The sequence below is a fragment of the Genypterus blacodes genome, unplaced genomic scaffold, assembly GCF_046128005.1.
Source record: "Genypterus blacodes isolate CSIRO-AG114 ecotype Tasmania unplaced genomic scaffold, CSIRO-AGI_Gbla_v1 ptg000052l_1, whole genome shotgun sequence".
In the NCBI taxonomy this organism is placed as follows: domain Eukaryota; kingdom Metazoa; phylum Chordata; class Actinopteri; order Ophidiiformes; family Ophidiidae; genus Genypterus; species Genypterus blacodes.
This window is the reverse complement of record NW_027466864.1, coordinates 5527225-5598129: the sequence shown is the minus strand read 5'-3', so window position 1 is coordinate 5598129 and position 70905 is coordinate 5527225. Positions and strand designations below refer to the sequence as shown.

Sequence of the window (70905 nt, the reverse complement as noted above, 5' to 3'; positions counted from 1 at the left end):
CACACACGCACACACACACACACACACACACACACACACACGTCTGAGCTCTGAAGCATGGACACACACTCGCCCGGTCAATGCTGCACTGCAAAAGACACGATTGAGAGAAAGTCCAATCTGTGTTTGGGACGAGTCGCTCTTATTGTTCTTATCCAAGGGAATGAAGTTATCGGTCAGTCAGCATCTGCACCGGAGCTGCCGACGCCACTCCAGATAAGAGTTGTTGAGCTCCCAATCAGCAGAAAGAAGCTGGAAAAGTAGATTTGATGCATCAGGCATGAATATCACAGGCAAACAAGAGGGCTTTGTTTAGTTTAAGGCCCTAAGAGTCTCGTTTCCTCTAAACTGCACATTAATTCAGCTTCTCTCAGGCACATTAATGCATCTGAATCAATAAAGCGACACTAGAACCCAGCATGTTTGATCCGTTTGTCCTTCGTCGCTCTGTAAACAACAAACAAGACGCCGGGAAAAACAACATTCCTGAGATGTTTGCGTCCTTGGTTTGTTGTTTGCAGATTTTCATTTGAATGTTTCACCCCGAGTGACGACTTTAGATCCTAGAATCAAACTTGTTAAAAGACTTTCTGAGGGTTCATTGTATCTAAACAGGCTTAGATCACATCCCGTTATCCCAGCAGCGCTAAAGTCGGATTTGTTCTCATGTAATCCAGTGGAAAGGAATTTTGACGCCAAGGGAACATTCAGCTGGCTGCGTGTCGGGGGTTTCCTCCTTCCAGTCCCTCACGGTCATCCTCACACCCAGCCATGCCTCATCTCTCTCGTTCGGTGCTCTTTTTGGGAGCGATGAAAGATGAAGGACGGCTCTGTATCCAGATAAAGAACAAAGGGGCGAGTCGGCCCTGTTTCACGGCGTCTCGTTTGATTTACACGTGTCCCATAAACATCTAATGGCTCCTATAAATTGCCTCCCCCAGATGGAAGCGTGCGGGGGCCCACAGACGGCGGCGGGGGAACGATGAAAGCGTGAGAGGGAGAGCGAGGGAGAGCGAGGCCACCGCGGAGCACCCGGCCGCTCCGCCTCCCGGCCTCTCACACCTGCTGCAGCCGAGCGAGCGAGAGAGCGAGAGTTCCTATCTGTCTGACGCGGCCCCCTTATCGTTTAGCTCCTGCTCTGGGGCTTTTTAACCCCGTGAACTTCGCGCCGGCTTTATGTTGGCTGAGCTCGTCTTGATGTGTTCTCCCACGATAATATTTCACTCCGGCTGGGAAGCTGCCAGCGGCCCGATCGCTCCCTGCTGGAATGCAGAGATAATAGTGGGGAGCTGAAGATGATTTTTTACGGGGGTTCTAAGTGCCAGCTTCCCAGCCCAGAGGGGGGGGGGGGGGCAGGGGGGGCTCCATCAGTGTGAAGCCCTGCACAGGAGGAAGTGGAGGAAGTGGAGGATCACTACTTTGGCTTTCTGTGTGGGAATGCTTCTAAAAAAAGGGGCAAGAATCAGGTGGAAATAAAATCAATCGCAGTAAAAATCAGATTATAGAAATTTAATTTGCAGCGCCGTCTTGATACTCGAGCACTTTATTGTTTCCTAACGTACTTTGGGGACCGCTGAGCATCGTTAGCAGCTTGTTTGTTTCTCCTATCCATTAGCAGCGGCGTATTCTCACTCTCGCCTGACCTCCTTTGCTTTACACGGCACAGAGCCGCGGCGTCTCCTGTCGGCAGGAAGCGCTGCCAGTTTGGGGCCGTAAGACGTAAATGAGTTTAAACTGATCGGATCGTTTTAGAAGCCCAGTTTATTTAGTAGTGACCAGAGATCATGACGACAGATGGGAACATTAAGTTACCCAATACTTTACCTGAGTCTAACTATTATGGGATGTACAGCATACATGAGGTCATATGTTCCTATGAAGTGTAAGTAAAGCAGCAGAGCCATCAGTGTGTGCCTTAGTGCAGTGTGTGAGTGTGTGTGCAGCAGTCCAGTGGCGTGTTTAAGTTATTTACTGGTGAACCACATTCAGGCTGACAGCTCCAATACTGAGAAATGTCAGCCGGAGTGATAATTGTGGTGTAGAACTGAAGAGATAAATATTTGTTGTTCTCCTATGATTTGATGCTCTCTCTCTCTCTCTCACACACACACACACACACACACTGCACAGCAGCAGGGGACCAACATGTTTCTGCTTGTTTGATGGTTTCCCGCTTCTTTAAGGTGAAAACAGAGTCGTGTCGTCTCTGTCTGTCCGTCTGCTCGTCTCAAACAGGGACAACCTCTCAGTCTGAGACGTCACCAAGGCAACAGATGACTTTTGTAGACCGCGATTAAAGCAGATAAGTGTTTTATACCAAAGTTGCGTTACGAGAACTGTGAGCAACCTGTGCAGTAAAACAGGAGGCTGGCTGGGATGGAATGATGTCATGATTATAATTACAACATGAAAGAGTCTAAAGACACAGATGGAGGACAAACTAAAGGACAAAAGCTACATAAAGAATCACAATGCTACATATGAGCTGCGATCTTTTCAGCCATAAAGCGTCAAATAAAGCTGCAAAGCCTGGACCCTGCTCCTGGAGCCACAGGTCCGATGCTTCTCACTCTCTAAGCCTGTGAGATGATGAAGGACGACGCCTCTGACCAGCGCCTCGTGGCTCTGGACCATTAAACTCAACGGTTCAGCTCCATGTTAGGCTGTGGTGACTCACACAGATAATCTCCAGTCGGATTCAAACCCGCAGCCTTCTTGTTTTGTGGTGAGCTCCCCTGCTGCTCTGTGTGTGCGTTTGTGTTTGTGTTTGTGTTTGTGACGTCGGCAGCAAACCGAGGCAACATGAAGGTCAGACAGAAGAAAGGACACTCACTTCCTGTGTAGTCTGCGCGGTGGGACGTGAACCCTCGTTCTGGCTGTCAGACTGAGCTGGACTCCGGCCCTCGGAGGTTTAGCTTCCTCAGTTAGCGCTTTGCTTCTCACTCCAGCCTCCTTTCAGTCTCTGAGCCTCTGAGTCTGACGCCTGCCGGACAAAACTGTGGCTCTTTGTTTACGTTCATGGAGCTTTTAGCCACTTTACATGCGTCTGCACATGCAAACAGGTCTGCTGCTGCTCGTTAGGCTCAGCTGCTCCTCAGTCAAGTCTCCCACTGCTGGCATGCATGTGGGCGGGGCCTGTGCTGTGCCATGTTACCCTGTTAAACCAGGACCAGCTGGTGTGTTATTGCTCGCACTTTGCACCTGCAGCAGCGTTGTTCTGCTAATGAAAAGCACACCGGCCCCACAGGGAGAAGCCAACGTGCCTTTGTGCAAACACCAGGGATTTAGCAGAGCGACAGACTCCAAGAGACAAAATCATCTTTCCGACCTCATGCTGACGGTCTGAAGTCTCCAGCCTCGCCTCGTCTCTGCTCCGTTCCTCTGCAGTCATGCTTCCCATCAGCTGGGCTTGTAAATGTTTACGATATGTATTTTCCTCTGACTGAGCTCTGTGTTGGCGTTTTCCTCCCTGTGAGCTCTAAAGCGTTCTCCCTCTGAGCCCACAAACCCAAACCTGAACCCGGGGGTCAAGCGTAAATCATGGGTGCAGTGAGGATCACATGAAAAGGTGGCTGCTGCCGCTTTGAAGTTGAAGGAACTGTGGGGAAAGACGCCGGTTGAATTCCTGCTCTGGCTTAGAGAATGAGGAAGTGAACTGCTGTGATCGATCTGCACACATTCTTTAGTATGATGTCATAAAATTCTTCACGGAGCAAAATGTGTCTGTTTAGTTTCATATTAGCTGAGAAATCTGAGAATTTCAGTTAAATTCCTTTTTAATTGAGTTCATTTAAGAACATTATCTCTCTGTCAACGCTGCAGAAGACTCACACACACACTTATCCTCAGTCTTATGCAGTGTAACGGACACATGTTGATGAATTTTCTAAGTGCCAAGTAAAACTATTTGTTTTTGGAACGGTTTTGGAACGACATCGCTGCCAAAACACAACAATACATTAGGGAGCTTATGTCCTCACTCACAAGCCTTCAAAACATGGATTTTAAATAAACCCAGCGTGGCGTCACACACACACACACACACACACACACACACACACACACCAGCAGGCCACTCATGTCTCTCATCATGTGCAGTTGTGATTGGTATAAAGACAAACACACTCGGAATGTAACGAGTCACCAGAGAGCAGATTACAGGAGAGGGTCTCAGGCTGGATCAAAGGGTTTGGGTTCGGTCCCGATTAAAATGTGTTTTCAGTCTAGGACGGGACTTTGAGGGAGTCTGGTGCTCCATAGTGTAGTGATGTAAGGAAACTCACATCTGAACCACAACTGCATGAAGCCACTGACGAGGTGTGTGTGTGTGTGTGTGTGTGTGTGTGTGTGTGTGTGTGTCAGGTTAACTTTGCTCTCAAGCTCTCTCACTTTTCCTCCTCAAGAACTCTGACAGCGGCCGTTTATAACCGAGTGCTGATTACAACACACATGACGGCTCTCTTGTCTGAATGTGTGGAGTCGGGCTGAACGTCACTTGACCTTCTGACCCCGGTGTGTGAGCGGCAAGGGACCGAGCAGAACCTTCACTGTCATCGGGTTGAGTGCAGCCTGCTCACTGTTCAATAATACAAGGCTTTAACAGTACTTAGTAGGTAGTGTGTGTGTGTGTGTGTGTGTGTGTAAGGCCCAGCTGATAAAGAGAGCGCTAACTCAGCAAAGCTTCCCTTCATGAATAAGAGAGAGAACAGGAGGTGAGAGCAGGATTAGAAGGTTCCAGTGATTACAGTGCGTGTGTTGCTGTGTGAGCTTCAGGGTCTGCGGGAGCCTTCGCCGTCTGCAGGAGGCTCCTGCACCGCTTGAAACATCTCCAGCCATTGATTTTGGAAATCCAATAGACGTCCCCGCGGCTCCAGCTGCTCTCTCGTTACCACGGGAGCAGCCTGGGTTGATATTCATGCTGGAATATTATGAGAAGATAAATCATTTAATCTGAGTTTTCATTGAACCCCCCTCATGACTGAGACGCTGCCCTGCACACTGAGGGTGCAGCCGGCGCTGCGGGAGAGGATGATGGATTAGGAGTTTCACCGTGAGGGAGTTTGGCAAAAACACGGTCGAACTTCATCTCTTTGAGCTTCATTGCACCAATGGATGGTGATTTATATGCAAAGACACCGCGGCTGTCCTGACATGACATCATTCTGTGGCTTATTAAAGCGACACGCCGCTGACTTTACAAACCTGCAGCTGCCTCAGGGGTTTACATCCCGACCGGGTCTCCTTCTATTGTTTAGGGTTTATGTTGGTGCCTATTTTCCAGGCTGTAGTCTGTGTATTGGTGAGTGTGTGTGTGTGTGTGTGTGTGTGTGTGTGTGTGTGTGTGTGTGTGTCAGCCACACAGACCTGACGGATGCGTGTCAAAGCTGTTTGAGCTCATTAACCAATCATTCTGTTGTCGGACTCATTTTGGCTGCTAACTGCTCCATTTCTTCCCCCATTTGTTTATCCATTCATCTGGCTTGTTTATTCCAAATGAAGTGGAAATATAAAGCATCATTTACTTGTAAAATTGTATTAAAGTCAAATTGCAGCTCTGGCAGCGTTTGAGGCTGAGAACTGGGGTTTAGGAACAAAATGCCACATTAAGTCAAGTTTACGTCCTGCTGATGCCTTTGGGGACGTTTGTCCTCTGCATGTGAGTCTGACAGGCACAGAGCAGGACCCCAGGGACCAGCCGGTGCCTCGGTCAAGGGCAGCGGAAGAAGCGTTTACATAAAGCACAATGTTTTCATGCTGGACGAGCTTTGAACGCAGAACCTTCTTGCTGTGATCTGAATGTAAATACATGATAAGCTTGACGGATATAATGAACAGATAAGTAAGACTTTACGTTTACCTCGAGTGTCTCCAGTCGCTGCTGCAGCTTAGCAACGATCACGGGCTGCAGCCGATGGAATACACACACACACACACACACACGCACGCACACACACACACACACAGCTGAAGGCGATTTCAGGTAGAGAAAGTGAGGAGGAAATGTCAACAAAGTGCTAAATATTGGCACCAGAGTTTCTCTTTATGAAGGAAAAAAATGAAAATATCCAATTGTAGTGATTTTCTGTGGAATTTCTTTGAATTTAAAAGGGATAATAATGAGCCTTGCAGATTAAATTGTTGTTTTGATATGTTATATCAAGCGCAGTGACTTTGATTAGCCCCGGTTTGGCATTGCAGCTGTTTTCAGAGTGTCGCAGGTGTCCACAGGATGTAGACGTGTAGTGTGTATGTGTGTGGAGTGTGGAGTGTGGAGTGTGTTGTTTTAAGGTGACACGGGAGAGAGAGAGAGGGGGGGGGGGGGGGGGGGAGAGCGGTGTTACATACATTGGGGACCTTTTTATCACTCATCCCAGCGGGATGGAGGACAGAGTGTGAGGCTGCCAAGTGCCTCCAGGGAGCAGGAGGACCTCCAACACTTCAATATTTCATCCTGATGGCGCCTGGCGTGTGTGAGAGGGGTCAGCGGCGAGGAGCGATGGGAGAAGCCGGAGGGAACATTCATACCTGGGGAAAAGTGGTATCGGCCGGAGAGAGATAGAGAGCGAGAGAGACAGAGGTGTGAAGAGGAGGGGAGCGAGCGTGAGAGGAGGTCAGGGTTACAGAAGAGGAGCAGATGCTATCAGGAAAATGGAGAAAGTAATCAAGAGGAAGACACAAACAAGAAGTGCAGAGTGCAGACGCAGGGAGGCTGAGAGGCGACACACACACAGGCACGCACACACACACGCTGCCCTGAAATCACCAAGCAAACACACAGGGACCTCTCTCACAGTTCATCACATCAGCCGCCCAGATAGCAAACCTGCAAGTCAGTGTGCAGGGGGAACAAAGAGGCTCTGCCTGTTAGTTTGGGACGAAGAGCTGCAGAGGAGCAAAGTGCATCTGACTGAAGGAGCTGAGAGTCCAAGTGACAAACAAGACAGCAACGCCTTTTTTTCAAATTTGAGGTTTTTATCGTTTGCTTTGACAGAAAAAAAAGGATTCTTTATTTTTGTAAAACAGCTGTTCTGGTTACCATGGAGACTCCTGAACTGGACTTGACGTGTGACTTAAACGTGTCAAATAAGGTCGAACACGTCAATCTCCGTGACGTCCTGGAGATCCCGGTCTATAGGACGATGTCACCATATGATTGTATCTCAGCCTTGTGATAATGAAGCCAGGCCTGATCCACGCATGATGTCGCCTCTCCTCTCCTCTCCTCTCCTCTCCTCTTCTCTCCTCTCCTCTCCTCTCCTCTCCTCTCCTCTCCTCTCATCTCTTCTCTTCTCTTCTCTTCTTTTCTTTTCTTTTCTCTTCTCTTCTTTTCTTTTCTCTTCTCTTCTCTTCTCTTCTCTTCTCTTCTCTTCTCTTCTCTTCTCTTCTCTTCTCTTCTCTTCTCTTCTCTTCTCCTCTCCTCTCCTGTCCTCTCTTCTCTTCTCTTCTCCTCTCCTCTCTTCTCTTCTCCTCTCCTCTCTTCTCCTCTCCTCTCCTCTCCTCTCTTCTCTTCTCTTCTCTTCTCTTCTCTTCTCTTCTCTTCTCTTCTCTTCTCTTCTCTTCTCTTCTCTTCTCTTCTCTTCTCCTCTCCTCTCCTGTCCTCTCTTCTCTTCTCCTCTCCTCTCCTCTCTTCTCTTCTCTTCTCTTCTCTTCTCCTCTCTTCTCCTCTCCTCTCCTCTCCTCTCCTCTCCTCTCCTCTCCTCTCCTCTCCCTCTCACTTCACACACTCTTGAAGTTTCAAACCAAACAGCTGTTGAGAGCAATTTCCGCTTCATAACTCCGCTAGATAATTGTCAGTCTTTTGTGTATGTAATGATAATAATTCTGGCCGCCCGTCTGTGACATCACATTTTCCCTCTCAGTCCTGCTGTGAAGTGTTATTAGCTCTTCACTGCGAGGATCAACCAGAGGAACTCCAGGCCAAAGCCCACAGTCCTCGTTTGTGACTCCCTCCATCGCGTACAGCTGTGGAGCGATGTCTGTCCCCGGGTGCTTTTCTGTTTCTATAGTAAGAGCTGTGTGTGTGTGTGTGTGTGTGTGTGTGTGTGTGCTGGTTCCGGCAACAAAGCCCATACACAATTACCAGGGTGTATATTCTCTGAAAACAGCGCTGCGGTAAACAAGCTTCCAGGAAACACAAAGGGAGGATTTAGAGGTAAAATGAGATTGTAACAAAGGACAATATCGACAGGATTCTGTGAATTCAGGGAGGTGAAGCTTCAGGTTAGCCTTAGGAGGCGTGTGTGTGTGTGTGTGTGTGTGTGTGTGTGTGTGTGTGTGTGTGTGCAGAGGGGTAGATTTAGGCCCCCAGGTTCTTAAAGTGTGTAAGCAGTGAAGTAAAGCTACAGAGGGAAGGACGACAGCGACACGAGGAAATAATAATATACAGAAATCTGAGAGGAAGCCTTTTTATCCTGATTCTTTGAGCCTGTGTGTGTGTGTGTGTGTGTGTGTGTGTGTTTGTGTCATAAATAATTCATGCTGTTGATTTCATTCTGTCATGGAAGCTACTTTCCTCCACAACAACTCTGTTAAATAAGAATAATAACACAAATAAACAAATAAATACTGCATGGGTGGAAACTCTGAGGACACCAAAGGGAGACGATGAAGACTGAGAATCAAAACCGTCACAAACTCACTGAGCACCAGAGTTAATCTGGGTCAAACTACAGATCTGTGTTCAGAGCCGGATGTTAAAGTCGTACATGCCGATGAACACGGAGCTGGGAAACACGGAGCGGACTCTCAGACCTGGAAATACAAAATAACCCGGAAATGTGCAGATTCCTCCCCCAGGCCCGGATCTGATGGAACCTGAAGGCATCGCAGCGTGGAGGAAACGCAGCCTAAGCGTGTATTCAGAAGTTAGTTTGGTGTTAAAGCACACGTCTGCACTCTGCTGATGTCATTAGTCAGCCAGGCAGCTCGGTCTCAGCCTGAACCAAAGCAGAGCAGATGAAGCTCAATCATCTCCTGGAAACAGGTTTTTCAGAGGAGGATTTGCGAGAGAAGCTGCAGATCAAAGGGATCTTTAGGAACTCAGCGAGAAGCATTGGAATATGAAATGAGCTGGAGACGGAGAGGAGCTGAGACGTGATGGATGCCGGTCGGAGCGCCGTGTGAATTTTCCTATTCAGTGAAGCAGTCAACAATAAAACCTCTCCTCTTCCTCCTGCGATCATTCTTCTGCCTCCTCCTCCTCCTCCTCCGCCTGCGTCTCACAGTCATTACACCCATTATGCCTCACATGACGGCACACATCTATAATTTCACCATAAATACAGTGACAAGTGTTCGACTGGGATGTATCACACTCGCATGCCGCCGCGCTCTTATTCTGGAAACGCCCCAGCTGGAGATGACGGGGGGGGGGGGGGGGGGGGTCGGTGGAGTTTGTTGGGGGTTGGGGGGGCGACCCTCTTGTTCTCTCTTCCCTGATGGATGTGGGGCTTTGACACGTCGCTCCCCTTCCTCTTCTGACTCCACTTCTCTCCGGCCTAATAAAGGTCTGTGTCGTTATGAACACCTGGAAGACAATAAAGCATCCCCCAACACACACACACACACACACACACGCACACACACACACACACACACACACACACACACACACACACACACACACACACACACACACACACCTTCAGATTTGACTTGCTAATTTCTGGAGCAGAGAAAGTGTCTCCCCCGCATGGCAACAATCGACGGCGGCGGCGGCGGCGGCTGATGATGAACTGAAGCGCCGGGTCAGACGCTGCAGGTAATTGTGAGACGCATGTGAGGGAGGATTGAAGCTGACAGCTCATTCATCCCACTTTACTTAATAGTAAATGAGGCGGGCGGCCACGACTCCAGCCTCTCTGACCCCAAGTTTATACTTTCTATATGTTTGTGCTGCGATGGGGTGGAGGCGTGTTTAAAGAACCACTCGCCAGAATTCCTGAGCGGCAGGAACACGGGAAAGAACACGGGAAAGAACACGGGAGAGAACACGGAGCGTAAACACGGGCTGCCTGCAGACATAAACCGTATATGATGTGTATAATAACATCATGTAGGCATCTGCCGGGCAGATACGGAGCAGCAGGAGGGCTGACATGCTGCTACACACACACACGCGCGGTTTAGGTGTGTGTGTAGGTCAAAGGTTGTTTCAAACAGTTTGGCTCTTCCCATGTTTTCCCTCCCAAATTAAAGACTGAAACCCAGGACTGGTCAGCTGCAGGATCACTAAGAGTCGCTCCACGTTTGTGTTTATCCTTCCTCGTGTTAAATGGCGCCCCCTGCTGATCAGGATGTTATCTGCCTAAGTGGAAATCGTACATTTGACGACTTGACGTGTTTCCATATTTGAACGCCGTCTTGTTTGTTCTACAGGAAGTCTCCGCTCTCGTTCAATCTCATATCACAGAGAGTGGCAGATGAATCCAGACTGGATGGAGGCGCACGTGTGTGTATATGTGTGTGTGTGTGTGTGCGTGTGGCGTTATCAGCGGCCCAGCCTCGCCCGTCGCCCGGCTCATCACTGTCGCGTCTTGTCACATTATCCGCACGGCGAGCAGGAAAGCGTCGCCGTGCTGAACTTTCAGACAGACAGGCCTTCTGTACGCTGTCAGATAGGATCCGACAAATGACCTGCGAATGCTCGCTGGCAGACGGCGCGTCCGGCGTCCTGACAGAGACACGTCAGCGCCAATCAAACACCGGCGGTTGAAAAGAGAGAGAGAAACACCCAAGAAAAGCAGGAAAAAGCACATCTCCATAGATTCATCACTGCTTAGGGTTTTACTCTGACTCACTGCACTTTCACTGCTCTGACTGAAATCCAGCTGAGAGAGAGAGAGAGAGAGAGAGAGAGAGAGAGAGAGAGGGAGGGAGAGAGTGAGAGAGAGAGAGAGGGGGAGAGAGAGGGGGAGAGAGAGAGAGAGAGAGAGAGAGAGAGAGAGAGAGTATTCACTGTGATTCACTTCATAAAAATAGTTTGACACTTAAATCAAAGTGACAAAAACTTCAGATCAGCAGTTTCTCTGAGGAACGTTCAGATCTTCACTTACTGAATTATTATATTAATCACTCTTCCTGGTCCTCTCATATTGAAATGGTTGATTCCATAAATTTGGGGATTCGTAACAAATCTTTGTTTCATTACTGCATAAAGAAATATAGGTTTTAGTTTTTCTTCACACATTTTTCTGCTCATTAGGAGTCAAACACATTAATGATTCCCTCTTAAAGCAGCTTTGATGTAGTTAGCTTTGGTTTCCTGAGGAGCTTCTCCTCTTGGCTGCAGCGTCACTCCTTTAAATCAGGAGTAGCTTGTAGATGAAGCAGCCTGTGTGGTCCTCAGCTCAGATCACATGGTCTCAGCCCGTCTGTGCCTCTTTGTCTCTGTGTAAAAAGCATGAATCCTCTATCTGAGGCTGAATGTTTCTCTTTGTGTGTGATTCATTTGTCTGTCTGCGTCCTCTGATGCCGTCTCCTCGGGCTCACGCCGCTCATCAGGGTGATTGACAGGTGTTGTGGCTGGAGCTGGGCCGGCACATTAGGAGCTTTGAGGAGCGACGATGGTTGGATCTGCTGCAGCCTGAGCCGGCGCGGGGCTGCAGGCTGGAAATGTGCATGTGTGATGTGATCTGGCGTGCCGGCGTGTGTTTGTTGACGTGTTTGTGTGTAGGCGGCATGTGTGTAGCAGGGCATTTGCCCCGCCGGCGTTTCCGTCCCTGGCAGGCGTGGCCCATGTGGAGTTTGTGTCTCAGTGGGTGGCTGATGGGAGCGACGCTGTGGTAATAACATGTTCCTGCTCTGCAGCTGCTCTGCAGAAACACACACACACACACACACACACACACGCACACACACACACACCACACAGAGATGCATCGTCTCTGTTCCAGGGAAATGAAGCATGTCAAGGTTACAAATAAGTCACAGAGGTTAACAGGCTGAGGTCAAAGGTGAACACATGATGCTTTAGGTCATTCTCACTCATTTCACCCTTAAGATAAGGAGTGATTCTATACAATCTCCCCTTTGTGCCTTAAGAAGCCTGCAAGCAAGAGTTCAGTTTCAGCCTGCTAAGCTTCATATCAAGCAATTTATGTGTCAACCTTGACGTTGAAGCTGATGGAATCTCTTTAGTTAAGTCTTAACTATTTTTGCCAAGAAATTTCTGCCTCACCTGTATACAAAATCAATGCATGCGGCAACTACTGAGGTGTGTGTGTGTGTGTGTGTGTGTGTGTGTGTGTGTGTGTGTGCAGGCGTGTGTGCATGTGTGTGTGAAGAACCAAAAAACTGGGATCAAACCGTCACTCTCCTGCATTTGGAAACAGGATGCAATAATCCGACTGCACCTTTAGAAGCGAGGGAGACTTTCAGACGGGAATGTTTGGAATTTTAAGTGTTCAAGAGCTAATCCACTTTTTAAGGACATAAATAAAACATGAGAGGGGATTTCCTCACACAGATACATTAGGGGGAGACGTTGTTATTTCTGTGCTGAGTTGTGGGGAAGCTGTCCGCTCGTAGCAGAGAGGAGTAAACTGGGACAGATCCCCTGATGAAGAGTATTCCTGCAAGCAGACCCCGTGGTTGTTTGGGTGTGTGATGTCATTCCCGACCTTGTCATTCCACGCCGGGCTCATTTCTCGCAGCATCTGTGAGGGTAAAATAACGTTAGTAGCCCGGCGCATGTTTCTGCTGAGAGGTCATCCTTTCTCCCGCCGCCCAGATGTTTTTAACTGCCGGCGGCCTTCCAGCGCTCCGGCCTCCTTTTTCCCTGCAGGCTTCGGCGCGTCTGCTTCTCTGCTGCACGGAGCGCCTCGCCTGCCAGAGAGCGCCGCCAACTCCATGTGTCATCCTCGCCGCCGCTTTCCAAAAAAGAACTTGGGCGAGATTTAGTGTAGAAAGGTAGAGACGCGTTGCATAACGTTTGCTTTGCCGCTCCGCTCCGGCAGCAAAGTGTGGCGGCGTGGCTAATGGAGAAAGTCCCTCGCTCGCTCGCCCGCTCGCTCGGGCAGATCTGATCCGCCCGCCAGCCGGCCTGCATATTTGTGCATCATCAAATATATTTCAGCAGCGGCATTACTCAGTCCTGTCATCACCTACGAATGCAGGCGGGCGTGTTTCGTCGCTCTGGCTCTACACGCCAATCGCCACAACAAACCCACATCAGCTCTGAGACGTGAATGAGCTGAAATCCTTCGCCGCTTGCAGATTCTCAAGCCTCTTACCTGCAGTTTGCTCAGACATGTGAGGCATATTTAAATAGGATTTTTAGGATTTTGCTTTTATAAACGGAACAGATTCTTATTTTGCATTTGTCTGCATTCATATCTTAATTAACCCTTAACTAGCCACTGTGTTTGTGCAGCCAGGACAGATTTTATGATTAAATTTGAGTCATAAATATTGAAACCCAGTTAATGAGAGCTGATGGTGAAATGAGGAACACATAGAACTGAGTGCAAGTGTGTGTGTGTGTGTGTGTCAAATACAGGGACTGACACATAAAGTTTCCAGCTAATGTTTTTCCTCCATAAAGCTGAAGAATAAACTCTCCCTGATCCCTTTCAGCGTGTTTATGGTTGGACACATACAGACTTGTGATTCAAAATGTTGTATTGAGGATTGATGACTTTTTATGTAATCTCCAGACAATTATAAATGTGAGCAGGAGTAAGGAGCAGATGTTCACGTCTCTCCTCAGATGGTAAACACACAGAAAGAGGGAAACGTAAACCCGACCCACATTCAGCCCTCAACACATCAGACTGATCCCTACATGGAGCTTTGGCTGAAATCTGAAATTTACACATTTTGGTGACAAAAGGCAACACTATCTTGTGTCACCATTGTGATTGACAGCTGGAGTGCGACGCCCCCCCCCCGTCTTTGTTTGCAGCGCCGGCTTTTGAGAGTCCGTCGGCTCAAAGAGCGATTTGGGCGGCGTTTGTGAGAGTTTTATCCTCAAATTGTTGCAGTTACAGAGAATCAGTCTCCCAGCTGAGCAGCGTGATGCCCGGGCCTTAAACGTATTCTGTCAACACAAATATTCCATTTTTCCATCAGAGGTCTGGCTTGTTTTGTTGAAAAGGGCTTAATTTTCAACTCACTGCAGCTAAACACAAAGCCATTCTTCTTCTTTTATGTGGACTGACTCAGTGGATCATAAAGTGTCTTGAAAACACCCACTAAGGAGTACTTTGTGATACTGCGTATTGTCTGTAAACAAAATCAATGTGATGATTCATCTGAGACTCCTTTGCTCCGCTGACAGCTCAATAGCTGTCATTATTTTCCTGTAAGAGGAACATTTTATTGCAGTGAGATCTTTTCTTTTTTTTCTATTCTACACATATCTTCATTTCTGCACAAATGGTTGTCAGTAAAAAATGGAGCTGCAGTCAGAGCGGAAAAATGGAAAAAAACTTTCGGAGGCAGTCGGTGCAAATATGTTGATGCGCAATTAACTGGGTAAGATTTTTACTCCTGCAATTTACAAAGTAATCTGATCTGTTTTATCAAATCAAACTCTCCTCATTCGCAGGTAAACTGGCAGATTAGAGGCTTTTTACCGCCACCAAAGAGGAGGATGATGTTTTTGTCTCAGCTTCTGTGTGTGCGTGCGTTCGTGCGTGCGTGCGTGCGTGTGTGTGCGCGCGTGTGTGTGGTTGTGCGTATCAAACTCAAATTTTTATTGACGTATTATTTTCAGCCATAGACAACCATTCAGACTGTTTGTCTACTGTTAACCCTTGGTTTCCACCACATAGTAGCAGAGACTAAGACGATACATCCTTCAAACCAGAAACTGTTGAACGGATACTGAAATCTCCTCAACTATTAAAAGAGAGATATCACTCAGGGTTGCCATGGGAGACTTTCAAGGTCAATCAATCCAATCATTTAAGGCAAACATACACAGAAATGCAGGCAAGCTGGAGAGAAATGTTCGCGTTGGTGGAGGTTCATGATCGGCCAGTGTTTTTCTTGACAGACAGAAGCTCTGCTGGGAGAGAAGTGCCTAGATCACAGGATTCTACCCGATTGTTTCCATAAAGACAGAACGCTGAGCAGGGACCTAAAGAACGAGGTCGAGCCTGAATGTAGCAGTGGAGCTTTCCGTGCTCTTGCGTTCACAGGTGCCAGTTCAGGCGATGTGGCCAAGGAATCAGGGTGGAGGCATCGTAATCGTAATCATCCAGCCTGGGAACGCTTGAGGCGAGTCCCAGGAGGAGATGCAGGACGTGGAGGACATCTGGACGACCTGTTGCCTCTGATGAGGGGTGGAAAACAGATGGATGGATGTTAGTCACAGGAGAGGAAGTCCGAATATATCAGCTGCTCCTTGAAACGATGGATCAGATTGTAGTAGAGAACTATCTTAATCATATTAATATTCATATTAGGTGTAAACAGACCAGTGGAGACAGACAGGTGAAACATGTTAGTACATCAGGGTCTGCATGTTGAACTCTATTAAACAGGGAGGTTTGTAAATGTCAAACGTTGGTCTGCAGCAAAGCAATTTTGCTCTCAAAGACGTGCAAACAATTCTGAGGGAAAATATAACTCCAGCTACAGTTTGATCTCATGTTATTCGCGTATATGAAAATGTCACCGATGATTACTTGAAGGTGCGACGGGGGAAGATAACACAGTTTTGTTTTCCTCTTATCTGTTTCTCTGTAAGCGCCGGTGTCGGTTTTTTTCCCCCCTCCTTTCTATCTGTCCGCACAAATAAAGCCGAAGCCCCAAATAATACAAAGTGTGCTGGGGAAGCGACAGTGTAACCCTGTTGTGCTCCCCTTCCTACAGCACCATGTCAGGCTGGATTAATCCACCCACACAGTCCTGCACCTTTTCACTATTCCCAGCCAAGTGTTGCCTCTCTCCCTCTCTCTCTCTGTCTCTCTCTCTCTCTCTGGGCGAGCCAGATGTGTTTGTTCCCCAGAGCTTTGTCAACAAACAGATGGAGGCACACAGCAGCAGCACAGCCCCTCCCGGACCGTCCATATAGGAGATGATTTACGGGCTCGGCGTGTGGCAGGGCGCGATTCGTTTGGGTGAATCACCTCAGGGTCGAAGCTTTGGCCACAGTCTGAGTGCCGAGCACCGAATCTCTAAAGCGAGCAAACAGCCAAATGAACTCTGTGTACGTCTGTGAGGGTTCTGCCAGCAGGCGACCTGACAATCACGTCATCACGTTTGCAGATGACACCCTCATTGTCTGCTTAAAGGTTCAATCTGGGAACCAAACCTCAACATTGGCAGAAACACACATTGCTTCATCCTTTGTCGCAGGGACTCAAGCCAGCGTTTAATGACGCTGTTAAAAGGTTCGTACGCATGAGTAATGCTTATAAACACGGCGGGGAATGGTCCGGATAGGTTTAACCGCTCCACAAACAGGACTTGTGTGTCGTGTCTTGGTGTATCAACACTGTCAGGCCCTCATGCAGGTTTTCGGACCCTCATACTCACACACATTGGGTTTGTTTTGACATTCTTCCGCCAGCCAAGACAAAGTACCAGGTGAGCGAGGAACGCCGGGGTTTGCTTTTCATCCCTGTTTTTGTGCCCCGGTCCCATCACGGTCACCATGTTTGTTTGGGCCCCTGGTTTGACATTGTGTTGTCTCATGTCAAGTCGTATATCTGATCCTTTTTGCGTGTCATCATCACTTATCATCTAGTGTTGCGTCGTACCTTGTGTGTGTTGATGCCCCAAGTGGAAGCTCCATCAGAGTGAGTGACGGTGGAGTGAAGATGAATTAACTGATTGATCGCTGTCTCTCTCTCTCCCTCCCCCCCTCTCTCTCGCCCCCTCCCTCTCGCTGACCCCACAGATGGACCCGGTGCAGAAAGCCGTGCTCCACCACACGCTCGGCCTGCCGCCCACCGTCAAGAGGAGGCACGTCTCCTGCAGCGTCTGCCAGCTGAGGTTCAACTCGCAGGTGAGGAAGTTTTCTTTGGAAGACGACCGAAACTTCAGATAAGCCTCACACAGACACACAGGAGGCACCATGAATAAAACATGAGCGTCCTGCTTTAAGAGTCTGTGAGATATGCACGAGAATCACAAAACACCCGAATTGCAGCTTTCTAAACAATCTTCCTTAATCTATAACTGGGTTAGGTTGATTAATAATCATTACGCCCTCGAGTCCCTGCATTAACGAAAGCCCACGACTTCAGGGGGGAAATGTCCAACACCAAAATACAAAACTACTAATAAACACTAATTCACAAAAGATTTTTCCAATTTGTGAATCTTCGTAAAGTGTTTTAGCAAAATGTTATATTTTCTGACATTTTCAGTGTTTCCATTACACATTTTCATTTCGCAAATTCAAAATGCAGGAAACGAAAGTAAATCCAAGCCGGATTAGTGTCTGGATTTATGTCATGAGAGGTTTTAATTAGTATTCGTTTCATAATGCGAGTCATTATTTCATCAGGCCACAATTCTGTTAAAACATAGAGAAAGCAGATTAAAGCTGCATTTGCTCTGTTATCCCTTATCTGGAAGGGTTAGATTTAATCTTAGGATCCGTTTGCGATTGTGCATCACAAACTGAAAGGGAGCAAAGCTGCGTCACTGAAAAATACATCAGCAACTCAAATATAAATTTAATCTTTGGCAAAATGGAGCGAGGGACGGAACAGAAAAATGTTCTGAGTGCCTAACAAAGAGTCTGCGTCCTTCAGCCGCCTCTCACTCTGAAACGCTCTCATGAGGTCACACTCCAGTTTGAGTCTCAGCCATGAAAATGACACGAGGACGATCCCGGCGCTGAAATCGTTTTTTGTTTGCCGGAGTCAACGAGTTCAACGTCTAGTTTAAAGAACAAACAGGACAAGTGACCTGATCAAACCTATTATAACATAACAAGGATTGTACCAATATTATTCCTTCACATATGAAGACACACTTGAGTGTGGAAAACATGTCAAGATCATGAAAACTAAAGAAATGTGTGAAAAAGGATGTGTGGCGGTTGTAAGAATAGAGTTGGTGTGTTCAGTGAGGAAGAGCAGCAGAGGGTCTATTTATAGTGAAACTGTTATGCGGAAAATAAGAGACGCGTGTTCAGCACAGATGTTGGCTGTGAGTGTTGATGGAAAAGCGTGTATGTGTGTGTGTGTATGTGTGTGTGTTTCAGCTGCGGCGTGTTTGAGTTTTCAGGTGGACAAAGCGACAGTTGTCTGGGCACAGCAGGTCGTGGACGTGCAGCTGTTTGTGTCCCCAACCAGCGATGGCAGAACGGTGTTTTGTTTGCAAAGGAAGGTGATGAAAAAGCAAAAGGTGCTCCAAGGGGCGCTTTAAAGCACGGAGCAAACCTTTCAGGAATGGAGCGTGTGTGTGTGCTGGCTGTCTGAGTGCTGAGACCACCATCCAGATGTAGGCTTTCTCTCTCTCTCTCTCTCTCTCTCTCTCTCGCCGCTCTCTGAGAACACGTCACCTGTTCTCCAGCCAGCACTGAGGTTTCCACGGTGGACATGGCGAGAGGCGTAAACTGTTTCAGACACGCTCTCGGCTCACAGCTGTGTGGGCCCGGCAACAAAATCTCTGAGGAAAAACTGGAGGCTGCCGGAATTTCGGTGCTGCACAGTTACAGGAAAAAGGCGACGCACAAATTTAGATTTAGACTCCTCCTCCTTTAGATTCAGGCTCCTCTCAGAGATTTGTACTTTGACACTTTTATTATACTGCAACAAATCAGCTTACTCCCATTTTTAAAGTGAGCAGGTCACAAATCAGCGTTGTGTAACACGTCTGCAGGTATCCATTCAGTCGGGAACGAAGGAAGTGATTGAGTCGAGCGTTTTGTGTAGATTAGTCGAGTGGTTTCACATATGCGTTGTTGTGTGTTCGTTTCCTTTACATTGATCGTCACCAAAGCCGTTACGAGACAGAAGTTTCTCCGTAAAGACGTGAAGCTACAAGGCCTCGGCGCTCTCATTAGCTCATATGGAACTCCACACAATATTCTAATGGAGCCGGCTCGGGGTAACCTAACTTTCCGAGTAGCAGATGGGTTTGGATTTCCCCTCGTCTAATTTTCAAAGTAGTCAAAAAAAAAAGAAAGTGGTGGCGCACACTGTCAAATCAATAACATGGCTAAATGGCGGCACCATCGCTCTTTCATTAAGGCTGTTATCAATCCATTCCCAGCGCTTAATGTGTCAGTGATTACAATAAATGAGGTTATTATATTTAACACAGGGAAATCTATTTCCATATATATTTACTGTCCGTCAGCCGGCGGTCTTAACTCTCCATTAGAGAGACGGAGCTTGTTTACCTGTCAGTCAGCGCGGGCGGACGAGGATGGAAACAATGATGTGCCGCAGTTCCAGCGACTTCATTTGCTCCAGTGCCACGCCGTCCTCACGGGAGACTGACGGCCACAATGGATCAACTTCCTGCCTTAGAAATAATTGACTTCAAACTCAAACAACGTGAATTTTTTTCTTGTTTTCCATTATCCATTTATCGCTTTTGTTTTTCCAAGACAGTTGAAGGATTTTGTGAATTTGCAAATTAACTTCAGCTGTCAGATGAATACAGTGAAGGTAGAAGGAGAAGATTTAATTAAATGACAAGTAAAGAAACAACAAAACAGCCAGACGCCGGTGTCTCACCCTCTTATTTAAGTTTTGTGCTGAACTACAAAACTCTGGCAGCACAGGGTGTAGTGTTGACCTTTGACCCTTTAATTGTCATCCTAGATCAGGGCTGGCCTCGGCTTTAATTTTCTGATTAAATCTAGGAAAAATCATGAAAAAGCCTTGAACTAAAGGAGTACTAAAGGACACAGTCACTTGCTGCCTCTGTGTCCTTGTACTTGCTGGGTACTCTGTTGTGGTCTTTCCTTTCCTGGTCGCTCGTAAACAGAGTCTCTGTTTGTGGAGCTTTTAATGGGCTAAGATCATAAAGTTTCTCTCTGATTTTAGGATGTTTCTGCTTTATTACGTTTCCTGTTTATGAGTCACCGTCGTAAACTCGCTCTGCGTCTGTACTTTGTGACTCGCCAACATAATCTGGTTTTAAAAGCTCTTTACCTGCTTTGCCCTGTGCCCCGGCTGTGCCTGCACCCCCAATTTACGTTTCAGGTCTGTCATTTCTTTTACAAGCTGCTTATCTGAGGGGAATTCCTCTTATAAAGTGAGAGGAAGAAATGTTTACCTTCCCTCTCATTCAGTGTCACCTGGTATCTTCACACGGACGAGCTTGGGTTTGTTTGACCTCTTGAACACATACATGGCCCTTAAATGAACCTGAATTAAGTTAAACTAAACTTAAGCAGCTTCAAAGGCGTGTAAACATGAATGTCCTGTGATTTCATACCCATTTATTTGACTACGTTTCAACTAAAGCTGCATTTTGATGGGAAAAGGTGGCTGACATTCACCGCCTCATCATGTGGGCCGTTTGAAATCAGAGCATGCTTGAAGTTTAACATGTAGCGGTCTGATGGTCTCGCCCTTATATGAACATAAACAGCATCACCTGCTGTGCGCCTGCTGTGTCAGCAGACTCTGAGGGAGCCGCTCAGCTCCCATATGGTCCAGCGGTCAGGATTCCGGGTTTTCATCCAGGCCACTCCGGGTTCTGGGAACATATGTTGACCATTATATTAAACATTAACCACATCAATCAAAATACTTTGTAATTGTGCAAATGCAAAGGTTGAGTTCATTGGATTGGTAATTGGATTATGAGGAGAAACTTGTTGTTTCTCCTCACAAGAGTTGTTGCTTAGTGTAAATACCTTTTGACCCCCGCAGGTTAGTTTGCATGACAAAGAGTAAACCCATCCCCCACCCAACAGGCCCATCAAACCTCCTTTCAGAAGGGCTTAGCAGCTCCTCTTGTTCCCGCCCAGTCCCACCCTCACCACCACGTATGAGAGCAGCAGCACACAGACACAAACACACTCACGCTCACCGCCGCTGGCTCAACACAATGGTTTGGAAAATGGCCGACAACAATACCATCAAATATCTGCTGGTTATCTTCAACCTGCTGTTCTTCCTGGGTGGACTCATCATGCTTGCTGTATCCTCACATGTTTGGCGCCTCAGAGCAGATTATCAGATCAACGACGAGCTCTTCGCAGGCATCACCTCTCGGGTTTGCTCTGCATGTTCCTCATGCTGATGGCCGCCGGAATCTTGGGAGCTGTATCAAGATCCGCAGCGGCTCAGGCTCTGGTGAAGGAACAACTGAAGGCACTACTTCCCCTGATCAAGCAGCCAATCAGCGCCGAGGTGTCGTTTCAAAATGTGGAGCAGCGCGGGAGCTGCTGCGGGTTCTTTGAGGGACATCTGGATTGGGGCAACAGCTCAGCCGTGGTGCCCAACTCCTGCAACTGCACCGACACGTCCAGGAACTGCACGGATCTGTGTCGGACTCGTTCATGGCGGCTGCGTTTGCCTTCGGCACCGTGATGATCGCGGGCATTGCTCTCTCCTTCATCCTCCGTTGTCAGATTAAAATCAGCAGCAGTTTTGTTTGAACAGATTCTCATCAGGAAGGATCTTCATTCCCTCCACATAAAGGACAAACCACCATGGACTTGATTTGTTTTTGTTTTTCCTCTTTGAAAACTTTCCACTCCTTTGCTTTTTCTCCTCTTCCCTTCCGTCTGTAACAGTGAAGGTCAGCTTGTGTGCTCTGGAGAATAAAATTTGCAAACAATACAAATCAAAACGTTTCTGTCCTTAAAGCTGGGAGGTTTCAACGGTTCAGAAAACGATGAGACAGGAATTATAGAAACCACAGTAAAGAGAAACAGAACAGGAATATGATTAACTCCATTCTCTACAAGCACTTTGGCTCATTTCAGACAAACATGACAAAAAGCTCAGATTTGAACTTTAGTGGAGGGAAAACTTTCATAAATCGGGACAATAGGAAGCACGTGCAGGCCGCCGGCTGAAGTAAACACAGGAAACCTTTATTCCTCTGTTTCCCCCATGATGCTCAGAGAGAAGAAGAATGTATGGCCCCGCCCCCTCCTGATACCTGATCTGGACTCAACCCCCCTCAGTGTTGTGGCTTCAAACATGGAGAGTTGTGTTTGTGCACGCGGCGTTGATGTGACTAACACAGAGTTTAACCCCTACTGACCCCCGACGTCTCTTTCAGATCTTTCCAGCATTCATTTACACTTTCTGTCACTTTTCTCTGGTCGAATCCTTCGATACGGCCGGAAACAAAACCTCCACATACAAATGTAAGACGCAAATCTGGGTCAAGAAGATTTATGAGAGGCTAAAAATGACTCAGGCTCTACAAGAAAAGCTGTGGAGCTGCTCCACATAAAGAGAAAAAGGCCAAACTTTACAGATAAACTACGGCACAAATAAAGGAATTGAGTGTCTTTCTTCTCCATGACGTCGCCGCTGCAGCTTTGCACATAACTGCAAGTGAATCGGTCCACAGGATTGTGATCTGGCAAAGGAAACACAAAGTTTGGGGTCTTTCCTGCCAGGAGAGAGACGTTTGCCGCTGTTTATGGAATGAATTGGTAACAGGCTCCTCCTGGATCAGGTCCAGTCATCCCTCCACCCAAACAAACTCTTCTTCTCTGTGATAAATCAATGCTATCCTCGGCAGAAACAATGGGCGCTCCAGCGTTGTAATTAACTTTGCGTGCGACGTGACTTTTCTCCTCAGAGTGACACGACTTACAGACAAAGCATTCATTCAATTCAGCTCAATATTTCCAGTTTATGCCGGTTGTTCCACGTCTTCCTCCTCCTCCTTCTCCTCCTCCTCCTCCTGCTGCTGTGTTTTGTTGTATTGAAAACATGGGCGGATGGCTGCGCTGACTCAGAGCAGACCAGATCTTTTCTCTGCATACATGAAGTGGTGTTGGTGGAGTGAGTTTACCCACAGAGGGAAGAACAGACCTGGGAGTTTGTGATGAACACTCATCAAATGTGGCCTCATCTTCATCACACTCCCACAAATGATGAACAAATGCCTCTTATCAATACTGATGAAACTATTCTTTCTATTACTCTTAAACGGCTCTACTTCCTTCTTATCTGCAGCTCAGTGTTCACTTCAGAACTTTGATTATTCGGTGATTAAGAACATAAATCATTGTTTTTACAAATGTCATGTTTTCATCTTAGTGGAATGTGGCTCAAATTAAACTCACATGAGTAACAGACTGAGATTATTATGGGATTGCCTCAACGAGCAGACTTGCGCAACAGGTTCGATTATTTATGGATCCTGGATCAAAGGGAGGGGGGAGGGGGTTTCAGGGTGCGTAGCTTGCGGTCTCATTCAGATTTACTTATGGCGCCCAGAGGGGTCGCCGTGTTCAAGGGCGACTGGCTGTTGATGGATAGTTTGGGATTTAAGCGGCGACCCTTTGGTTTCCACACAGCTTCTCAAAACACGGGAACAACCCGGCGGTGCTGCTCCCTGTGATGTCACAGCACCTGGGAAACAAACCAATTCCTTCCCACTTTTAATCAAGCATATGTCAGAGCTGCAGTTGAGGCAATTCTTCCGCATCGTCGCTCTGTGAGAGATGAATTATCGGCACAGTCGCGCTAAACACTCGTCCGTATCGCCCGGCTCTGATGACAGAAACATAGTTAATGTGTTCGGTGCTCGCAGTGAGACGCACCAGGGTCAAAATGAATCGCCTCTGCCAGAATAAGATCTTTGGAAAAGTGAGGGCTGCTCCAAAAACAATTGGCTGTGTGAAGGAATCGCTATGGAAACATATGTAGCTCAGTTTGCTCATCAACTTTTGGAAGTCGTGCAAAATGAATTTTTCCTCCTTTTATGGAATCAAAATCCATTTGTCTCATTTTGTTCACTCACAGCTCAGACTGCCTTCACATTTACTCCTTTACTCTCCAGCTCACACTCATAATCAACATTATAGACCGTGATATAGAGTAAGAACACAGAATAACATGCTGTGAGTGTTATTATGGGATATATAGGCCACATAATACACAGATTTACATGTATATGTGTCATTTGAGGGGATTTTGTTGGAAACCTGTGCAAAACCAATGCTTTAATGGGTAAAAACCAAGATGTTTCCACTTCCACTCCCCTGCTGCAGCACCATTGTGCACACTGAGTGAACATGTGCACTTTTAGCTATTATTTAATTTATTGTTAAGTAGCAGTCGCTAGCAACACTCAGCTACTCTCAGCTACTTTACATTCAAATCATGGATGTTTCAGTGTCAAAGGTCATGTTGATGCATTAACATCACCATGGCGATCTGTTTGTCTGACTGGATGCACTTCTGTGGGCGTGAACCTTAAGTTTCAGCACGTTCTCTGTTCTTCATTCCACTATAGAGACTTTTAGAACCAAACAAGAAAAGGAAAATAACAATGTTGTGCTTATTTATTAGTTCAGATAGGAATAATCTCTTTGTCCCGGCGGTCTTTAGCTAAATCCTCCGTACGACACATAAATATAGATGCTTGCAGACGTCTGCTGGGGATGTGTGAGTCTTGGTGCTTATTCATTCCAGGAGGCGACTGCTTCCCTCCTGATACCTTCCTTCCTGCCACGGGCAAAGTATTCTGGGAAGTGTGCAGAGGTAAACAAGGACGGCTCAAAGTCTTTGCATGTGTCCCACTTCTGTGCGTCTGGATGAGTCTGTTGTGAAGGTGAAGCTCGGCCGCGCTACGTGTTCGGACTGGGGAAAGACGGTCGGTCCGTCGCATTAACGGGGAGCGATGGCTGATTACAAGGTGGTGACATTCAGACAAATATACAGGGGAAGGAATTAGCCTGCTGACACTTTATTCACATCTCACTCTCCCAGCTAGATCCTCTGCTTTCTGCCTCTATTTACCAAAGACTTAAGTCGCTAAAGCTGACTTGAAAATAGACTTTTCCCTCTGAGTTGTGCATGGCTGTAAGAGAAGGAGCCTTTTCCTCCTCTGAGCTGATGGGGACTGAAACAAAATCAAATGTTTACTCTGGGTTGCCAGCCTGCAGAGCCTATCAGCTGTCTCCTGCTAATTATGTTTAGTCTGTTTCATTGACTCCGAGCACACCGGTCTTCTCTCTCCCCGCGTCCTGGCTGCATTCTGGCCGAGGCTCGGGCTGCTGTGCCTGCGTTAAATTGAGCCTGTTATTTGTTCTGCTCACAGAGCCAGGCCTTGGCCCACTACAAGGGGACCAAGCATGCCAAGAAGCTAAAAGCCCTGGATGCGCCCAAAAGCAAGCTCAAAGGCTCAGTGGTCACCAAGGAAACCACCAACCAGGAGCTCGCCAAGGGCATCAACACCTCGCAGGTCCCCGACGGCACCGACAGGAAAGGTTGGTCTCACGCTGCCCGTTGTAAACTCAGCGGCCAGCGTCTCTTTGTTGCTCTTCTCTTTTCCCCTCCTTCATGTCGCTTCTGTCCTTTCTGTCCAGACTTCATGTTGCATACTGAATCCATCTCGCTGCCATTTTGAATTCATTCTGAACACGGCTTAAATCGCTTTAGGAGCTGTATGCTGATTGCATCACGCCCGGTTTAGCCGGATTAGCAACGGCCGACTCCCAGCTGAGATCTCCTGTTATGAATTTTTACTTTGCATTTACCTGATATCCCATTTTAATTACATTTTTCCGCCGATGTGCATTGTTGTTGTGCGGCTTGTGTTTAACTTAATATCGGCGGCGGTGCGGCCAGGTGGCTGGTTAAATCCGCCCCATCTTTGCCAGGTGTCTGCTGAGGAATGAGGCTTACTCTCACAGGAGATAACTGCTTATATCCAGTTTAAAAAGGTAAATAAAGCAAACGGCAGAACTGCAGCACCTGACAGGAACCAGATGTAGATTATTTTAAGATTTATCTGCCCTGCTTCACTTTGGATCTATGGAGGATAACATCTCTGGCAGGCAAGCCAGAGCAGCGGCAAGGAGCCCCTTCCTCCTCCTCTTCCTCCTCTTCCTCCTGCATCTCCACCCCACTTTAATATGCTTTAAGCTGCCTGTTATGTCATGAAATTGGCCCAATGAAAGTCTTCCCCCTTCTAACTGTAAGAATAGAACTTTTCAGAACAATTGGAAACATATTGAGCCGTGGCCCTCTGGGATTAATTTCGCCGAGCGTTTGTGCGAGTGTTTAAATTGCGAGCACATTTCCAGAGCTCACACTGCACCGTGACCTATTTTTGTCAGTTGTCGTCGCTGGATACGCCACCTAGTCTCGCTTAAAGTTTAAAGATGGCCGGAGGTGTAGACGCAGTAAATGAGGTGACGTGCAGGAGCGGTTCTGGAGGATTTAGGTTCATAAATATCACACAGAGTCATAATGTTGTGGTGTGAAGTTGACAGTGAGTCTGAGGTAAAGACCTGCGTCACCTCCTGTAGGTCATACGTTGGTTTTAATGTGATCCCATCCTGAAAGCAGGCAGTTTGTCCCGCATCCCGCAGAGTGACTAAGCGGCTACACAAATGTCAAACCATTAGCTGGAGCAATTTGCACTCCAGTTTCCCTCAAGCTACTCCACACGGCTCTACGTTTACCGTAAGTGAAGCTTTCAGGTGAATTAACGTGCCGTCTGGACGCACGTCTTGGACTTGTGTCACGTCTCCGGCAGCAGCGGCGGTGGCGGATGCGAGCTACCAGGTGTGCCTCCTAATTTACAGCTCGTCCGTGTCAGAAGAATTCCGTACACGTGTGCCGATTCTCAACAGGAATTGATAGATTTACCCTCCGAGGTCGAGCCGATAATAATCCAGGTTTTCCGGCGCAGATGTTGGGGTTTTTTTGACGGCTATGCAGTCCAAAGAATATTTGAAAAGTATTTGTCCGTGGAGACACAGGGAGCTTTAGTGGAGGCGTCAGCAGGAGAGAAGGACTGTGCTCAAACCTGTGTCACAGAAACTCATCACTCTCATATTAATCACTCTTAAGAGAAAGGAAAGAAGCCAATCAGTTCCACACACACACACACACACACACACACACACACACACTCCAGTTTGACTGAAAAAGACGAGCGTTAGATTCTCTGCATAATTTTGGCTCTTAAAGTCGCGGAAAAATAATCAAAACTCCTGCTGCACACAAAAGACAAAAGAAAACCAAATTCTGTTCGTTTGTTGCTGGAAATTTCGGTGTCAGACAAATTCCACAGTTCCAGTGCTGAAGTGTGAGGTGTGAGACTGCTGGAGATAAGCCGGCGTGTTCAGAGTGTGTGTGTGTGTGTGGGTCACGCCTGCTGAATAAAGAGCTCAACACTTCCTCTTCTTCACACGTCTCACCTAGCCAAAAGTCAAGGATCACACTCTTCCCTCTGCTCGCTCTGTCTACTCTTTGATTCCCAAACTGTGCTGCAGGTTGTTCTGTGATGGTGTGTGCTTGTGTGTGTGTGTGTGTGTACGACCTTAACCTCAGAAGACTCGACTCAAACTTGCGGTTTTCTGGATTCAAAGGCTGTTTTCTCCCTCCCTCCCCCTCTCTCTCTCTCTCTCTCTCTCTCTCTCTCTCTCTCTCACACACACATACACACACACATACACAGGTATTTCCGGTGGATGATTCGAGCATTTGTCAGGTTCATGTGGGCGGAGCCATGCTGTGTCCCCGCTCTAACAGCTGAGTACAGCAATCAGGAGAGTCTGAGAGATGTCAGTCAAGCACAATCAGCCAAGTAAACACACCTGTGCGGGGGGGCGTCGCTCTGGTTTTGACGTAAAATGAAATGACGCTTTGCTTCATTTCTCATTTCCCATTCAGCCAAATCACAGTCATACGTCAATGTACTTGTAGCTTCTCTTAACACTGTCATGTACTGTAGAGTGCTGCCACATTAAACACACACACACACACAGACACACACACACACAGACACACACACACACACACACACACACACACACACACACACACACACACAAACAGAGACCTCAGGGACCTTTAAACAACAAGCCGTCATATGCAAAGCGCCTTTCACGCCACCGCTCTATCATATCTGCGGTGCGTGGGGGCGGCGGTTTGTCACAAGTGGCGGCGGGTAATGAATATTAATGCGCTCAGATGTCAGACGAATTAATTGGCGAGGCGGGCGAACGCTGCATTATCTGCGAGGCTGAAGTATTTCTGACGGCGTATCGGTGGCAGAAAACTCCCGCTAATGAAAATCCGAGGTCAGCGAAGAATAATGGCGGCAGTCAGAGTGGGCAGCGGCGGCAACAACGGGGAGGCAGAGGCGTGTTTGCTCTAGCAGCGCGGCTTTCACTTTGCTTTGTTTTGCTCCTAAATTACTGGCAGAAAAGCATATTTGGTTTGTAATAAATTCATCTGGGTGCACAACACAGGCCGGCTCCAGACGCTGTGTTATTCTTTGAGAAGCGGCCCTGATTGCATCGTGTAAGACGGAGCTCTTTCCTAATGAAAGGCCCACAGTTTGGCTAATTAGACCATTAATAATCCAGAGAGAGCATTAGTGTCACGGGCAGCTGTTAGTCAGGGAGGAAAAGGTGTCAGATTTTCCATACGGTGGATTTTCAGGGTTATGTTATGTGCTTTTAGGAAAATCCAGCAAACTACATTGAAGGAACAGGAACGGAACGCCGGGGGGAATTTGATGGGGTAAGATTTCATAACGTAGCTGCAGGAGCGGCCAAGAGTTTGTTTAAGGTGAATAGAAAGTCTCAAATCTGCTGGAAGGATCCTTAGAATTACATAACATAACGTAACATAACATTGACGAGTTGATGTAAACTGGACTGTAAAGACTGAATCTGGAACTCTGGCATTGGAGGCATTTGTGTGTTTTGCTGTACTTCTTTATTTCGCCTTAATTTACCCACTTCAAGTTGTATTTTCCCCCTTAAACACAGCAGATCATCATCTATCACAGCTGTTTATTATTCTGTCGAAGTGAGTTGCCGTTTAGAGGCAGAAACATAAAAGACAGCGGGGTGTCGTATCGATGCTTTACCGATTCAAGTTTCTGCATATTTATGTTGAAACATTCGGACGGATTCCCCGGCTTCTGTCACCGCGGCTAACGAGCGGAGAGTTATCGATCTGGGGTCTAACGGAGGTGCGCTTGTATCGGATCTGACTTCAGAGGGTTGAAGACGAGAGTGTGCTTTGTGCCGGCGGTGTAATTCTGTTGACTCTGGCAGACGGTGACCTCCAGGGCGCGGTGCATCAGTTGGCTGTTCGGTGTTAAGCGGCTGGTTTGAGGGTCGCAACCTCCGACTCTGAGAGTGCAGAGGAGAAACGGTGGAGCGGTGAGTAAGGTGCTGCCCCGAGTGCCCCAGGTGAAGAAATGCAGGTGGTTGTTCAGATGTTAGAACATGACATGGATAGGTAGATGGACGTGGCGTCTCCAGGAGTACAGACTGTAGTCAGCTAGCCTGAAGGCAAAGCTCCACATTTACCCACGGATCTTGGGTCTAACTCTTATCCACAGCCATGAGCTCTGGTTAGTGACCAAATGAATGCAATCATGACGCGAGCAGCTGGGTCTCCTCCTCTGAGTGTCTCCCTCAGGGACGGAACCAGGAGCTCAGACATCAGGAGCGAGCTCGGAGTAGAGAACCGCCGCTCCTTGGACTTGAAAGGAGCCAGCTGAGGTGGTTCAGGCGTCTAATTAGGACGCCTCCTGGTCCACCTCTTCCTCTCTCTCTAGAGAGGCGTTTCAGGCGTGCCAAGCTGGAAGGAAAACATGGGTCAGACCCCGGGAATACGCCCCATCTGGCCTGGGCATGTCTTGGGATTCCCCAGGAAGGGCTGGATAAGTGGCTATGGAGAGGAACATCTGGACGGCTTATCTCAGCGTGATAAGCCATGACCCCCGACCCAGATGAGTCGGAGAGAAGGGATGAACGGATGAATGGGTGGATTGTTGGAAAGAGACAGTAACATTAGACAACTTTGTATCACTGGCTGCAGAGTTGTTGCTGCCCTCTGTTGGATGTTAAGGTGACAGCATCTGTATAGTGTCAGTGTCTGCCCCACACAAAGCTCACACACATCACACACATCTGCACTAAGAGTTGTGTCATTGTAGTGTTTTTGTCGAATTTTGCTAAAGTGTTCTTGTAAATCTTAATAGAAAAGTGACAATCAGGCGAACGTATCTGACGTATATGGATAATTGATGAGGTTGTATTTCTGAACATTCCGTATCTGCGTTCTTCAATTCATGTGTGAGCTTGAGTGTGTGTGAGCTTGAGTGTGTGGAGACAGAAACGGCCGGACACAGAGAGACAGTTTAGATTAGCCCAATGACTCAGCGGCCGCCTGTCAAGCTCCTGTGTGTGTGTGTGTGTGTGTGTGTCCTGACAGCAGTGTCAGGGACAAAGTCGAGGTAGAGAGGCAGAGAGAGAGAGAGAGAGAGAGAGAGAGAGAGAGAGAGAGAGAGAGAGAGCGATGCCCACAGCACACCCCTCCATCTCTCAGTTCCAGTCCAGTGCCTGAGGAAATGTACCCTGATATTAGCTATTAAAGAGCAGATTGTCAGGGGAGCCATGCCGGCACTGACAGCAGCTGCACGAGCTGCAGGGGAGGCAGCCAGGAGCTCAGCCTGCCTCCTCAGGCCTCCTTACCTCCTTACCTCCTCCACTCTTAACACCCTCTACCTTCATGTTTCGTGTCCTAAGTCCTGCATTCACCAGTTTGGATGATGATCCCTGGGAACGCAGCTCGGACCTGTGAGGAGCGGCGAGCGCGGCTCATTTGCTGGGGGGGAGGGGTTTCAGGAAGGGGGGGGGGGAGCTCTGGACTGAATCTTCCCAGCGGAAATTAGCTTTGGATCATTTGCGCCGGGGTGAAATTGGAAAGAGATAAGTCACTGTGACTTCAAATCAACGGCTTTCTCTGCCCGTTTAACGTCTGGGATAACGCAGCTTTACCCTCCTGACGGGATACACACACACACACACACACAGACACACAGACACACACACACACACACACACACACAACAAAGGCTCTGATCTAGAGCTGCATTTATAGGTAAAAACTATAAATAAATCTATTTAATGTACAATCTTGAAGTTGACTTTTCTTCTTCATAGTCGCAGTGTAGCAGCATTTCTCTAGTTATTTTTCATGACTTCCTGTTTCATTGTTGTTAAGTGTCAGTATTTATACACAAACCTGGTCAGTGGTTGATCACAGACATGACTTCTCCTTCCCAACACGTTCTGCTGCTGATAGTTGGACTAATAGGCGTTGTTTGATCGCTCCATGGACCTCAGAGGAGGATCAGATGATTCCCTCCTGTCACTTTGTATTCTGTCATTTCTCATTGACTCTGGATGAAAACTGACAGCTCAGACTGTGGATGTGACAGCAGAGCGGAGCCTTGAGGGATTTGTGTCCTTTAAGTAGCGTCGGCTCATAATGGGAGCCGGTGGTTTTAATTAAAGAGCTCAATTTGCCGTCATTGCAAAAAGGTAATCACATCCCCGGGGAGTCGTCTTCATCGCCACGGACGCAGAGGAAGGAACGCAAGGCGAGCGGCGTTCCCACAGCGACTCCCCGGGGAGACATTCGCTCAGGTGCCAATGGAGATAAGAAAGGAGGAGGTCACCTGTCTGAAGGGGTCACAGCGCCCACCCCCCTCCCCCTCCCTGATTCTCCCTCTCTTTGTCGTCCTTGACACTCCCACCGTCTCAATTTCTCTCCTTTTAATTGTGTCCCTTCCTCGATTACTCTCTCTTTTCTCTCTCTTATCTCTCTCCTCGCCTCCTCCCCTGCCTCCTTTACTTTATTTCACGTACTTGCCTGGCCTGGAAGTTTGCTTACCTTTCCTGTCTCCACTTTCACTTTAATTTAACTTTTCTCCCTTTCGAGATCCATCCTCTAATCTGTCTCCTTTCATTGTTTTTCCCCTCCTTTCCTTTCTCTTCTCATCTACTTCCTCCCTCGATCTCGCCATCTACCCCTCTCTCTCTCCCTCTCTCTCTCTCTCTCTCTCCCTCCATCTCTCTCTCTCCCGCTCTCTCTCTCTCTCCTTTGCTTTGCTGCCGGCCGCCCGCTTGCCCACACCAACTTTAGATTGATCACAGTCATTACCTCCATTAATGAGAGGGGATTGAGTTCTTAACTGGGCCTCTCAGAGCCAGTTAGGTCACACTGACTGGGGATATGGATTACTGGAGGCTTCCTGGAGTGGAGGACGTCCTAGGCCAGCCAAAGTACACTTTAATCACCTGCCCTTCTAACGGCAAATGGCTCTTTAATGACACTCAGGTAAGACGGGTGCAGCCCAACACAAGGGCGAATCCACGCATGGCTGCACAGAAGATGGCCCTGGCAAAGCAGGCCGCCATAGAAATAGACGAGACTGGAGACGGAACCTTTCCTCCTCCTGCTCGCTGTTATTTATTCACCTGGAACTCCATGCAGGATCGCTCCAGGGACATGAGGGAAGCCATTAACACCTCCAACACTTCTCTTCTCCTTGCTGGTGCTTCTCTGCAGGCAGCAGCCGAGGGAGGAGAAGGAGTTCCATGACTCCAGTGAAATAAGAAGTTAAGTAGAGAAACCAGCATTCAGAAGTAAAAGTACACAAAGTAAACACAGCTGATTGTGAAGAATCATCTTTGTCCCACTGTTGTGCATTATGGGTAAGAATAACTAACAACAAATCAGCAGGACTTCAATTTTGAGAGAGAGACGTCCATTTAAAACCAAAGATAATGTTAAGATGCGTCACGTCTTAAAGCTAAAAGAAGATTCTCAACCAACAACAGCAACATGGGATAGGGTTTGGGTTCTCCTCTCTGAGTGTGAAACCTGAATTCAGTATTTGAGGAGCAGCAGATTCTTTTCCTGCTGCATTTATTGATGAGCCGCTTTGTTACCACAGTAGACCAGAGACTCAACAAATGCAAAAAAACAGCAGCAAATTGGAGGCAAATTTGCATGTTTGGAACCATTTCAGCTCTGCAGTCAGACTGGTATTGGATGCAGGGGAGAGTTGTTATAGAACCCAGAGGGCACAGGAGCAGGTTTGGGTTCACAGCCCAGGTTTGTGTTCAGAAGCTCGGACACACACAGCTGCCGTTGTCGTTTTTAGGGTCAGACTTTGGTCACACAGTTGGAGCTAATCGTTGTTAATTTAGGATTTTCATAGGATTTGATGACAGAACTGTACTCATCTGTTCTTTGAAGTCAAGGTTGATGCTCAGAGTTTAAAGTATCACCCCGTAATGTTCCTAGCAGCAGTTTCCACAGCAGTAATTGTTCAGGAAAGCCTTTACTTCACTCCTCAGGTTAGAAACATGCAGTAAACTCGGCACATTCTGCTTTCCTGCATCAGCACGAGCACTGAAACCAAACTCAAACATCATCAGCAGAAAACTGAAAGAGGCAGAGACAGAGATGTGAATAAATCTGTGACATTCAGCACCAAACATAATCCCCCACAAAGTGCTGTGAATCCCGCTGATGACCTCTTTAACAAACTTCTGCTGGCTGCCGCTCTGGTTTCAGCTCGCTCATCGTGAAACCATCAGCGGCTGAATGTCGACGCGCCGGCCAAAAACCTCACACGCACACACCCCCAAACCTCCACTTGCACTTTTCTGGAAACCACGCACAGTCTGGAGGCAGCGAGTGTTTCTGAAAGGCTGCCCGGAGAAGCAGGTGGGGGGGCGGCAGCTCGCGGCGGCGGCTGTGATTCCAGGTTGTTTTGATGCCCTGGCACGGCGCAACCGCGCTCAGGGTACACGGCCGTTAATTGCGGGGGGAGCCGAGGAGGTCACCGGCGCTCTGTTCTCGGCGTAAACATTATTCATCAGGCGTGACAAGGTCGGCCGGATCATAAATAGTTCACAGATTCATTATTTGCTCGGTGGTAATGGCTGGAGCTTTAATGGGACGAGGCAATGTTTAAGTCACAAGGATCACTGATGGATGCGAAGCTGCGAGGTTTGATAACAGATGATGATTGTTAACATACCGACAAAATGTGTTTTTCTTTAATGATGGGATTAGGTCGCTATCATTTATTTAAATTAGTCCAGAGGCCCAAAGTTTATGGCCTGTGAAATTCCCTCTTTGAAGCCGGGAATGTGAGTGGGATTATTACGGCCACTGCTGAGATGATTCATCAATTCATCAATTAGTAGACGGCTGATTAAAAGTCATAAATCATGTGAGATGCGAGTTGATGTTTCCTGATTTGCTCGCTCGCTTGTTTTTCTCTCATGGAATTTTGATTTATTTTTCAATCCTTTTAAGTCCAAATTCATTTTCTTAACACCTTTCTTAACACGATAGAGTTCATAAATTCATGCATATTTGTGTTCATTTCTCCTTCGTGCAGCTTTGCAGCCTTGCTGAGTAAAAACGCACATGAAGCAAAAATGTAGATGAAGGTTTATTTCTCCTTCTTACACAGGAATTCACCCACTAACCAGATGTTTTCCATAAAAATAAAGAAATTACGTTTGTGCTGCGACTAAATACTTCAATATTACATTGTTAGTTTTTGTGCAGGTGAAGCAGAAATGTCCAGATTTTAACAAGGCAGCATTTAACCCTGTGTCAGCCAGATTTGTCAAATAAAGGCTTTGTTTTTTTTACTGTGCAGCAAAACAAAACCACAAATTAAATGAAAAGTAAAATACCAAAAATAATTTTCAGACTCCCGAGGATGAATTGAAAATCTGATATTTCTCTGAGATTTTATTCTCTTATCAATGAATAGATTCATTTAAACATAGCAGTTGATCAATAATAAAAAGCTCTTTCTTCTATTCTGTCTTATAGAATGGTTGAGTCGGACTCCGCAGTTCAGCTTTCATTTGATGTCATTAGCATCGTGTGTGTGTGTGTGTGAGTGTGTATGGATGGAGGAACACTGCACAGTTGTTTCTGGCTCTTGTCTGTTGTTCATCCAGACTCCACATAAATTAAACAGAACATAAATTACACACAGCCCATAGTGAAGTCAGTGTTCCCAGGCTTTAAACAAACCTTCCACTCTGGCTATCGAGTGGAATCGTGCGGAATAATAAGCGGCGGCGGCGGCGCAGATGTGCTCAGATCAATCTACAGGCATAGGAGGAGCACACAAGCCCACAGGTGGAGGTGAGCTGGAGGTGAGCAGGAGGTGCAGACGCCGACGCACCGCCCTCCGCTGCTGCCGGCCACGATGATCAATAGAGATCAACTGATGCCCTTGCTTGAGGTCGCCTGGTTACGTGATGTAGGAGCCCAGTAAGTCAGGCTGAGGAAATGGCCCATGGCAACACACCCACCCACACACACACACACACACTGAACACTGACAGATCCAATGAGAAGAAGCATTACAGCTGCTCAATCTGCAAATACCACCAACAACAACACTGAGTATAGTCGTGAGTTTGTGTTGACCATTGTCAAAGGTGTGAAACTTGAGGTCGACGCCCATAGAAATGCATTTAGTGAGACAAAAACCATCTTAACTGCCATGAAAGCTTTGTTTTTATTTGTCTGCTCTGCCCGTAGACACACACCAAGAGCTAGCCTGTTTTCATTCCATGTGCACAATGGTGTCAAATTAGAATAGATCAGAAGTAGATGAATTTGTTTTTCTTGTTATTATTGCAGAAGACAAAGCTGCTGCTGCTGCAAGTCTGCACAGCACAGTGAGTGTGTGAGTCAGTGAGTGTGTGAGTCAGTCAGCATCCAGAGTTTAATGGGTTGAACGCTCTGAAACAGTAAAATACAGAAAAAAACACACACTATGCATAAATTTACATACATTTGAAGCATTTAGCTGAAGCTCAATACAGTAAAGTTCCATTTCCTGTACTGCTAACAAAGCTGATTCTGTGCGTTTGTTTCTCCTCTGCTGAGGATTCCTGCACTTCTTATTCCAAAGGTCAAACATGTTTTTCGACCCCGATGGAGGCAAACACGGAGACGATGCAACTCCAAGCCAACACCTCTGCTGGGATGAATAAGAGCCGGGCATAATGGCTCACAGAAATAGCATGACATAATTCACTATTGATTTGCTCTCTTGGCTGGCTGATCTTCATTTGGTGACACTGGAGTATAGAGAACTCTGAGGCAACAGCATCGATCAGGCGCCGCCGCCAAGGCTAAATTTCATTTTCGTAAATGTGGCAGGAGTTGTGCGTGTGCGTGTGGCGCGGTGACATGTGGTTGTTGTTGCTGGGAGTCAGAGGTATTGATCCCCATCTGTCCTCAGTCTAAAAGGTTCAGGCATTTATTTTGAGCCCGGCAGCTGTTTTTATATAACATGTTAATTTGATCTCACAGGGAGTTCCATGTTTGTGTTCCAGCGGAATAAGGAGGATCGCATGAGTGTGTGTGTGTGTGTGTGTGTGTGTGTGTGTGTGTGTGTGTGTGTGTGTGTGTGTGCGTGTCTGACATTCCCGTACTTCACAAAGCACATAATCAATTAACCAAACTAATCTCCAGAAAACACATCTGTGCACTTGGAAAAATGTGTATTTATATCAATTTTTATCCTCTTAAATATAAATCAGTGCTGCATTACTTGACTCCGGTCCCAGTCCGCCCTCCTGCTCCTCTCGGGCCGATCCGCTGCTTATTTTGGCGCAGACCTGCGTTTCTCTTGGCCAAAATAGGAAGACGACTCATTTTTCCTCCATCTTTCTAGAAAATGGAGTGTGGATAATCTACTTTCTGTTGAACACGACAAGGAAAGCCAAGAGCTTCTATCTGTAGGAGCCTTGTGTGTGTCACATTCCAGAGCCCTGATTGGATGGATTGTAGATGTGTATAATAGATCCAATGTGAATCTGCTGCACTTCTGCCAAAATGATTGAATGGATCGCTGTTGTGAAATCTGAGCCTAGCACTCCCCAGAGGATGAACCCCTTATTATTTTGATGATTTCATTTAGAGCTGGAGTTGGGGATGTGATTGAAGATGTCAGGTCAGATAAAGTGAAGTGAATAATCGGTGAATAATCCGTTTCCCTCCTGCAGACGTAAATCTCGGACCAACTCCTCTACCGCTCTCCCCCGTGCTCAGACCGACACAACCTCTGGTGAACCTGGTGACCCCTGTGACACCAACGCTGGCGCCCGCGCTCTCCCTGTTGGTTCCGAGCGCCACGGCTGTCTCAGCCCCGGAGACTACCTCAGCTGCGGCAGGGGAGGAGGGGCCCTCGGACGACCATTCGCCCTCGGAGCCGGAACCGGAGCCCGAGGCCGAAGCCGAGGCGGAGACGGACCCGGAGACGGAGGAGGAGAAGGCCCGGCGTCTTCTGTACTGCTCGCTCTGCAAAGTTGCCGTCAACTCGGCGTCGCAGCTGGAGGCTCACAACAGCGGTAAGAGACGTGTGCCAACATGTCCGCCGTGTGTCATTACGCTTGCGAGGCCGGTCGCTGACCTGTTGATGAGATTTTGGAGGGCGAGTTTATAGACCATTTCTCTGTAATTGATTTTCGGCATCTGCAACGACGATGCCAGAGGACAAAACAGATTGCTGATAGAAGCGAGGCGTCTTGAAGTACCTGCAGGGTTCATACAAGTCTTGGCTTCCAAAATTTGTAGTTTTGTCCCACGAATGACATCTAAGCCCAGTAGGGGGCGTAATGACAGCAGGTTGGAAAACAACAACTCCCACAGTTCCAAACCCCAAACCTGTCTAAATGTAAACAAATCTAAACTATACGAGATTCATATTGGTCTTTAGATTTCTTCGTCTTTTTCCATAACATCATTGGTGGTCTTCAGACGAGCTGTGTGTACACGCACACAACACACCAACACCTGCTGGGGTTGAGTGGCTACTTGAAAACCTTAGGATTATTACTTTAGTATTACCATTCCACCAAAATACAAACAAATAGGTCTGCTGAGGGATTTCGTTTTCAATAACTGGCCTGAAAAACACATTCTCTCACATCTCTCTCTATTATTTGTCGGCAGTTTCCATAGGAACCCTGCATCCAACTTTGATCAGCCATTGTGAGACAACCTTGAAGTTTGTACTCAAGAACAACACGTCAATCTGAGCTCTAATAGGCCCAGCACACAGAGCCACACTGTAAGAATGCAGAAATACAAGCGTTAATTGACAAGTTCTGAGCCTGAGAGCTTGAGAACTTGAGTGGCTGCGATGTTTGATGTGAAAGCAGCAAAGATTACTTTGGTGATTCTGCACCTCAGACACTCGAGGCTCTCTGAGGTCTATGAGACGGACAAACACGGCCAACATACTCACCTGATTTGCCCACTTCAGACTTTCATCTCTTCCCAAACATCAAACAGGCTTTAGCTTGAACCCTTTGGCCTGAGATGATGATGGCCAATCACCTGTGGACAGATTTTTGGATCGCCAAGAAAAGAGCAAGGAAACTGCGTGTTTGGCAGGAGTGTGTTGACCTTTGAGTTAGATCTTTCTGTGCCACCTTTCAGTCAATCCTTTGTTTCATGTGTATCTCCAGTCTGTATTTCACACACTGGAATGTTCTAGGTGTCTTAGTAACAGGTAAAAGGTCAACTCGGGTCTTAGCTCTTAGATCAGGGAAGGTTAAACTCTGCGTAGCTCTGATCTCACCTCACCTAAGGCAGCATCTCAAGGTCAAAGTTCACATAATGACCGAGCCGCTTCCTGCTTCAACCTGCAGGTACGAAGCACAAGACGATGCTGGACGCCAGGACCGGCGTGGGCGCCATCAAGTCCTTCCCTCGGCCGGGAGTCAAGAGCAAACTAGCCACGACCTCCAAATCCCCCACGGGCCTGCAGAACAAAACGTTTTACTGTGAGACGTGCGACGTGCACGTCAACTCAGAGACTCAGCTAAAGCAGGTAAGGCGCCCGAGTCGTTGACCGTTTCCCACCATGCCTCTATGTTCTCAGGATCTGGGACTTTTGTTGGCGATCGCCCACCTTTTGATCTTTTAGCACGTAAATGTGAATCACAAACTAAGAAATTGGCCCAAAGGTGTGAATGTGAGTGTGACCCTGGACTGCATAAAGGGAGAGAGAGAATGGATGGATAATAAATCCTTCTAAAGAATAAAGTAACTCGTTTTTCCTTTGGCTTCTTTCTGAATTATAGAGAAGCTTCTTGCAATACAAATACTGCAGGAAAAATGATCGAAATGGATTTTTGGAAAGGTTCAGCTGGAGGCCAATTAGTTAAATTCAGACGTCTGTATTCTGCACAGCAACCACTCATTACCAGTTTTAATCTAAGAGGGTTTTTGGAAGTGTAGTTCTCAGATTGCTTCACCTTAATTTAGGTCGTGTAGAAACTTTCTCCTTCTGTGGCTGAAGTTTCTACCTTCAGATTTGTGTCTGGGTTGTGGCTCTGAGCGTCTGGATAAATCATCTTTTCTTGTCGCGGCGGATCGTTCCCTGCTGGTGGGGGGTGGGGGGCTTTCATCTGCAGCACTTGAAAACGATTTGATTTCAGTTTTCTCACTGAAAATACAGATTCAGTTGAGTACTTCCGTGAGCAACATTTCGCGGCTGCGGCTCGAGTTTAACCTCAAAACTGAAGCTAATTTGCGTGAAATCGACCGCAACAAAACAAAACAATCTGCCTCATCTACACCCAATTCTTTCATTTCATTATTTGAGATGATTTTCTGCACATATCTTTCTCAGACACATGCTTGGTGTCTCTGTGTGTCTGAACATTCAGTCTGAATCCAGCACATGTAGCAGGAGGAAGATGCACCATTTGGTAAACACTCCCCTCAAAGTACATCACACTGCCATAAACGGAGACATTTTCACCATGGGAGGCTGCTGCTGCTGGAGACAACCTGTAAACTGTCATAGCTTCTGCACCTTTTTTTGTTGTCGCCTTGAGACACTCGGTGTATTTTTAGATCAGCCTCCTCTTCCCCAGCACACGATAAGCTATCTACCTTCAAATGGCGTCGAGCTCGAGGCCGGCGTAACTGCAGCCAATCACGCAACCGCAGGAAATTCGGCAAAGCCAAATGCCAGACTTTTTATCTAATAGTTTTTATTTAAGATATTAAACGTTTGACTTGTAATGATTAAATGTCATTTTTGTTTATTAGACTGCTTTTCATGCCGTTTTACAAGCTACATCTTTCACCTTCACCAGTCCTTCTATTAGCTTAGCTTGATTTCCATGAACCGTGCCTAATCCCCAGAGGATGAACCATGAATGTAATGAACCTATGGTCTGAACCCTAAAACCTCATGAAGGAACCTTCTTAATCCAACGGTTCTCCATCCTGGTTCCTCAAGAACCACAACATATTTCCTTTACACGCTAACATATCCCATCTCTCCCTGCTCCACACACCTGATGAGGCTCGAGGGGTTGACCAGGACGCACCTGAGCCACACACAGATTCCTTCATAAGTGATTGGTATCTTCTGACCTGTTTGATCCGTCTCCTTTCCCAGCACATCAGCAGCCGGCGTCATAAAGACCGAGCGGCGGGGAAACCAGCCAAACCCAAATACAGCCCCTACAGCAAACCACCCAAAGGCCAAAGCAAGCAGCCGGTGAGTCACACACACACTCAAAAACACACCTCAGACATATTATCAAAGTGTTTGGTGGTACAATCAAATTTTAAGAGGCAGGAGAAAGAGAGAGAGAGAGAGGAGGGAGAGAGAGAATCCATCTATTTTATGGGACAGTTTTTGTCCTCACAGACACATTTTGGCTCATTTTAAACACACTTTATGCCATATAAATATTAGCATCTTCATACCTCATCCGGGGGAGAAGCAGCAGATGCACTCACTCACTTCTCTCTCGTCCACCAACATACAAGGAATTTAATCTCCAGCCAGTCTTTGATTTTTGCATAACTGGCTGGTTTCACACTCACACTGGGTTTGAGGCTTCTTTTGTTCATCATTATGGCCTCAGGACAAACCGTCCGCTTTGGTCTGCAAAGACTAAATTTCTGTTCATGACGGTCGTGATCACAGCCAGAAAACCCGTAGCTAGGCAACGCTTTGATATCATAATGGAGAATGAGTTCGGTTGCTGCTGTGTTTCACTCATTTGCACCGAATTCATTGAAACGATGAGGTCATTCACAGCATGGGGCACGTTCCAGTTTTCAGGGAGGATTTTGCCCTTTGCCCCTGATGATTCCCTGCACTGCTGACATTTCTGTGTTCCTCTGCCTCTTCGTTGGTGATTGCACTGCAGAAAGGCCCGTTCGTCCACTCAAACTTTAGAATGTAACAGAGAGACGTGTGATTCACTTATAAACTTGATCTTTTATTGTCCCCCTGGCTTGTATCAGGGCTGGTGTGAGCCAACGCGCTGAGGGTGGAATGCAGATCTGGAGTCTGAAGTATCTGTTTTAGCTTACGTGGAGGACCAGAGGCTGGGATCTTCTGCGTCAGGACAGCTCAGATTAGCCTTGACAAATTGCAGAACTAAGCCGAAATAACTTTTTAAATACTTTCCCTCAACTCTTTGTCTAACCTCATGGTCCTCGCTGTCCACTTCGTCCACGTTAAAGCAAACGCTACGGGTTGTTTTTCCGAGCGTGATACGACACAGACCTGCCGGGATGCGTGGATTAGCCATGTGGTTCCAATGTGGGAAAGATAAAGGAGAGGGGTGATTTTTCCATCCCACAGAAGCTCCAGCTAAACGGCATTCATCACGCCCACTGTTTGCCGAGACGAGGCGCGGGGGTTGCCAGTGTGGGGGAAATGGCTTTTTCTGAAACCCATCATTGACTGAGTTAACGGAGAGGAGCTTCTTTGATGAGCGGAGGGTAAAGAAGGCTTCCCATAGGGTTACAGCGCCAGAGCCGGTGATTGATAACCCATGACAAGTGCTGCCATCCTGGTGCTGCGAGCCCGTAGCTTTTCCATTACTGATACAGAAGATTAAGCCAGACAACTTCAGTGACCTTCTTACCCCCTCACACTGTTGTGAGAGGTTTTCTCTCTCCTTCTTTTCTTCCTTCCTTAACTTAGAATCAAACCAATTTTGAGATATTTGCCGTTTTCTCTTCATCTTCCTCTTTTTCGGACTCGGACGATTCTGGCTCTGCTTCAGTCGCACTTTTTCTCCGGATAAAGAACGTCGCTGAATCAGACTCCGCAGAAAGCACGAAAAGGCTGAAAAACATTTGAAACGTGGCCATCGGCTCTTTGGCACGCCGGCTTTTCAAAGCGGCATAAGACATCAAAACAAAAGCTCCAAAGAGGCGGCATCGTCTGTGCACAAACCGCATCTGCATCCGCCAAAAATACCCACAAACAGCCAGTGTAACGCGTGTGTGTGTGTGTGCTGTGCTCTGTTCAATCCTGATGGTTGCATAAAGTGTGCCGGGACAAAGGAGCAGCACCACCTGTGGTAATTAGTGACTGATTCCTGCCACATGTGTGCCCCCCCTCCCCTCCCCCCTCTGCCATCTTCTCTCTTCACTCCTGTTTTCTTGTAATTAATCTCATTTAAATTAATCACAATTTGAGCTGAGGTGAGGCAAGTGCAGCAAATTATAACACACACACACACACACACACACACACACACACACACACACACACACACACAGAGAGAGAGTTACAAAGCAGCAAAGACAAAAATCAACAAGAACTGGACATTGTAAGCAAATTCGATGAAATGATTTTATTTCCGCACTGTTACATTAGATTAAATTGGTTTGTTCCTAATAAACTGGTGATTAATGTTTGACAAATAGAACAACGCTGCACAATGATCCATTCAGGAGTCACGTTTGTTGTTTCCGAGATGTTCCAGGACTTTTCTGTCTGATTAGAGCACTAGATTGACAAAAGGAAACTTCAAAAGAGCAGATCTGGGCGTTGTGGTTTCCTTGGTGTGCCTGTGGTTGAAGCTCACCACAGCCTCTTTGCCTTCAGCCCAGGTGGCCATCTTTGTTACGTCCCACCTGCCCCACAAACGCGTTTCCTGCCGATCATCATTGTGATTCATTTTAATGAGAGCAAAAATGACTCCAAAAACGAGGTGATAATGTTGAGCCTTTGTCGTGTAATTGCTCTGGAGCAGAATGGGCCGAGTGGTGTCATTTTGTGTCCCTTCCTGTGTGTGTGCACGGTGTGTGTGTGTGTGTGTGTGCTGACAGTGTTTTGTCTCTCTCCATCAGATAAAGCTGGCCCTTGGTAAGGAGCGTCCGTGCCAGCCACTGACAGCCCAGATTATTCCTGCTCACTTGGCAGCCGTTGCGGCGGCGGCGGCAGCAGCTTTGAGCAACACTTTCCAACACCGCACAAACCACGTCAGCCACACCCCGAGCCCAAGCCTCCTCCACCCGCACCCCCTCACCACAGCATTGCTCCGCCCGGCCCCTGGGCCAGTCAGGACGTCCCACCCACAGGTCCTATTCGCCCCCTACTGACCCTTTGGTCCAGGGCTGCACTGCCCCCCCCCGTTGAGGACCAAACCAGGAGCGCCACCCCAAACCGGGCAAAGGAGGCGGGTTAGCATCTGTACTGTGCTCCTTCTATGCATCCAGGATACAGACCATGTGTATTGTACCGTGATCCCTCTGTGGAATATCGTTACAAATCCTTAATTTGAGGCTAAAGCGGACGGCAGCAAAGCATCCCGCGCTCTCTCACAGTGGATTTGTTCCTGACTGTGATCCCACTGGAAAGCAGGGCTCTGCGCTTCTAGCCAAGCCCGTTTTCTGTGCCATCCTGTAGCCCGTGGCTCATCGCAGATCCTGGACTGGGACCTACATTGTACCGCAATAATGTATCAGACTAACCTTGAACTATGCAGTGTCATTAAATCACGATGCCAGGCACAGTTTGAGCTGAAATATGGTAGGGATGTGCTTTTTGTAAAGATACAGTGTGGCGCTAAGATCATTGCTTTAGCGGAGGTACGCCGCCGCTCCTAGTTGAACATGCTGTTACTGATGAAGAGCGAGCCGCGCCCTCCTCCTGTCCTGTATGCACTTTAAGCCCCTCCTCTGTTGATGTCCACATTAGATGGCTAGACTGTGTTAGATGGTTAGAGTATGTGTCGTACCGTGCGTCTGTGTGTTTTTGTGTTTGTCCTCGCATAACTGTATGTGCGTGCGAGTGCGATGAACCTTGCTTGTGCTGTACGAGGATGTGTGTACGTGCGAGTCTGTATGTGTGTGTGTGTGTGTGTAAGGTGCCCACCATAAGCCATCCTAGTTGATATCCAGCACATGTTTTCACTGACCATGTCTCGGGCCAGAGGGACCACAAATGCTTGTGTATATTATCTGTCAGTGTGTATAAGGTGAACAGTTTCAAATAAAAGAGTCCTACTTTGTTAACACTGCTGGTCTTGTGTCTCAGCGCTGCTTTAAGGATCCAAAATTGTCAACTCAGGTCGTTTTCACACCTGTGGACTGTTTGAAAGCACAGCAAAGGTCCGATGTAAGACTGAGCAGGACACAGTCCCAGGTGCCATGTTCTAAGATTTGAATCTGTCAGAGCTCAAAGCGGAGGCAGGTATTGGACTTGTAAAAGCTTTAATCGCTCCACTGCTCAGGAGAATCTGGAGCACAAGCTACACTAAAAACAGCATAGCATAATTCAGACATGAATGAACTCCAGACTTCTGCAGAGAGAAGAAAGCCTCGGACATGACAAAGACTCTGTAAGAGATCGTTATGAAATGTTTAGATGGAGGAGACATAAGCTGATGTAAACCTCTTGGTTGTGTCTCTGCTGTGTGCACACGCCTGCAGCCGTGAGACGTTACTTTGGTTGAATCTTCTCTCGGCTTAGTTTAGTTTCCCACAGAAACCTTTCATGTATCTGCAGAGGTCACGGAAGAACCCTCGGTCTCCTCATTGGTTAGAAACGTCTGAGGGCGGGGCTCAGAAAATCACAACAGGAAGTTAGGACAGAATTGCTCTGACATTCCAACTCCTCATTAGGTTCAAACAAGCCAAAATACACCTGAGGAGATTACAAGTGACAAAATGTTTCACAGATACCGTCTCTCTGTCCTCATTCTGAGTGACGCTCGCTTCACCAGCAGGTATGAGCTTACAACAGCCATTGTAAAATATAAAAGAAATATGTTTCCTAAAGTTCAGTTAGAACATTCAGGTTTACTAAAGGCGTCGACGTGGCAGACAAACATCACAGAGGCAAATTTACGGACATTGACGCACACGTCCAGTGTATGTTCAGACACACGTCATAAATACATCTATGAGTCTCTGATGTGTGACATGCTAAAGCCCAGGTGGCTTCCTTCCATGCAGGAAATAACATCACTGACAACAGCCGCTCTCAGCGATGCAGCTCTGACATTTTGGAGCGACCTCAATTCGGCACATCACCATAACTCATAAGGTGCATATTAAACTCAGTTGTTCAGTCTGAACTTTTCCATGAACCCATAAGCTTATTCATCCATCCCTAGATTGCTGCTCCCCCAAAAAAAGACTCCAGACAAACTCCCTGATGCATGAAAGTTGGCAGTCCAGCCAGATGGGGGAGCTTCTTTCCACCGAAGCCTCTGCTGCGTCTCCAAAACCAATACGTTCAGCTGCTCTGTGAGATGAAGCTCTGGCCGTCGTTTCTCTTCCATTTATTCTCCCTGGAATGATGATCAGAAACATCTGTAAGTGGGACGCGGAGCTCCTCTCCTCTATCTGCTGTTCTGGGGAGCTATCAGCAGAAAAAACACTGCCTGACTCCTTTGGCGTCAGGAGAGAAAACTGCCCAAACAGCTGGATGTCCAACTGAGCGAAAGACTGGAATGCAGATTACGCCTCCGTCTGCTCGGCGAAAGACAAACTCTGTGTTCGGGCGGGCAGCAGAAGACAGACGTCTACCAACAACTGAAACCTGAGGAGGGGAGAATCCCAGGGCGGCTCAGGAACATGCAAGCAGGTAGAGTGGAGATGAAGCACAGCGCTGAGGAAGCCGTTTGTCAGTCATCGATTTTTACAAAACAATTTAAGAATCAATAGTCTGTAAATAATAGATACCTGGAAATGGAAACAATATTTGAAGCAAGTCGGTGCTTTTTCACTGAGGTCATTAAGTGCTGGAGTCCATCCCAGCATGCACTTGGTGTAATGGTCACCGGTCAATATTATTACAAAATATACTCAAGATCTGAGTGTAAACAAACAGGAAACAAGGATGGGATCTGTTTCTCATATTGACAGATTAACAACAAATTGTAAAACGCTTAATGTTTGTTTACAGTAAAATACTGTGTGTATATGTCTGATACACACCTCCATTATATGAATATTGGTCATATTAATTTGTTCAGGCAATGAAATTATAACCGGATTTTTAATGAACACGTTAATAGGAAATATTTGGATTTAAGTGAGACGCGTTTATTAATTTACTAACGCATAATTAATCCCATAATAATGTGAGGGTTAAGAGTTTGAATGGTATCCAAAAAATAAATGAAGACGCAAACGGAGAGAGGTGCAGGCGGTGGCGTATAAAGTATCAAAGGAGCCTCATAATTACAGCTTATTTACTGCTAAAAGACCCCTGACAACTAACGGGGAGAAAGAATCCTGCTTTCATTTCAACATTATAACGAGCCGCTCGGTATCAGCGGAACGCAAAGCTCGTTAGCTTCCTAAATATGAAAAGGATTCTTCTGCACCCAGTCTGCTGGCACGTAATGGGAATCGGCCATAATTGAGGTTTTGTTTGCTGCCGGCTTTAGAAAACAAGACGTTGTGCCGCATGCATAAAGGGTTTACAGAAGGAGGTCAAAGGTCAGAGCCACACACAGGGGAATACGCTAATGTACTGAAATTATCCAGCCTAGAAGGTCACAGGAAGCACACACACACACACACACACACACACACACACACACACACACATGTCAGGAAAGACCTCACATTCCACACCAAGGTTTGGTTCTGCAGAGTGGAAGTGGAGTGGATGTAGCCGAGCATGTGTGAGAGCTCGACCCTTGGCACGGCGCTCACACACTCACACACTCACACAGTTACTCTACAAGACTCTGAGGATCACACTGACAAAATGTTGTATTTCTGTCTCCATTCAAATATGGCTGGAAATTCATTCCAACCCTAAAAATGTATCAACTCTGAGTAGACGTCTTCATCTCCAGGATGAAGGCGATGTTCTTTACATTAAGATCAACCCTTGAGTTCAAATGTATTTAGATGTAAAAGTAATATTTCCTGAGCCTAAAGGAGGTGAAGGTGCTGAAGCAGCCTGCAGACAGGACTCAGGGCTGCAGCAGCACAGTGGCATCTAGTCATTATACATACAGAGATATTCCTCATTATATATTCCGTTATCGCTGGTGAGGGGAAATGACTTTTCCTCGTTCATTATGGGGACTATTGTGTCGCTAAACTAGTCAAGCCGGGGGTCCGGGAAGAGGAATTGCTGTCAAAACTCACAAAATGAGGATGAGGAGTCCGTCTTTAATTAAACAGAGCTCAGCAGAGGCGGGCAGGCAAACAGCAGGAGGAGCAGTGAGGTGAAGCTCAGGTCCATCACAGTCCAAACATGGCTCCATGTTCTGGATACACACACTGATAATCAATCAAAACAGGATGACAGGAACAGGCAGCAGATCAACAGGAGCTGTGACCCAAAGGTAAACAATACACCTGCACTGCACCTGTGTGAACACACACTCTGTGTGCTAATGCCAATGAAAGATAAGTCAGTATGTTGGGAGCTTCTTCCCGACGCTCCCGCCAGGCAGTTTGCAATTATAAATCATCTGCTGGCTCGAGGACTGGAACATAAGGATTCTATATCATGTTGTGAATTATTCCAAACTCGACATATAAGAGCCTGTTTAACAATTTAGGACCCGTTTAGGACACAACTGAAGAATCCACGGATACAAGACGATGTGGCGAAGATGGCTGCTCCGTGTAGAAGGGAGGCTAATGATGAGGGAAAGGGGGAACAGGTGTGGAGATCAGGTGACCCAGCAGCAGAGGGAAACTCATGATGGTGGCTGATAAAGACGGACAGACACACACACACACACACACACACACACACACACACACTCACAGGGACAGCAGAGAGAAATGCATCCAGTGGAACAAACCCATCGATCCTGAGCGTCCAGACCAATGGGAGCAGAGCCCGATTGTTCAGGAGAGCAGAAGTGGAACATGGTGAACATGGAGAAATCTCTAAAAATCCTAATAACTCACAGTCTGTCAAAGTGTTTAATGGTTTAAAAGCAAAACTCAGCGCTGCTGACTTTTATGGGACTTACACACACTTACACACTTACACACTAACACACTTACACAAGCCTGCAGTGGATTTACAAGCCCGACGTCACGTTAACAGAGGACGCAGACGTCTCCTGCTTTTATCTCATTATTTCAAATGGAAATATTGAACTTTTCTGTTTTTCCCAGCTGTAGTTACTTTGCAGACTCTGATTTCCACCACATGAGGTGAAACATCCTCTTCCTCTCCTGCTCTCTTCCCTTCCACTGTTTCCTTGTTAGGTGTCCTACTCCTCTTCTCTTCCTCCTTTTATGTTCCCTTCCTTATTCTACTCTTCGTCTTTGCTTCACTTCATTCTTACTATTCAATCTGACAGAGTTGAGCTTTCTGTACATTCTGTCTGCTATATTACATACTTAAGCACATTTGTCTTTATTCTACTATTATTTAAGGAACATTATGACCTCAGGATGTTTATTCCTCATGTTTTATTGCTTCGTTTGCGCAAGCGAAGCGGGGGAATTCTGAGAACCTCCACCGCTGGGATGGAACTGATGGAATCAATTAAGAGATGATTTCAGCTGCGCTTACTCCAGATCCATGATTGTGCTCCACATGTGCTCTCCCCTCCGTCCATCTGACTCATCCAGGAGTCAGATTTATGTCCAGGCTACCTGCTCAGCACAGATGAGACGAGTGTGTGTCTCTGTGTGTGTGTGTGTGTGTGTGTGTGTGTGTTGGCCAAATTCCTGGTGTCAGATTCATCATTTAGTGTTTGTGTGTCACAGTAACCGGAGATAGCTTCATTGCTTTTCATTAGTTATATCGACTTGTTTTTCATGTGTGATTTACAGCCAGCAGAGAAGAAAAGCGCCTAAAGGCCGCCGCGCTCTCGCAGGATGTTGTAACAGATACTCGACATGCACTCAGCGAGAACACTCCTGAGGCTGCGGGCAGAGCCAGGCAGGTCCGGGCGGCTCGCCCCCTCCTCCACCGCCGTGTAAAAGCTCCAATTCAAACATTATGATAACAGTCTCAATTAACATTCCGGTCCATTATAGCACTGACATTTTTACTTCAGCCGGACGTCCACGGTTTACAATAATCCTGGCTGGAGGGCAGCGTTCCTCTCCAAACACGACCCCCCGCCTGCAGAAACACCTGAGAGCACGCGGGTTTAACGTTTTAGTGCTGCCAGACTCCAGTGATGAAAGATTTGACGAGATAGAAACAAACTCACAACTTGTTCAAGAGACTCAGTGAACCACACACACACACACACACACACACACACACACACACTAAAATACTACATCTACACCACAGATCTTAATCCTCAGTACACTTTTTGGGGGAAATATCCAATTATTTGATGCCAATCTTTTCTTTTAAGTGGTAAATATCTGACAAGAATTTGTTTCGGAGATAGAGGTTAACAAAATCCTGAAAAAGGCACAAATGGATGCCAGTAACCCCATCGTGCAAGGTGCTGTGTGTGTGAAGATGAGTGATGTTGTTGAATACGTAAACCTAAGTGAGGTTAACTCCCTGCTGACAGTATATATATCTTTATTCTCCAGCTCATTTGAAATGAATTTATTACTAATTACATGCTTCTGCTGAGAAAAATAGTTGCTTCTCTCTGCTAGCCTAGGAACTGTGCTGATGCGTAAACAATGGCAGCAGAGTCAAAGATGCTAGTTAGCTCATGCAGCGCTAATTTAAGGGCCAGTCACAGGGTTGTGTCGGGAATAAGCAGTTTAGGCCCGAGGTTTGACACTTTACAGTTTGAAAACCGGATGTGTCTTCATATCAGGCAATGACAACAAGGAAATGCTAGTTTGTAGCTGTCATGCTAGTTTGTATCTAGCTAGGTATGCTGGCAGCACTTTGACACTTTGGTGGAACGGTTCTTCTGTTTTGACGTAATTATGGATAATTACTTTGTGATTTCTTCAAGATTTGCGTCTTGTAATCATGAAATAATTTATAATTCAAACACGCAGAAGCTTTGTGTTTTGATCTGAACTGAACTACTTACTCTTCTGTTTTCTCTCATGATGACCAGATAGTAACACGAATCCTGATCTTAAAATAACTCTGCATGTCTGCTTGTGATCAGCAGGTCGTCTCTAATCAGCAGACAGAACCACAGAAACATCACAAGCAAGACAACTTTGCATTATTTAGGATTACAAATTAATTCCATATGACAATCTGGACATTTGTGCCAAACGGATCAATCACAACCCAGACCTATGGAGACGCTGTGAAACCCCCTTTTTCGTCCATTTGTTGTTTTATTTAGTTTTATTTTATTATTTCTCCTCATTTGTTTCTGTGATGCATTGATTTCGCGGCGGCTCTGCTCTCGTTCCATCTCTTGACACCACATTTCTCATTTGTTTCATGTGTGTTTGTGTGGCTTAGTGACACATTTGTCATCGTTTCTTTGCTCGACACCATTGTGTGTGCGTGTGTGTTTGTGTGTGTGTGTGTGACCTACTTGTCACTTGTGGGATTCCGTTCCAACATTGTTTCATTCTAGCGACACGTTCTTACTTGTGACCACTGTGTCACATTACAAACACTCGATTGTTTGTTACTTTTAAACAGAAATGAGGAAACACACAGAAGCAACAATGTGGTAACAACAAAACTAACAACTTACAGAGAAAACATGGACACAGAACACACACACACACACACACACACACACACACGCACACACACGCACACACACACAAACAAAACAATGATACAGTTCTACTATATTCACATTTGGCCCAACAGGAGCTCTGAGTGAAGACCGGTGGTGTTCTGTGTTTACAACTTCAATATTTCAACAGACTCAAAAAAATCAGTGAAAGAACAAAGAATGAACAGCAAAACACAATAATATAAAATATGGAATAAAGAAACTTCAGACGCTCGTCAATAAAGTGTCGATCACGACGCTCTGATATCCAGCAGCTCCGTTTCATTCAGAGGTACACACACATGCTTATTACTTTCAGTGTGTGTGTGTGTGTGTGTCAATATTCCAACCTGAGCTGCAGTTTGAGGCTTTATTGCTCAGAGATGAACAATGTGAAGGCTGCAGAGAGCACACACACACACACACACACACAGCAGAGGGAATAGATAATGTCGAAGAGAAACACTGAAATATTAAGGACTCGGGCGTAAACACGCACGCACACACACACACACACACACACACACACACACACACACACACACACACACACACTGCTGCAGAGGTGGTTAAGTGACCTCTCATTAACATGCACTGCCGACTGACCTAAACTCACATATCGCTTTGCCTGTATGACAGCCACATCAATTATTGAGCCATTAATTATTGGCTCAAACAGATGTCAGTCAGGTGAGACGGACACTTCGACCCTGATGAATAACCCGCAGCTATAAACACACCCAGAGTGTGTGTGACCATCCGTCCCTGAGCAGTCCGCGCTCATGTGTGAACGCATTTGAAAGGTGCTATAAATTTCCAAGGACGGGGGGGAAGTACTGAAAGGAACGGCTCCACGATGACGGCAGGCTCATATATCAGCCGCTGTGATGATACCGACGCTTACGCTGCTCCATTTCACCTCCAGGAACCAAATAAGCGTTCCAGCAGAACACATTAACGCGTTTAATTTGGGCCATATGGGGTAAAAGCGTCTGTAAAGGAGCCGAGTACAGTGAGGGGGGGAGAGGCACCGGCCCTGTGCAAGGTGGTGGAAGATCCCAATCTGTTAATGTAACCTTCCCACAGCCCGGCAGAGTGAAGGGAGGAGCAGCAGCAGCTCAGAGAGCCTCTGATTCCATCTCCTGCTCGGGCTTATGGAGCTGATTTCAGTCGGTTCAGCCGCGCCGAAGCTCTCAGTGTTCAGGGTTTTATTCCCTCTTGAGGCCAGCGGTGCTGATAATGTAGGTTCATTTATCGCTCTGTAAAGGTATGCTGGATAAAAGAGTCCATTAAATGTCCCGTGTGAGTGTGTGTGTGTGTGTGTGAGTGTGTGTGTGCAGTGCTGACACATCATGATGCAGTAAAAGTGACCCTGCACGGTTTCTGCTGATTTGCAAATAGATTGAAATGATTTGAAAGAGAGAAACAACGAGCGTAATCTGTTGACTCCACTCGACTCGAGCTGAGTTGCGAACCTGAAGCAATTACTGCAGTGATTGATACTCATCTATGTGTTTACATCGAAGTGGACAGCCTATCTGGAAGGTTCTAGAGCCACATTATGACCTCATTATCAAGACTGAGACTCACGTGTGACTCCATAACCACGACCTGCTTCCACCTCTGCATACATGTGAGTCTTAGATTGGAAACGATGTTTATAAACACACTTTAGACCAAAACTTTTCAATCAGAACTTTCACACCCGTGCTGCTCCTCTGGCTCCTCGCCCTCACTCATGCTTGATTAGTTAAATGAGGTGTGCTTATCCAGCTCTCAGGGGCAACGACTCCTAATTAAGTGAACACACCTGATGTAGTTAATCAGGTGTGTGTGTGAGTGTGTGTGTGGGAGATATGCAGTGCTGGATGGATAAGCAGTGGAAAGAGGAAAAGGCCAGAAACAGGAAACATTTTAGTCGATGAGCTCTGGAATCTGTCACATTAGGATCGATTACCTTAGTGCCTTGGAGCTGCGACACACTGGACCCCAGACAGAACACACACTGATAAACCGCAGCAGCACTTTATATGCAGGGGCCATTTTGGTTTGTCACTTTGGTAACCGGCTCCTATCAGCCTGCAGGTCGAATACGTGGAAGAAATAACACACACACACACACACACACACTGACGCTGAAGTTTGGAGCCAGAAAGGCAAAGAGGGGGAGAGAGTGTGTGACGCCCGGTCATCACAGGAACGTCGCACATCATATCACCACCGGCAACGTAACAGGAAATGTATTCAGCCGGCACAGTTATCACTGTAATGAGGCTGTCACCGTGGAGACGTCCCAGGGTTAGCGATGACAGCCGGGACAGGTGACGCATGCCAGCGGCTATGGAGATCACAGCAGGCAACAGGCGCGACTCTCAGGAGGTCTGACCTTGCGTTTGGCCTTGGCATATTGAATACAGGCGGGAAAACGGCTTTGGATCCCGACGTCGGCTCGTATTCCCATTAACTGCATCGGAAGAATCTTTGACAGTATTTTCACAAAAATGAATGGAGTGTGTCGCCCGTCAGTCAAGGTGTATAAAGCTTCAACACGTCAGCGAGGTCTCATGCTGCGGAGCGGAGACGTTTGCTTTGCTTATTTCAAGGAGCATCGCCTGTGTTTTGTTGGGAGACGTGAAGCGAGAAACAGTGTCAGGTAGATAAAATAGAGGGAAACGAGATGAAACGGCTCATAATGAGGACACGAGGAGGCTCGGTGAGTGGATGTCATCTCCCTCTGGTAGACACGTTTAACTAAGTTCTTCTTCCTCACTGAAATTTCCTTATTTTCAAAGTTTTGGTTTCCTTTCATCAGCGTCGCTGTGTTGTTTCCGCTCTCAGGTCAGATTTTCTGACGTGCGGTGCATTTCCAGGAGAAAACTCTGGTTTCAGTTTGAACACTTTGACATTTCCTCCTCCACACTTCACTTTTCTCTGCACTTCTCACCCACGTGTTTGAAACCCACTAAACTCAACTTGTGAAAAGTGGATAGAAACAAAACAAGAACATGGCGACTGAGAGCCGAGAAAAACTACGAGACGTCACTGCAGCTCCACTGTTGATTTGTTGTGAGTTTGATGCAGCCACTGAGGGGGTGGGGTGGGGGTCTTTTGTTTCCCAGAGGACCCCACTGTGACTGGAGATGAAGAGGAAACATGCATGAGCTTTGGGTTTGAGTAGATTTCCTAAAAAAACATACAGTGCATTGCTGCCCCCTCATGGCAAACAGGGTGAAATGCACAACATAGTAAGAAAGCTGCAGAAACAACCAGTCTCTCACCTTCGTCCTCAAGGAATTGCTCTTCTTACTCCCCCTCACTCACCATTCAGATTTATTTCTTCACATAGAGATTCATCATCAGTGTGTGTGTGTGTGTGTGTGTGTGTGTGTGTGTGTGTGTGTGTGTGTGTGTGTCTTCCCTCCCTGTGGCTTCTGTTAGTTTATGTCTCCACGTGGAGCCGTCACATATTTCAAATCAGAAATCCAGTTTTTGAATGCAAACTCTGTTTTCCTCCGCCTCCCTGCCAAAGCACAGCAGAGCGGAGAGAAACCTCAGCTTCGTACCTAGCAGCAGTAAATAATCACCCTGCACCCTTGTCAGCCTCAGGCCTCCAGGAGTGACGGACTTAAGTGCTCTAACATGTGAAGCGTCCACAGAGTGGATGTTCACAGGCTTGTAACTAAAATATGAAAGCTCTCAAAACATTTAGATAGTTTATTAGCATGTGATGTTCCAGCCAAATGCTGCTTTGGCGTGAGCTAATTGATGGACAGTAGAGTCAAACATTCATGGCTCTCCTGAGCAGCTGGGGCCTGATATCAAACTTGTACCTTTAATAAGAAGAATTCTGTTCAAGGATAAGATAAGATTCTAAACTCTAAACTCTATGGAGGCACATTGGGGTCTCTGGTGAGCCTGTTGTGCATTTCACCACAGCAGCCTAGTTAGCAACCAGGTTAGCAACCTAGCCCAGCAGGCTAAGGAGTGTTTATCATCAGACAAGAAGCTGAACAGGCACAACAACAACAACAACAGCCAACAGCAGCAGGTCATTTCAACTTTGAGATGGAGTTATAACATTCTCTCAGCCATAACACTGCCAAAATATGGAGTCTACTGTCTGTCCAACTATCCAGACTCATACACAATGCATTGTTTATAGGGAGAAATATGGCTCCTGTGGAAAGTCATTTATATAAAAGTACAACAAAAGTAAAGTTTGTTTATTGAAAAGCATGTGGGTTTTTGTATTTTCATTTTTGTGATTCAACCCATGGAATCTCATGGTGAAGGTGACTACAACAATTGTGAGTTTCCTGTGTTTCTGTGAGTTATAAGCATAAAAAGCAAACAAGAAACAGTTTGTTTATTTGCGAGAGTAGCAAGCTCTGAAATGACTCCTTCACAGGGTCAAAGCTCTGCCCTGATATCTTCAACAGGAACAGATGTTGCTTGGCAGATGTCAGACAGGATCCTTCAGTCCAGTGTCATGGTGTGTTTCTCGTAGACTCAGAAGGCCGAGCCCGGGTCTGCTTCCGCCAGTTGAACCGCATTCTCGGGGTGAAATTAGGCCTCCACGGTGGTTGGGAGTGGTTGCACCGAGCTGGTCTGTGTGACTGACAGCGGGGAGGACTGGAGGTTAGATTCTCCCAGTGGAAAGATTGCAATCGCAGCCGGGCCTGTAATTTATCTTTGTGGGAAAAAATCTATTGGCAACTCTCCCAAACGGCAAACGACAGAGCGAATCACAGCGTCGCTCGGTCGCTTGAAGGCTCGCTTGAAGGCTCGCTGGCAACGCTGAGCTCTGCTGTGATGACGGCGATATGCTCACCCTGAGGCATCAGTGTCATAGATCCTAATATGATCAGACACACACGAGTGTACGCCTGGTGTACATCTGAGGACAGAAATCCTTCAGGGCGAGGAGACGACTCAAGATCAAGACGAGCAGGACTTTTCTACTTCTGACATCATCACATGGCAACTCACTGGTGACGTGGGGTATTTTGCCCTTCACTCAAACATGTAAGGATCGGAGGTTGCTTATTTAGTTTTCTTATTTCCACAATTAAAGGCTTGGTGTGTCTTTTTGACGCAGACCTTCTCACTGGGTTTATTGCGAATTCACGGAGCCTTCAAAGAGCCCGCACAAATCTCCTTGATGACAAGAAAGGCCCTCACAGAAATGCAGACTAATCAGTAAGCGTTTCCAACCGAGATCACAAAGCGAGCGAGTAACAGCGAACAAACCCTTGCATCATACAAGTCGTTTTCTCAGAACGTCTTTCATCTGTAAAATAGCAGTGGAAAACAGAGCGAGCTAGTGGAAATCATCACTGGATGTCTTTGCTTTGATGTTTACCCTTGTAGTTACATTAGGCATTTATGAAGGCACCTCCTCATTAGAAGGGTGAAATTACACAACAACACGCTCTGAAGAGAGTGAGGAAATGATCCAGCATTGAACCCAGCACAGTCTGGACCCGAGGCTCTGACCCTGAGCTCCACTCTGGACAGCGGGCTGCTGCTCCTTACGGTTTGGACAGTTGAGACGCTGAGGACAAACTTCACATTTAGCTTCTTCTCACGTTCAGTAGTAAAAACACAGACAGACATAAGTTCTTGGATTTATTAAGTTGTATTCAGACACTCAAAAACTGATCAGCCCATCACTAGTAATGCTGCTTTACATCATTAAAACTCACTGAGCTGTAAGAGAGACCACCGGTTAGGTTAATGATGCCACCCGCTTACAGCTGGAGGTTAGCAAGTCCAATACAGTCCATCATATAAAATCGAAGGGCAGTCGTTAATTAAAACATGATCAACACTGTGCAATGCAATAAAAGTTCCTTTCAGACATGAATGGACCAGTTTTGAGAGGAAAAAAAAAAAGTAACAAGACACCAGGGAAGGAGTTTTTTTTTGTTAATAACACTACACATACCTAAGAAGACCACCACTGCTTAACATGTGACCAGAGTGACACGGTCCAGAGGGAAGGGGAACAAAAACGAAACAAAAAAGCAGACCTACTGTTTATTGAACTGTACAATTGTTCGGAATCTCTAGGTAATTCCCCGGTGAGCTTACGAGCTCTGCAAGCTGGAACGGAAGAGGAAGACGCGACATGAGAGCGAGTAGATGTTCCACACACTGGTGACGATGGGTAACCTGTCAGATTGGAGCTTTGTGAATCACAGGTTGAAGTCTTTGCAGGAAGTTGGGTGCCGAACAGCCTGAACTCAGAGTCTAATTGTTGTTTTTTTTAAATGAAACATCTATTATTGATTTGTTTTGGAATTTCACACAGTATTGCTCTCTCAGATTTGATGTCCGAGAGCGACGCCCACATATCTGAAGGTCCTGGCGTTGGCCTGAGGGGCGTCGGCGCTCCGTGTTCCTGACAGACGGCTGTGTGGATGAACAGGGGTCCCGTCACTCTCCAGGACTGTCGTATTGGACAGACGGCACAGAGACAGACGTGGCGTGACGGGGGAAACGTGGCGCGGCCTTATGGAGTCATGGATTAGGGATGATTCTTCAGATCACAGTGACTAATGTGTGGGCAGATGCGTTTGTTTTCCATGCGCTCTTCCTGGAATTTTCATGAGAGTCCCAAATTAATTTTCCTGTACTTTTCCACGAGGAGCCTTGGATGAAGATCCTCCCGGGTCAGAGGAAGAGGAGGAGGGAGTGACTCTGGGGTTTGGATGACGGATGATCAGCCCATCGATTCCTACACGACAAACTCAACCGGGGGTTTCTTCCGATTGTGACCAAAACCTTTAAAAACCCAACGGGCGACATCATTCCCATCCGGCGACGTGACGACGGAGGCTCGGAAGCTTCCCGTCGGCAAACCGCACAAACGTACTCGATCGCGCATTCGCAGGTTTCTTAAGTGGCTCGTCTCTCTCAGGTTAAGTCTTCCAAATGAGTAACAGATAAAAATGTGTGTTTTAGGCCTTGTAGTGATACATGCATCCATTATACTGATATACACTTCTTTAAAAAAAAACAAAAACAAAAAGTTAAAAAAAGAACATAACCAAAAAAAAAGGTATTAGAAATGCAGCTATACAGTCTTTAGCTACTCCAGGGGAGTGAGGATGAAGGGCGAGTGTGACGCCGAGAAGCAGAGGAGCCCCGTGTCCATGTGTCGTTCAGCTGATCGGGGGAGGGGAGGAGAGAGGGGTGTGTGTGTGTGGGAGGGTCAGGAGAGCAGGAAGAGATGAGGACGGAGAGAGGGAGGGAGGGAGGGAGGGGCGGGGTTAGTTACTGCAGCAGGGGCGGCTGGCGGGCTGAGCCGTCTCTGTCAGGTCCACTCCCCGGCGCCCGCTGCTGGCTCCGGCTGCTTGAGGCTCGCTCTTGGGAAGCTTCTTTGCTGCAGTGGGATGAGATGGGCCACATTAACGCCACAGATCAAACCGTGAGAGAAGACTGGAGGGTCTGTAGCGACCTCTAGCGGTGAGACGACTGAACTTTCTGTCAGGTAAAGGCAGAATCACTCACCGATAGCCATGAATATCTCGTTCACGTTCATAGAAGTCTTTGCTGAGGTTTCCATGAAAAGCAAGCTGTTATCATCTGCGTACGACTGTGCATCCTGGGAAAGGAAGCCTTGTTAATAAACAATCGGCTCACAGTGACAAACAAGTGAAGAGCAATGAGCAGAGAAGGAGTTTGGAATCCGGATTTATTCTTCATGATTCAGCTCACATTCTTTAACGGCGGCGGCAGAGAGGGGGAGAGAGACCAAGCAAGCACGAGAGAGAGAGAGAGACAGAGAGAGTGAGAGCAAGAGAGAGAGAGAGAGAGACAGAGACGTACCTGAAAGTCCAGCGCTCTCTTGTTTGCCAGATCAGCTTTGTTCCCGGCCAGAGCTATTACAATATTTGGACTGGCTTGTCTCTGAAGCTCTTTGACCCAGTTCTTCGCCCGCACAAATGACTCCTGGCAAACAGAGAGAGGGGGGGGAGGGAGGGAGGGGGGGAGGAGGTGAGTCAGTTAGTGAAAATAACAATGAGACCCCACGTGATGGAAAGATGAGGACCCTTTCCCACAATGCCTGGATGAGCGTCGTCTTATTAAAGGAAATCTCATCATGAAATATGACAAAACAATGAAATGGCTGTGTGTGTGTGTGTGTGTGTGTGAGCGTGCGTGCTAGAAGTATCTGACATCTGACAGGACATGTCTGTTCTGTTCTTCCTCGTTTCAGAAGATGGTGAACAATGACTCCGTCACCATGTTGTATTAACTTTGTGTCGAGTAGAAACCTCAGAAACAGCGCCTTTTTACATTACATTACAATCATTTGGCAGACGCTTTTATCCAAAGCGACTTACATTACATTACATTAGCAGAGGGGGGGAGCAATTGAGGGTTCGGTGCCTTGCTCAGGGGCACCTCGGCAGGGGCTCGAACCGGCGACCCTCCGGTTCCCAAGCGGAAGCACTACCCACTGAGCTACTGCCTCACTACCCTTCAGTTCTTTGCTTATTGAACTTCTGTTAGGTTTGCTTGGCAGGAACAGATTCCTGAGCTCAGAGGTCTCAGTCACTAACATGATGACTTTATCTACCGTGTGTTCTAGCTGCTGTGTGGATGTTGGAGTTGTGTTGGATCGGTACGCGGCCTCACCTCGTTTGTAATGTCGTAGACCACGATGGCGGCCTGCGCCCCTCTGTAGTACATGGGTGCCAGGCTGTGGTAGCGCTCCTGACCGGCCGTGTCCCAGATCTCAAACTTCACCGTCGTGTCATCCAAACACACCGTCTGAGTCAGGAAGGCGGCTGCAGGGTGGGAGGGAAAGCAGAACCGGTGAGAAACGGGCCTCGGGTTCCTGTGTGTGTGTGTGTGTGTGTGTGTGTGTGTGTGGTAATTCACTGAGCTCCCAGAGATCAATGCAGTGATAAGGGAGGCAAAGCAAAGGAGGCATATTGGATTAAAGTGAGGGAGCTCCATTAAGAAACAAGTTTACCATTGAGCCCAGAGCGCTCAGGTGATCCAGAGCAGATCTGATGGGGTCAACATGAGAACATGCTGGACTTCCCGGGAACTAGCAGGGGTGAAGTCTGGGAATTCACCCAATTATTCCTACAGCTCTGTATTCCCATCACACACACACGTGTTCCCACTGTCCATTAGGAAAATGAAAACTCATCTCATGAAGCAGCTTACTGCCCCACACACACACACACACACACACACACACACACACACACACACACTGAGGGGTCACATGGGTCAGGTTTTGTAATCCACAGTGAGGAATGTATGGATCCACCCTGTGAACCTGGTGACTCCAACATGCAGTGTAACTATTCAATCAATCAATCTGAAGTATCATCAGTATGTGATCAAAGTCAATCCATCACATGTTCTGCTGTGGAAGTCTCCTACCTCCGATTGTGCTCTCTTGGAATTCGTGAAACTGTCCCTTGACGAAGCGCAGCACAAGACTCGACTTCCCCACAGCCGACTCCCCCAGCAGCACGAGTTTGAACTGGCAGATCTTGTTGCCTGCGTTGGGCCCATTGGGTCGCGTGGCTCCACCTCTACTTGCCATGTCACGCTCTCCTTCGCTCTCTGCCTCTGGATGCTGCTGCGCCGCGACGACCTGCTGTTAAATAACTGAAGAGGACAGAGAGAAGAAGAACAGAGAGTGTCACTGAGGGAAAAGGATCAAGGGGGCACAGATGATTTATAAGTGGATAACAGCAGGTAACTTTGTAAAATTCATTAACTGACTCATCATATATTTCACCTATATGACAAAACATAAACTTTGTGTTTGCCTCCGGCATCATGAGAGCCCTCAAGCACATTCTGTCCAAGCACACACAGAGCCAAAGCCAACAGCAACAATATCCTGGTGCAAACAGAAGCTCCGAGCTGAAGACGGGACGGTTGATGATAAGAGACGTCACGCTGGCTGACAGTCCCAACAATCTGCACAAAGTAGGAAGAGTCGGTTTCGGGGTTCATTAACTCGATTCCGACGTCACACTGTGAGCCACCTCAGGGGCAACATGGGAAGTCTTCCAACCCATGTTTACACACCAAACAGACTGAGGCGGGAAAGCAAAGCAGGTCAATCTTGTAGTTATTGTAACCAGGGCTGGATCCAGAGCTAAACGTGTTTATTATGCTGCATATTAGTGCTGAACCTGTCTAATGATTCATTGATAAACAGCCAAACTGTCAACTGTTGATATGAAGACGTCACTTTGGGCTGCAGCATCTTATGAACGCACAAACACTGGACTGCTGTGTTTGAAACCTCTTTACTTCTCTTGTCATGCAGGGACCTACGCCGATTACACTTGTCGCTAAGTAAATAAAGAGGAACCGGAACGACCTAATCATAGCAGCGCTGGCAGCAAATCAACACTCACAAATGTCAGAGCCAGCGTTGGTTAGATTAGAACACCGGACAAGGTAACGTGACTCACTGGAGGTCTCGGCATGGTGAACGTTGTTATTCTGTTGTCCACAGAATCAGGCTGCGTCTCCATCGATTCAAACACACGTCAATATTTGTCGGGTCAAGAGACTTTGATTGATTTCTTTTAATCTATTCTTTAAGAGAACAGTTCTGTACTGCAACAAACACCAGCACTGACCCTTGGAAGGTCTCCATCGCAACACACACACACATATCGCCCACATCAAAGTCACATACAAGAACGTCACACCGTCATAAACAGCAAGAACGCCTCACATCCTATTCTAAGGGGTCAGATCGGTTTCCCAGTGGGTTGTAGTTACACAAAGAGGAACAAGGAGACCTTTGTCTGGCAGAGAAGAAGAGACGGAGATGAAGCCAGAGCTCCACTGGAGGATCAGATTTAGTCTGAGACAAATAACAGTCACAGGTAAGGACTGACGTGAAGAAAGTAGTGACGTGACACGTTAACCAACCTGTTCAGCTCCAGGTGAGTCAAACTGAAGTTCACAACAAATCAGAGAGCAAACAGGCAGCATTCATCACATAACCCACCGCCTGTCAGCAGCTGTGACAGTTGACCGCCATGTAAACAAGTGTTAACGTGTTACAGCAAATCTGTGACTCACACGCACACTCACAAAAGGGATGGTGTGACATCGCTCTGGGCATGTGTGTGTGGGAATGTTTCTCAGGGTTCGGCTACACACACTTTCCCTCTGCTGCTCCCTAATTTACGTTTCTAATCGCGCAAAACAATCATTATCCACGCAGTCTCACCAGGCACGTAAACACAACGCGCCAGTCCCGACATACTGACGGCCAAGTCCGTTTAAATCGTGTTGCGACACACACTTCACCACAAATAAGCTATTATATGTTGTTGTTGTTGTTGTTCACTGGCTCGAATTTGCAAGCTGGCTAGTGCTAGCCTTAGCTAGGTGATGAGCCGGTGCCAAGCCAGCGGAGAGAAGCTAAATTAACGTCCATAACAAATCGCATTTAGTTTAGCATTTAGTTTAAACTTGAGGGCTTTTATAAATTAAGCCTATTCCGCCGTAGATTTGAGGTTTGAATAACGTTTATCAGCACACAGATGATGCGGTTTTGGGTGTGTACAGCTACTGACAGCTAGGTAGCTAACGGTAGCTGCTAATATTACTTTAACACCTGTGCCAATAATCAGGACCTGATTCTACCTGAAGCGGGTCAAATGTGTTCGGTATAGTATAAGCAATGACCTGATCATGCGAAGGAAAACAAATCGGAGAGTTGTTAAAGTACAATACTTTACGTTTGCCCCCCAAATAGAGTCAGCTATCTAACCGCTAGCTTCACATTCGGCCTGGTTAGCTTCGGAGCTAGCCTCGGGAGGAGCCCTCCGGATAGCCACTTGTTAGCGAGTTAGCTTAGAATCAGGTACTCACCGAGCCGAGATGCGGAGCGAGTCAACGTGGACCGAATCTCTCCGGTAAAGTATCGGCGGCTCCTCGGTGTGTTGGCGGTGGGTGTGTTTGTGTCGCGGATCAGCTCGACTCACTCCCGTTAGTTGTCATAAAGCTTCGCGATGTCTCCTCTTCTTCCTCCACTTCCCTTTAAGCGTCATACGGAGACGATGACAGCTGCTTTTTCTGCCTCATAACTTTATTGGTGCTATTGCCGCCGGACACAAACATACAGTTCGTTAGTTAGTTAGTTAGTTAGTTAGTTAGTTAGTTAGTTAGTTAGTTGGTAGCCGTTTATGAGGAAAAGGTTTGTGGTACAATAAAGGCTTTGCTGACGCTCGATACGAATCTAATGTACAATTAAAAGTCTGTAATAAAGTAATGTTCAATGTTTTAAAATGTAATTAGAATGACGTAAGTAATTACATTCTAAAACAAATATCACTTTCGTTGCCTTCACGTCCCCTTGGAATACTCCCTGTCATTTATATGGCCCGTTGTTGCCTGGCAACGCAACACAAACAGGTAATCAACTCGGTGTGCAGTTTAGCTCAGCGCGGCTTAATTTGGTTTAACTAGGCAGCTAAACGAGCCTAAATAAGTCTTTTTAAGTAATAAATGTAATGAGTTTAGTTGGCTCCCTTAGCGGCTCAGCTTCAGAATGACTTGGACTCGCCGCAGGAGAGGCACGGACACGTTCCCTCACATACCCAGTGTAAGTAAACACAACAGTTCATTGATTTAAAAAATACTTCATTCTTAGTTTAAAAGGTTTATTAGCTCATTAGCTCTCTTTTTTTACATCAGGCAGGGAAACTGATACCAACAGGGGACAGAGCTAAGACCTGCTTACAAGAGGAGCCCAGAGTAAGTTCAGTGTGTGTGTGTGTGTGTGTGTGTGTGTGTGTGTGTGTGAAATTCAACATCATTTAATGAACGAATTGTAATGACTGTAGAATATTTTTTATTATTTTTAAAATATTTTTTTAACATGTCTGATTCTGGAATTCAATTTTGGAATCACTTTAATATCTCAGATTTTGTTTTTAATTACTTGGAAATTTTACATCAAAATCAGGTTTTGTGTCTAAATAATACAAATGAATTTTAAAAAAAGTTGCTTCAATCAAACTTCAGTCACGACAAAGCACTCTTCTGTCATTCATGTTCCTAATAAAGTGGGACTAGGTGTTCCTAATAAAATGGCAAAAGGTGTTCCTCCTTTATATGGCACTAGGAACCCCATTTTATTAGGAACACCTGGTGCCACTTTCCATCTTGCGTGTTATCTCATGGCTGCTTTGTGTAACTGTACTTGCAAATGTGGTGTGACTCAGTGAACAGAGAAGCAGGTGTGTTAACGTGTTCACCTCTCAGCCTCACACTCCTGTGACGGTGAAGAGATTCCTCCACAGCAGCCAGCCAGAGCCCGGAGCAGCTCGAGTGCACAGAGGGAAGGCAAACGATCCAAATGTTGCCAGCAGGCTCGTTCACGGCATCAGCACCAAATCCTCCCTCCCTGTGAGTACCATGCATGGAGAGATGAGCATCACAGGGTCATCAGGAGATTCATGCTGACCTTTGACCTCTGTGTTGAGAAACCAGCGATTCTGTGACTTTTATTTTCCTTAAAATTCACTTTTTTCCATAAGGTTTGGATCAAAGTGGGCTGCTGATTTCCTCATTAGTGTGATGGAGGATGGAGCTCCCAGCTGGAGGGACAGGAAATGTAAACTACAAAAAGACTCCACGACTTTGTTCTCAAAACAAAAACATTAATTAGAAAGCAGCGTTTTTAAAATTATTTTGGCATTAGTGCATTAAATCAGCAGATGTTTCTTATTTTCCTCCAGTTAGGTAGCTTAATTCCCTCTCAGAAGAATACCACTACATCGTTTGTGCCAATTTCATGCAAGGCAGCTATAGAACAAGAGAATGCTGTACTTCCTCTTCATCATGAGCAGAAGTCCAGAAAGGCCACCGTCAGTGTCATTTACGGGACATCGCTGTTGTGTCAAAAGCAGATTTCCCCTTTTTTATCTGCAGTTTATTCAGTGACTTGCTTATATGCTGTGTGATTACTTTATGGCGCAAGCCGACTCTCGGCCTTTAACGTTGCTGCTTTATCTTCATCTGGACAGGCGGGAAGCTTGATCAACCCGCCCACACACAGCGTGTTCCAGCAAAAGTTGCAGGAGCACAGTGAGTGTGTGTACGCCCGCAGCCACAGGGCCTCGCTGCAACTTCCAACCTGTATTAACCACCAAACCACATTTGGCGTGAAAACAGCTAAAGGTGAGGAAAATGATATGGAACGATGCAATGTAGAAAACAAATAATACCACAAACAGAAAATGGTTCCAGACAAGTCATACCATGAAACACACTGCAAAAGACTAGGGATGACTGTGTGATAGCGATGGCCCTGTTCAGTCGCTCCTCTGTGTGCAGATCTGGGCGCGCGTGAGCTCATCAACCCTCCAAGAACAGCGGAGGAGCTGGAGGAGGAGGCTCAGCAGAGGCACCAGGATTACGTCCGCAGCCACAGCTCTTACTTTGTTGGTGAGAGCGATCGATGTTTATTCATCGGAAACATTTGCAATGGCTTCACGATTATCTAAAACATTTGTACTGAACCCTAGGGGAGCGAATCAACAGGAAGTACGAATGGAGCAGCTACTGCAAAGACAACAAGTTCGGGGTCGCCACGCCACATTTCAACGACGGGCGCAGCGCTGCCAAAACGCTGAACTGGCTGGATGAGACGAGCGGGTGAGTGGACGGGCACGCGCACACACACACACACACACACACACACACACACACACACACACACACACACACACACAGGGTGGGAGAGGGGTTTGATTCTCCCAGCAGCCGTCTTTTATAAACCCTCATCAACTTTAACAAAAAGTACTCAATGTTGCTAAATTGCTCAAATAACATAACAGGCCACTCAGCGTCAGGAGACATAAGTGGAGTTAGAGACTTAATTAACAATTAGATGCAGCTGCAGCCTGTTACACCCGCTCCAGGCTGCTGCTGCTGTCCGCTCTGCACAGTTTAAGTACACCTGACCGCCACGTCCACGTAATTACAAACCTGTTTATGCCAGGTTCATCATTCAGGAGCAAGAGAAAATGTAATTTGGCCGCACTAACAAAGGAGTCGGCTCACTGCTCCACTAAAAACAACACAACTCACACTCCAAAGGCATTTCATTCAATGTTAAATACACAGATATAGGAAGAAATATCTAGTTTATATTACAAATACATTACAAACTGTTGTGAATTGTAAATAATGAGACCATATGTTGTAGGATTCTTTCTCTCTTGTCTTATACGTCTGTCCGTTTGTCTGAGGTCAGATTATAAACACATATTTGATTTTCTGCTCATATTATCGTGTCCTATAGGAGTTACGGTGCGAAGGCGGCGTGGAGGAGAAGCAGCAACGCCAGAGAGAAGCTGCAGGCTCAGATCGGCAACGTGACAAACCTGTAAGTCTCAGTTCCTCCAAACCGTGTGTCTCTGCTCCCACCGCTCGCTACGTTTCACTAACTTGACTTCTTTTGCTTTTTAAAGTCGTCTTTCTCGGACAGGAAACGCTTTGAAGCTTCCTCCAGGTCACAGCTTTGGAGCGACAGTGCCTCAAGATGAATTCGGTAGCGTTTATATATAGAAACGTTAAAAGAATCCCCCTGGAGCCTTTTCCTCCAGCTCATCCTGTCTCCCCTCCTTCCTCCCCAGGTGCTGGAGACATAATCCACTCAGCCGAGCCGGGCCGGTACACCAGAGGCCCAGACCGGCAGAGCGGCCTGGTCAGTGCGGCCAGGCACTACCTGAAGAAGGTCAACTTCCACAACTTCCCCTCCCTGCTGCAGGCCTTCAGACATTACAACAAGGTACACGTTCGCTCTGCAGGCCCGTTAGACACACTCACCCTCGTGCTACAGCTCACTAATAACCACGCCGTCTTCCTGTGTGTGTTGGCACGTGTGTGTGTGTTCCCCTGGGTGTGCAGAAGGGCACAGGGATGATCGACAAAGACGACCTGAGGGACGTCTGCCGTCAGTTCCAGCTGGACCTGAGCGGCTCGGTCCTGGATGAGCTCATGAGCTGCTGCGACGCAGATAAAGACGGATTCATCAACTTCCTGGAATTTGCCAATTTCCTCAACTGGAAGGACAAGATGCCCCTCAGCAGGCGGGAGCAAGGCATCGTCACAGGCGGTCAGTGCCGGAATGTTATTGGTTCAGCTTTGCTTCGTTTCTTCACAGATATCAGTGGATCGATTTCTGCCTGATTGCTTTGATTGATTGATTAGTTTTGGTGAGCAGAGACGCTCTTTAGGCCTGAGAAGCCAGAATGTTTCACTGGCTGCTGAAAACTGTGAAGCAAAGCTGTGGGATTCTGATGTTTGGTGACATTTTGATAGATTTTGTTTGTGTCCCAAGTTTGTGAAAGCAACAAAATACTGAGTGATTTTTTCCCCCCCCCCATCACGTTGATTGGTACTTTGTCTCCCTTCTCACTGAATGAATAATTTAACGCCATCCTTTTCACTGCCAGCATCAAAACAGAGATTTCTGCCTGACAGGTAAACAGCAAATGAAAAATTCAATTAAACTGATTAAACAAAGTCCAGGTGATGTTTCCTGCCGGAGGAAGTCTGATTGCTTTCTAGCCAGCGTGAAATGATTTCTAACCACTTTCAGAGTGATGATGAATGAAGCGTGAATTTAATCTTTCACTGCAAAAAACACAGGACAATCTTAGCACATCAGCGGTGAATGCAGGCTGATGTTTGATTTTTTTTTGGACTCAAAGGGACGAGCGCTCTGTTGTTCTGAGGGTTTGAGAGTTGCTGAAGAGCTCGGATGGCGAGGAGCTCGTAGGCGTCTGTCTGACAAGCAACGCTCTGCCTGTACACACAACAGGAAGAAATAAAAACAGGATAATATCACATTTAGGGAAAGATAGTAAGAAAAAGAAAGAAAGAAATTGTCCATCGGTTTCCATGACGTCTCTCTTGTTCCGGTTGTCTCCCTCAGAGCTCAGGACCGCCACCGCTCCGGCCCGCACGCAGCAGACGCCCCCGTCCGCCCCAGCTGAACCTCCCACCACATCCCAGACCCTGATGGAGCCCGAGGACCTGGAGCCCATCGAGCCCGGGAGCTGGCTGAAGACTCCCAAGACCCTGAGACAACCTGGGAGAGCGTCAGACTCCTTCATCTCCTCCTCCTCGCTCATTGGGGTCGTCGCTGGTGATCTGACAACTAGTAAGCGAGGAGATCGACGCTGAAATTCAATCTGTCAATGTCTTGACAACAACACAAGAGACATAATCAATGGTGATAATTGTTTGAATAATCAAAGCTAGTCGACCTTTTCCTGCAGAGATGGTCGTCACTCACCTCCTCATACTGGAGCTGGTGGAGTGTGGAGTTGTTTAGCAGTTGGCCAGTAGAGGGCGATAGATGGAGCCAAACGCACCTGAGTGTGATTCATGTACAGACTCACTCTGCACTGCAGCACTAACACACACTGTTCATTAGGAAAGTGCTCGAGATGTTCCAGACACAAATGAATCAAAAGTGGTTTAAGCACATTTGATTCCATTTAAACTACATCAGTTAGTTCACTGGGGTGAGTGAAGGAGAAGGAGAAGGAGAAGAAGAAGAAGAAGAGTGGAGCATGGCACTAACATTCACGCATGATGCGTTTAATGCCGCGTGTTCATTTTTGTTTTCAGTCTTCACGGTCTAGCAGCCTTCAGTTCGTTTCAACAGAAGCACAAATAAAGTTTTACATGTGTGACCTTTGCCCCCGCAGGCCGCCGCGCCTGTGGGATCCCCTCCGTGCGCTCCGACCTGCCGGCCCCTCGCATCAGGAGGGTCAGCGACAGGGTCAACTACGGCGACGGGGCCACAGCAGCCGACCTCCTGCAGCCCTCGGTTAACGCCCGCTGGGGGGTTCACCAGGAACACTTCTTCTGTCCTCGCAGCCAGGAGGAGGTAAGAGCAACACACACACACTGTCCAACATGTGATCGAGTCAGACAGAAGGGAAACAGCGAGTGGAGGAAACTGTGTTTGGCTTTCACAGATCACAAAGATCTTCAGAAACGTGGGTGTGACTGCTTCTGAGGAGACGATGGAGGAGGCCTGGAGGCTGGCGTCCATGAGGCATCCAGCCGGGGAGGTGTGTGTGGAGGCCTTCAGGAACGTTCTCAAGGAAATCAAAGCCATGTAATGTGTCTCAACAAAGAGCTTCCTCATTAAAGTCTGTGTTTCAGTCCAAATGTTTCAGGGCCGATCATGAACAAAAGCTTTTCTTTTGAAACTAACAAGAAGTAAGAAATCAATTCAGTATTTATCAAGTTAACATTTGGTCTTCAGCTTCAGCCAAGAAATAACAGTGATGTCATCAGGCCAAGCAGACGAGAAGGCTCAGTACCAGAGGACTCAACAGGCAGGTGTGGTGGGCGTGTCCTCCTCTGGTCAGGTGGGCGTGTCCTCCTCTGGTCAGGTGGGCGTGTCCTCCTCTGGTCAGGTGGGCGTGTCCTCTTCAGGTCAGGTGGGCGTGTCCTCCTCTGGTCAGGTGGGCGTGTCCTTCTCCGGTCAGATGAACCTTTGTGTCTTGTTGACGGTGATACGACCTGACAGACGTCTCTCCAGCGTCTCGTCTCGTCTCTCCGGTCTCGTATGCGGCGTGCGGCGTATTTATTGGTTTACCTAAGCTGCTGTGAAACGTTTTATTTGATTAATTGGACTCGACAAAGACGGCGGAGAGATCTGAGTAAACATTGAAAGCGGCACCTTATCATTTTCATGTCATAGTATTAGATTTGATTTCCACACGTATTTATTTAGCAATTCTATTAATCAACCATAAAATGCGAGTATGACAGAGAAAGCACAATTAATTTATGGATACTTGGAGCAGAGACACACACACACACACGCACACACACACAGACACACACGCACACACTTACAGATATTAAAGGAATTGTTTGCAATCTGTTTCCCTCTCCAGATTAATGGAACATGCTGGCACGTGTCCTCGACTCGTCCGTGTCAGAAGGCGACGAAACTGGAAAAAAAAAACTACTAATAAACTCATTAGCCGTACGTGTTTACACCGCCGGTTTTGTTTGATGCTAATTTCCATTAAAGTGAGTGATGCACAGGCGTGGTGAATTGTTTAACGTGCTCCCACCGCATCCATCCACCAGCATATTGACACGTGCTAAGCTAACCGCACTCGTATAATCTCATTACGAGTCGACGCGACGCTCCGCCGGAACCAAACCCCCCCACGCAAACTTCCACAGACCGCCTATTACTATGCAGGAAAATTAGAATAATCCCTCGGCATATTTCATTATGCATAAATTAGCTGCTGCTAATGACAGAATTCTCCCCGTTTGTCAGATACGTTGTCAAAATTAATAATACGGCGGCGAGCTTTAACAGAATGGGATGACACGCAGCATTCACCAGCCTGTCAGACGTGATGGGTTTGACAGGTGACACATTTCTGGCGGTAACAGTTGGCTTGAACACACACTCGCACACACACATACACACACGGTGCGTTTTGAGCTTCTACACCGGGTGGGAGAATTTTCTGGTGAGGAATTTGTCAACGTCGCTCGCAGCGCTGCCATGTGACTGTTTCCACTCGGCTAAAGCTTCTTGCGCGTTCTGCGATCTCCTCGTCGACCCGTGAAGTTCTCAAGAACGCAATCAACCCTGCTGCTAGTGCTGCTGCTCGGCACGGGAAGTAGAGCGACTGAATTTGACGTAGCGGTTCATTAGAGGAACTAGAACATGGAGGTTTCACCGCCTCAGGAGCTGAAGTCTGGTGGAGCTCAGACTTGACGGCAGCGGGTTGAGATGTGGTGAAGGAGGTTTTTGGCTCTTTTCACCTTTCATTTGCCTATTCCAGCATTCCTTCCCCTCCTTAATGAGATGCGTCTTGGGGTGACAGTGATTTGCATCTGTTCATAATACAATCTTGTTTCTGTGGTTATTCCTGATACCTGTTAGACGCCAGAGTCACACACACACACACACACACACACACACACACACACACACACACAAACTTGACCACCGCAAAGTGTGCGTCTAAACTTGGCTGGTGAGGATGAAGCGTAGG

At 47.0% G+C, this 70905-nt stretch overlaps 3 protein-coding genes across 4 annotated transcripts; 2 read left to right on the top strand and 1 right to left on the bottom strand.

The window, feature by feature from the left end:
* Positions 1-16849: 16849 nt before the first annotated feature.
* Positions 16850-44214, top strand: znf385d (zinc finger protein 385D). Its single transcript, XM_076150211.1, has 6 exons — positions 16850-16957; positions 25162-25330; positions 36947-37291; positions 38597-38778; positions 40363-40464; positions 43068-44214. The coding sequence occupies exons 1-6, from the start codon at positions 16850-16852 to the stop codon at positions 43317-43319; spliced, it is 1158 nt and encodes a 385-aa protein (XP_076006326.1). The 3' UTR covers positions 43320-44214.
* Positions 44215-56448: 12234 nt separating this feature from the next.
* rab5ab (RAB5A, member RAS oncogene family, b) lies at positions 56449-62900 on the bottom strand. Its single transcript, XM_076150396.1, has 6 exons — positions 62714-62900; positions 60242-60472; positions 59480-59631; positions 58667-58789; positions 58349-58442; positions 56449-58220 (listed from the first exon to the last, which is right to left on the bottom strand). The coding sequence occupies exons 2-6, from the start codon at positions 60405-60407 to the stop codon at positions 58108-58110; spliced, it is 648 nt and encodes a 215-aa protein (XP_076006511.1). The 5' UTR covers positions 60408-60472; positions 62714-62900; the 3' UTR covers positions 56449-58107.
* On the top strand, positions 61475-69040 carry efhb (EF-hand domain family, member B). Of its 2 annotated transcripts, none has more exons than XM_076150394.1 (14): positions 61475-61716; positions 63378-63446; positions 63539-63598; positions 64109-64252; positions 64873-65026; positions 65183-65293; positions 65374-65503; positions 66153-66236; positions 66322-66401; positions 66487-66641; positions 66761-66968; positions 67791-68018; positions 68572-68753; positions 68845-69040. In XM_076150394.1, exons 2-14 carry the CDS (start codon positions 63393-63395, stop codon positions 68989-68991), a joined length of 1737 nt encoding a protein of 578 aa, XP_076006509.1. In that variant the 5' UTR covers positions 61475-61716; positions 63378-63392; the 3' UTR covers positions 68992-69040. The 2 variants fall into 2 exon arrangements, with proteins under 2 accessions (XP_076006509.1, XP_076006510.1); XM_076150395.1 differs by having other exon boundaries at positions 61475-61776.
* The last annotated feature ends 1865 nt before the right edge of the window (positions 69041-70905 follow it).

What these genes read in the sequence shown, in the direction of transcription:
- rab5ab (XM_076150396.1), bottom strand. Translation starts at nt 60,407, where the DNA reads ATGGCAAGTAGAGGTGGAGCCACGCGACCCAATGGGCCCAACGCAGGC. An exon ending in CCAAGAGAGCACAATCGGAG is followed by an intron (nt 59,632 to 60,241) that starts GTAGGAGACTTC and finishes CCCACCCTGCAG; the next exon opens with CCGCCTTCCTGACTCAGACG. An exon ending in CGAGATATTCATGGCTATCG is followed by an intron (nt 58,221 to 58,348) that starts GTGAGTGATTCT and finishes ATCCCACTGCAG; the next exon opens with CAAAGAAGCTTCCCAAGAGC.
- efhb (XM_076150394.1), top strand. Translation starts at nt 63,393, where the DNA reads ATGACTTGGACTCGCCGCAGGAGAGGCACGGACACGTTCCCTCACATA. An exon ending in CCTTCAGACATTACAACAAG is followed by an intron (nt 66,642 to 66,760) that starts GTACACGTTCGC and finishes CTGGGTGTGCAG; the next exon opens with AAGGGCACAGGGATGATCGA. An exon ending in CGCTGGTGATCTGACAACTA is followed by an intron (nt 68,019 to 68,571) that starts GTAAGCGAGGAG and finishes TTGCCCCCGCAG; the next exon opens with GCCGCCGCGCCTGTGGGATC.
- znf385d (XM_076150211.1), top strand. Translation starts at nt 16,850, where the DNA reads ATGGACCCGGTGCAGAAAGCCGTGCTCCACCACACGCTCGGCCTGCCG. An exon ending in GCTGGAGGCTCACAACAGCG is followed by an intron (nt 37,292 to 38,596) that starts GTAAGAGACGTG and finishes TTCAACCTGCAG; the next exon opens with GTACGAAGCACAAGACGATG. An exon ending in CAGAGACTCAGCTAAAGCAG is followed by an intron (nt 38,779 to 40,362) that starts GTAAGGCGCCCG and finishes CTCCTTTCCCAG; the next exon opens with CACATCAGCAGCCGGCGTCA.